At 45.6% G+C, this 72,089-nt stretch overlaps 1 protein-coding gene across 1 annotated transcript; it reads right to left on the bottom strand.

The window, feature by feature from the left end:
* Positions 1-31,059: 31,059 nt before the first annotated feature.
* On the bottom strand, positions 31,060-57,744 carry LOC147659603 (calpain-14-like). The gene is made up of 22 exons (XM_086951613.1): positions 57,415-57,744; positions 52,966-53,035; positions 51,877-51,995; positions 50,162-50,298; positions 48,967-49,141; positions 47,265-47,330; positions 46,150-46,235; positions 45,524-45,598; positions 44,900-45,060; positions 44,272-44,435; positions 43,791-43,802; positions 42,058-42,263; positions 41,193-41,223; positions 40,876-40,938; positions 39,912-39,969; positions 38,774-38,838; positions 38,269-38,337; positions 37,333-37,411; positions 36,293-36,409; positions 34,454-34,509; positions 32,707-33,101; positions 31,060-32,037 (listed from the first exon to the last, which is right to left on the bottom strand). Exons 1-21 carry the CDS (start codon positions 57,742-57,744, stop codon positions 33,075-33,077), a joined length of 2,166 nt encoding a protein of 721 aa, XP_086807739.1. The 3' UTR covers positions 31,060-32,037; positions 32,707-33,074.
* Between the last annotated feature and the right edge of the window lie 14,345 nt (positions 57,745-72,089).

Here is a 72,089-nt window from a genome sequence, read left to right as displayed (position 1 = left end):
TTCTCAGGTGCCCGGTAAAGCCTCCTCCAGTGTCATTAGGGTTTTGTGCCTGAATCGTCATTACAAGATGTGCGAAATTTCCACACGTCCGAGAATTTTCCTCATGAAGCTTTGACCAGAATTTTTTTTTTTAAATTTGCGTGGGGTAAAGGTTGCGTTGAAATATGTACAGAAGTACGTAAAATCTGCAGGAAAAGGATGTGGTGTAACAGCCAGAGCTGCCGACTTTGTCGCTGGGCCAGGTTAGAGTCTTGGCGTAGGCTCAACATCCGGTGATTCTGGGCAAACCACTTAGGGGCTTATTTATGAGAGGCTTGTGCCGCTGGACCGTCCCTATTTTTAACACTCTGGCGGCAAAGTCTTTCAATCATATCTATGAGGCAACACAAAGCCACCCTGCGTGACTGTACATGGCCTCATAGATATGGAGTAAGGCAAAGCTAAAGTTGCTGTGTTGCATCTATGGGCGTTGCGGCGGGTGTTCCTACGCAACACCAATGGATTTTGAAGCTGTCCCAGATTTACTTAATCACATAAAGCTGGGGCAGAGCCAAAACCTTACACCTCCCCAGAGCTGGTGTAACGAGGAAAAATATTTGTATTTCTCCTCGTTTTTAGGTCTTGCTAGAGACAGCGCATGCGCTGGTCTGGTAAGACATTTAGTAGGTGGGCTTTCAAAGTGCTACCCAGGCTTTTGCTGGCCTCAAGCTTGCAATTATGCGCACAATCGCGTGCAGAGCCGTCATCTGCCTTTTCTTTGTTGTCATGGGTAATTAAGCTCCTCGCTCGCGGGCACCTTTTTTTATTGCAGTTCCATGACGTGCTCTCTGTTTAAAGCCTGCAGCGCTTGTTTAAATTTCAGTGCGCACGCTTGTTTTTGTTTTTAACATGACAGCTGGTGTGTGATGTATACTATAGTTCGGCTGATGCTTTAAACTTCAGGGCTATGAATAGTAGTACATATATAGCTGTGAATAGAGGCAGTGCTTTCGAGGAAGCAGGATGAGAACTTGAGAAAGGCGGCGGTGATGAAGGCTCCAGCTAACGAAAACAATCGAAAACACTGCAGCAAACTAAGGGCCAGATGTAGGTAAAGTACATTTACCGATTCTAAAATACCGAATTTTACCGATTCAGTATTTTAGAATTGGTAAATGCTATGTAGCAAAAAAAAATCGGTAAACATTACCGAATCGGTAAGATTCGGTATTTACTGAATCGGTATTTACCGATTCGGTAATTGTCATTTATTCCTATGGGCCTGCAGGCCCATAGGAATGAATGGCAATTACTGAATCGGTAAATAGCGTTTTGGTAAAATGGGGGAAACATTCAAGGTTGCCAGGGTGTCACTTTGACACCCTGTTGCACCCCTGAATCGTGCTTGTGAGCAAATGTGGCACACATACATGCCCTAAGGGTATATATGATCTGCCACATGGCACAGTTGAAAATGCACAGATTTGCATTTTCAAAGGTATTCGTTATTTACCACCAACTTATAGTTGGTGGTAAATAACGAATCCTAAAATGGGAAAAGCATTCATTTGAGTGCTCCCTACATTGCAAATTCGGTAATTTACCGGTTCGGTATTTTAAGGAATCAGTAATTTACCTATTCCTTAAAATATCAAATCAGTAAATTACCGAATTTGCAATTTAGGCCACCTACATCTCAGTAGCCTAATACCGGTCAGTAACGGACAAAATTTGGTAATTTCGGCCGTTACTGACCGGTATTGAGCGACCTACATCTGGCCCTATGACCTTTGTTTTCCTTTTTAGCTCCAGCCACACATTCTAAGGTGAGGCAGTTCCCTCTGCTGGTCGCGAGCGGTGATGCACCTGTTGCATAATCTACAGTAAAGGAGGAGTGGAAACGCCAGCTCTGTTGTTGAACTATTATCAATTATTTTGTGTGTATATCATCACTTTCAGTAGCGATCCTTTTGCCATGCAGCAGTACTTGAAACCAGAGGAACAACAGTTGTCAATTTACACAAGGAAAGTGGGTCTTCCGACGCCCCGGTTTAACAGTAAATGACAGGCACTATTGAGGAGCAGCGGGCCAATCACTGTCACGGGCACTGGTGCAACTGAACCCGCAGCACAATTCATGGGAGCAATCAGCACTGAAGTTGTGTAGAATAACATACGGTGCAGGAAATAAATAAAATGGGGCATATGAGTGTTATGTTATGTTATGTTATGTTATTAAGTCACTTATAAAGCGCGCTAACACTGATTAGTTTCTTGGCGCTAAAGTGAGCACACTTTTATCGTGCACTTCACCAACAAAATCTGCTCCAAACAATTTACAAGAATAGTGAAGCTGCGTTTTGAAGGCTACCTCTCGGAGCTCCAAATGTTTAACTTTGACGTCAATCTTTTATTCTTTTTTGTTTCTGTTTCAATCCGACTTTGTCTTGCTCAGATAGCTAATGCCACTGGGTCTGATTTTAAGCCATGCACATTGCATTCCCGACCATTTGCAGCAGCGGCCTTGTATAACTTTTGCACCTTTTGTTTGAGAATACCAGTGCTGTGTGTGTGTGCCACGCCAGTAGGACGAGGCTCTAGAACTGGTTGAGAAGGGAACACCACTCCCACAAGGGATACTGGATTTTATCATTAAGAGAAACTGTCTAAAGGTGAGCACAGTGCCTTGTGTTACCAGATGTAGTCCTGATCACACTTCCTGCCAGTGCAGTAGGAGACACGATTTCCCATTCTACATTAAACAAGCTATGGCAAAGCCAACATGTCTGTCATTGGCCATCAACCTTTTTTCTTTGTCAATGCTTGCTATGCTTCGTCATTGTTTTTCCAAACACTGATTGCAGACGAAGCAGCTGGGCACTCAATCTTAAAAAAAAAAAGAAAACAGGCTGAAACCCAAAATATTTTGGGGTCTCAAAAAGCATCCATTTGCTAGTGGTTGCCATTGGCACTTAAAGGATCTTCTTAATGTATGTGTGTGCTCTTTTTCAAAGGGCAGAATGCCATCACTCTCAGTGACGGAAGTGGGCCTACCCTCTACCCCATGCTGAGGGGGTGAAAGAAAAATGTGAATGACACACCAACAGAGAAATGGACGAAGAGGGCTGACTGAAAGTGTGCTATACATTTAGGGCCCAATGTAGGTAATCCCAGATTACCGATTCTTAAATACCGAATCATACTGATTCGGTATTTAAGAACTGGCAATCGGGATGTGGGTATTTTTACCGAATTCAATACCGAATCGGTAAGTTTCGGTATTTACCGATTCGGTAATTACCGAATCGGTATTTGCCATTGATTCCTATTGGCCTTGAAGCCCATAGGAATCAATGGCAAATACCGATTCGGTATTTTACCGAATCGGTAAAATACCGAATTGCCAAGGGAGACAGGGTGTCACTTTGACACCCTGTTGCACCCCTGTTTCTGGCTTGTGTGCCATGCCCTTAGGGCATGTATGTGTGCCACGTGGCACAGGTGTACATGCACAGATGTGCATGTACAGAGAAATTCTTAATTTACCACCCAATAGTATTGGGTGGTAAATTAAGAATTCCTAAGGGCCTGTGGCACTGCAAACTGTGCCACCTACATATGGATTTACAGAATCGGTATATGTACCGAATCGGTAAATATACCGATTCTGTAAATTCCGTGCCACCTACATGTCAAAAGCCAAATACTGGCCGGTAACGGCCGAAATCGGCCGTTACCAACCAGTATTGGCCGACCTACATCGGGCCCCAAGTTTTTGTAAAATCAAAAGGTTTTCGCTAACCCCAGTCCTTTAAAAGCGTACTGGTTGTAATCTTAGTTAAAGTGAACATATCTGGCCCCCCAGCACCATTCCAGTGGCAAATGTACAACAAGCATTGTCATAGCCAAAAGTTCTGGCCTTTCGAATCTTATAAGTATTTAGTTATGCAGTACAATATCCTTACTGCAACAACATTAACTGCCGCATGGCTAAACACTTATAAGGTCCCAAAGGCGAGGCCTATTGGCTATGCCAATGCTTGTTTCCTCTTTCATGTGTGCTATAGAATGCAGCCCACATAGAAAGAGGAAACCCCTCTTGGGATTGTTTTTGTGCAGGAAGGTGCTCTTCTTGCACATAAACAATCCTGCATGCAACGGAGGCCCCTTTGCACCACGGTGTAAGTGTGCCTATGTTGGGTTAGGCAGCCAACTGTGCACCAGTGCAGGGGGAAAGGAGTGGAATGCACCGTATTTCATAGACATGGTGCATTCCTGCCCTTTCACTTTGGCATAGGGCATGACAGCAAGAAGACATGCAGTGCTGACCTTTGGCAATTCCTTTATAAAGGAGGCCCTTAATCTCCTCGTGCCCAGGGCAGGACTTGGAACAGAATCCAGCCCTGGCAGATAGCTGCTCGGCCGGCCCTGAGAGTGAAGGGGGGAGGGTTAGGGGAATGGCGGTGCTGTGAACAAGCACCACTCCCGCTTTGTTACAGGGAGCTGATATTGCAGCATTGCTGCAAAACTGACCTGCAGTACCATAACCGGCCTGCGGCCACAAAACTAGCACCCACCCCTCCAGCCCAAGGGGGAAACGCCCTGTGCCCACTACGGCCAGTCCTGCCCTGCCCGTGCTTACCAAAAAATGAATGTGTCCTCATGTAATGTAACTGGTGCTCATGTAAAGAGCTCCAATACCTTTAGTCGAGTTCACGCTATATAAAACTGGAGAAAAAAAAGCAGTTATCAGGTGCACAAACTCTAATGCCACGTGTTATTCCTCATTCTGAAGAAAGTCTTATAAAAGTGGTAATTAAAAGTGCTTATGAAAAAAACATAGCTACTTGCAGGCAAATCCAGAAGACTCACAATAAGCCCATTAGAGTCCCTCTTCCCGAAATTTTGAAAACATATTTTTTGTACTGCTATGTAAAAAAAAAAATTGTTACGCTATAATGCCTTTTTTATTGCAGGCGATTACCCTCATAGAGGCTTTTTTGAGTGACCTCAATGAAGAGATTAGAACACTAATATTTTAAACTATGTTTTTTTTAGCTGGATAGGGGCAGTTGTACCCAGACAACTTTTAAAATGTTTTCAGAACATGAAGTGATTTTAGATTGAGTTTGGTTTTAAGGTAGGCATTGTCAGGCCAAAGGGGCTATCGGGGTGCGGGGGCGGGATTTTGATCGCTATCTTATCACCCTTGATCTAAACCCCGTTCTGGTCGTCTGAACCTTTATTGCCTGTCATTGAGGGAAGAAAGTGCGTCTCTTACCAGGTTAGTTCAATCAATAATGGACTCCGCTCGGAAGAACCACAAACTACTTCTAGCTTTCAAGGATTTATTATAAGTTTAGGGTAAGTTGCAAATACAAGCATCTCAGAATGATATTCACAAGATACATGGGTACGACTACATACATGTGCTCTCTGAAAGCCCTCAGACGAGCAAAGAAAACTACCAGGACTAGTTCCAAAATTAAAAGAGCTGCAAGCATAGACACGTATTGTGATCTCTCAGTCATTTACAGCCGGAATAAAAGGGTCAGGTTAGGCTGTCCCTACCCTGCTCTAGATGGTATCCCTACTTAACAGAATCCCAACCTAACAAAAGGTGTCAGTGGTGAATGACTCCCTGGGGAGATCACCCACTCTTAGTATCTAGATGAAAACCTATGATCGCCAGTCATGACCCCTCTCTGCCTACCCATCCGCTCTCTAAAGGGTCCTCAGGCATCTGCTCTAACTCCACCCAGGGGTGCTGTCCCTAATACCAAACACACAACAACATTTGAGACGCCCCTCGCGAGACGCCCCTCACGTGGTGTTGCTTCTGGCTTTTTCCATGATGATCCTCATTGGGGCCTCGTGCGTTAGAGTTGACCTTGCTTCTCAGACTCTTCTCCGGCCCGCCGATACCCCTTAAAACATTCCTAAACCCTCCTCCATGTCTGTTTCATTTCCCTGAACAACCTTCTATTCATTCGATGTATAATTGGATCCCCCCTCTCACTTGCAGACAGACATCTGCAGCTAGGATCCCAATTCCCATAGACTTCTAACCGAAGTTTGCAACATTTTGTCTCGGCGCACTTGGCTCATACTAATACGTGTAAATCAAGCATGGTTAAACATTTCAGGCCTACAACATTTCTCATAGTGATTATATTCTTCATGTTAATACTCTACTTTATGATTAGGTAAGCACATCTATAAAATATAAACCTATCAAAACAGACTAAATATCATTTAGTGCAATCCACGTCGTGCAAATGAATACCTTTCTCAACCCTTTCAGCTCTGGCCCTGAGGCCTACTTCGTTCTGTGCTTGCAGCATGTCATCCTTACATTTTAGCAGCTACACGACATGGATCTGGATTAATCACGTCTAATAAGGTTATACATTTTCACACATTTCTGCATTAGTTCCACTTCTATATAATATCTCTAGATTAACTACACATTTCAAACTATAGATGAATATTCTCGGCACTCATGGCATTTCTCTTCATGATTGTGCGTACTACGTGTAAGTGTGATGCACTACTACAATTCGTTCAGTTTGCGCTCTCTCAGTTCCCCCCTTTGATGACCTCTAGGGGTCATCACCAACCTTTAAACTGAACTAATTGCTAGTGTCCCTCGCTTCTGTGTTTCTAGAGACCTCAGGCTCCTATACTGATTGTCTTGTATTGCAGCTAGTCTCTGTAGCTGTTCTCTCCGGGCTCTCTCCAATCTCTTTGATCTATACCATTTGTATGCCCACACCAATCCCCACAACATGATCACACAGATCAATATTATGATGATAGGTTTCAGCACATACCATACGAAGCTCTTTCCCAAGTTGGCGAACCAACCTCCAACGTCACCCATTCCATGGCCCACTTTTTCCCAAACATTTTCTCTACTCAGGTCTTCGATCTCTTTGTGTATATTAGTTATGTTCATGATAACCTTCTCCAAGGGCTTTGAATTGTCTGGAATGTAAGTGCAACATTCCTGGACCTTCAAAGCCTTACAGACTCCACCCTCTTTTGCTAGCAGGACGTCTAATGCAAGACGGTTCTGAAGCACCATGGCCCTTATCGATTGCATCTCTCCTTCCACCAGCATTAAGGACCTAGCAGTGCTAGCAGACAATCTGTCTACGACTGTTGCCAGTCGTCTAATTTTGACATCATTGAGGATCAGTCCTAAAAGAGGAAATACGGCTCCAAATACATCTCCAACCATTTCTGCATCTCCCAGGTCTCTTCTCCCCCTTGCTGAAGCCTTGCCCTCGATGATCTCTAAGTCTTGGGCATGATATATTTTGGGGAAGATAATTGCCAAATAACATGAGCCATACCAGTTGTCAGGCAGTCTCACGTAAGCATTTCTTCCACACACAAAATATACATTTGGAATCACTTGCATTCCTTTCAAGAAATCTTTTGTATAATATTCTAAATTGAAAGCATGCTCACAACTGACTTCTCCTATGTATACATTTTCATAATACGTTTTGGCTCTGTGAAGACATAACTTTCCTCTCTGCGTTTTATCCAAAGCTATTGGACCACTACTACCCTTTCTCTTGTGTGCCTTCTCTTCTTCGGTCCAGTCTGTTTTCCATTGTCCTGATTTTTTCAAAATCTTTTGCCTTCTGTATCGATCATCCACCTGCCCTATAAACTTCTTCTCGACCTCTGACACTTTGCATGTCAAATTATTTCTGCGGGCATGTGAAGTATCTAAGGTAATCCAAGGAATGAAGAACTTGGCCAATCTGTCTTCACTCTTCCAGTAGTCCCATTTATTCATCTGTTTGTAATTTGGGACTTCTGGTAACACTGAATCATAATTGGAGAAATAGTATTAAAAACTATCTCTCCCATAAAATATACTAAGCAATAAGCTACATGTAATGCCATATGTCAGCGGGAGGTGATGGTATCTAATGCCTTCATCTACAGACGCCGGCAACTGCATGCAGACATAACAGTCCTTAACCTCCATGGCATCCACATATTCATACAAAAGTTTAGCATAAGCATTTGACCTAAAGTCGCCTTGGGACTCATCCATATGTAATCTGCGGGCTTCTGCTGCTAATAACGCCTTCTCCTGTATGTTTTCTCCTTTCTCACCAGCAACAGTGGGTTTTGGTGTCACTACAGACTTCTCGTCTGATACCCTTGCCTCCCTCTCATGTCCCACTACATATGAAACTGTAACTACTAAAACTATTAGAAGTATCACTCCTACTATTAGTGTGCCTATTATACATTTGGCTCTACGATTCGGGGTGCCGGCTTCCATGTCGTCAGACAGTAGGATTTTCTTCCTTGTTCCAACGCAAAAGTTCTTTCTTTCTCTTTCCTTTACAGTCTCTTTTGCTCCTTCAGTCCTTAGAACCCCACGACTGGAAGCTGGCAACTCCTTTACAAAAGTCCTTTAAAGCTTTTAACACAGACAACCCTAGCCCTTCTCCATCAACTTATAGGAAGGTCCCTAAGATTCTCTGCTTCCTAGGCGCTAGGTAATCTTCTTTTTCTTGCTTATTTACAAAAGTCTTTAAGCATCTACAATTAATTTCGGACCTGCGGCTTGAATAGCATAGTTCAATATTTCCAAACGAAGAACGTGCTCTTCATGGCTGGTTATCTTTGTCCCAAAGTCGGGGAATTGCAATTCGGTGAAAAACATGTGCTTTAACTTGCTCAAGCGGGGAGGGTTGGGGAGTGTGAACGTTAGTGACCCTTCTGCTTCAACTCCGGGCACTAACAGCTGTACTTCCACCGTGATGATGGGCTCAGAGCTGGACACCACCACCGCTCGTATCCTCCCTGTCTCCCGCTCTAAAGACATTTGTCGCCAGATATGTCCACTCAGGGGTGGCGTATCGTCTGCTAGGCACACGTACTCTCCTTGATCTTCTTAGATCTGGTGCTTCAGAGCCCTGAGCACCTTCTTCCTGGTCTGAATCTTCGGATATTGGAGGGAGGGTTCTCTCTGGAGTCGACCTCAGGCTTGAACTCCTTCTTTGAGGCCAGCTGGCTTCTCCACGTCTTACCCTCCTGCTCCTTGTCCTCCTGCAGTGTTCACGCTCTCTTTCAGCCTCGTCAGTATCTGATTCGTACTCCCAGCTACTTTCTCCTTCAGTAGCGTCGTCTGTTTCGCTGTTGTATCGACCGTCCTCAGGCTGATCAGACTCGTTCCCTGCTTCTTCTGGCACCTCTACAGCTTGGCTAGCCCCCTCTATGGCTTCTCGGTCCGCAGCTGGACTCCTATCCGAGAGAGGAGCTGTTTCTTCCAGAGGTGATGGAACCCTCCGCGTATGCGACGCGTGGATCCAATTGGGCAGGCCTCCCACCTTCACTGCGGTGTTCGTGATCAGGATGATCTGATAGGGCCCACGCCAGCGAACATCCAGGCAGCTTCTTCTCACGTGCTTTCGCACAAGCACCCAATCTCCAGGGCACAGGTCATGGCACGGGTCCTGGCACAACGGAACTTCGGCAGCCTGCACCTGAAAGGACACAGAATGAATGGCGTCAGACAGCCCCTTACAATAGTCCAGGATCATATCATCTATGATGTTTAACAGTGCAGTAGTTGGTACAGATGGCAACCTCATTGCTCTCCCCATTAACACCTCATGAGGCGACAGTCCCGTTCTTCTGTCTGGGGTACTACGGAGGCTCATAAGGACCAGTGGCAGAGCATCAGGCCAACTCAGGGACGTAGATGAACACATCTTTGCAATTCGGGCCTTTATGGTGCTATTTATCTGCTCCACGATTCCTGATGCTTCTGGTCGGTAACTACAATGCAATTTCTGATCTATGTTCAGGGCCGCACAAATCATCTTCATAAGCTCGCTGTTGAAATGCGTTCCCCTATCTGATTCCAAAGAGGCCGGTACCCCGAATCTTGGGATGAGTTCCCTAAGCAGTAACTTGGCTACTGTGAGGGTGTCACACCTGCGTGTGGGGTATGCCTCGACCCATCTGGAAAATACGCAAACAACCACCAAGACATAATGGAGGCGGTTGCACCTTGGCATTTCAATAAAGTCTAACTGCATCCGATTGAATGGACCTCCAGACCTCCCTATGTGGCTCAGTGCAACTGGTGTTCTTTTACCTACGTTTAACTGCTGACAGGTCACACAACGTTGGCACACTGCTTCGGCGGCTACTCTGAATTTAGGATTATACCAGGTCTGTTTAAATACCCTCAGCATAGCGTCTCTCCCTAGGTGTACTGGACCATGGATTTGTCTAGCCATTGGGCTCACCAGCTCATTGGGTAACACTGCCCTTCCATCTGCCGAGACCCAGAAATGAGCCTCACCCATCACACATCCTGCCTTTTCCCATGTTTGCTTTTCAAAATCCGGAGCATTTTCTTGCATGCATTTCAGCTCATCCCAAGTGTCGACAGTTTCCAATATCATGGCTAATTCAGTTCTTACATTTATTCCACCCGCTTCCACCTCTGTGAAAGAGTACCCTTGTTCCGCGCAATACCTCGCAACTTCGTTGGCATATCTATTGCCTTGTGACACGAAGTCCATATTTCGAGTATGAGCGGTGCATTTCACAACTGCAATCCCTGCTGGACATTGCAAATTTTCTAACAGTAGACGCACAAACTCTCCATTTCGAATGGGAGAGCCCGAAGACGTCATGTAACCTCTTTGAGACCATAACTGCCCGTAATCATGAACTACCCCGTAACCGTATTGGCTGTCGGTGTATATGGTGACTCGAATTTGGTTGCTTGCCAGGCAGGCACGCGTCAATGCAATAATCTCGGCTACCTGAGCGGAGTGTACTCCTTCCAGGCATCCGGCTTCCACAACTCCAGAAATTGTACAAACAGCGTAAGCTGCTCTCAACTGCCCAACTTCGTCTCTTACGCATGAGCCATCGACAAAGAAAATTTCATTGGGGTCAGTCAGTGGCTCATCCACGATGTCAGGTCTCGGTTTGGTGCATAGTTCAGTCACATCGAGGCAATCATGGTCTGTACATTCATCATCATCGATATCACTTGGGAGAGGCATCAAGGTAGCAGGCTTCAAAACAGAGCATCTCTTGAGGGTCACGTTCTCTGCAGCAAGAATGACTTGGTCATAGCGCGTGAGCCTGCTGTTGGTCAGATGCTGAGTTTTGGTCCTGGTCATCAACAGTTCAACAGAGTGGGGCACGTACACCTCTAACGGGTGCCCCATCACGATGTTCTCACAACGTTCGATACTGACACCTGTTGCAGCAACGGATTTGAGACATCCGGGCAACGCTGCGGCTACTGGGTCTAAAGTAGCTGAGAAATAGGCAACTGGTCTACGGGCATTCCCATGAATTTGGACCAACACAGACAACGCACAACCCTCTCTCTCACAACAGTAAAGCAAGAATGGTTTATCGTAATCAGGCATTCCCAGAGCAGGAGCACGACACAGGTCCTCTCTCAGCTGCAGGAACGCCATCAAACAGTCTTTGTCCCATGGTACCGGATCACTCACCTCCTTGTGCGTCAGTTTTTGCAAGGGTTTTGCTTTCAGTGAAAAGTTGGCTATCCACTGTCGGCAATACCCCACCATCCCTAGGAACATCCTGACTTCTCTCTGTGTTTTAGGCGCATTCATCTTCATGATCGCCTCTATTCTGTCTGGTGACACTTTCCGTTTGCCTTTCTCAATTCTGTGCCCCAAGTACTGCACTTCTGTCAGGCAGTACTGCAATTTTCCCTGGGACACATTGTGCCCATTTACAGCTAGGTGATTTAGCAAGGCAATGGAGTCCTCCCTGCAAGCTTCTTCAGTTTCTGACGCCACAAGTAGGTCGTCTATGTACTGGACCAGAACCGACTTCTGGGGCAGCACTAGACTTTCAAGATTTTTCTTCAATAGCTGGTTAAAGATCGATGGGCTCTCTGTATACCCCTGGGGAATACGACACCATGTTAATACGTGATTTTCCAGCTTAAAAGCGAAAAGGAAATGGCTATCCTCGTCCAATGGGATCGAAAAGAAAGCCTGGCAAAGATCTATTAAAGTGAACCATTCGGCTTGAAACGGTATCTGAAACAGTATCACTGATGGATTCGGTACCACTGGACAACATGAGACAACTATGTTATTAATCTTTCGGAGGTCTTGCACTATCCTGAATTTCCCATTTGGTTTCTGCAAACCCATAATCGGGGAGTTGCATGGACTACCCACGATTTCCTTCAATATTCCCTGCTTAATCATGGACTCGATCACAGGCTTTATGCCTGCAATCGTTTCTGGAGTCAATTTATATTGGGGTGTTCTTGGAAACTCGGCATGCGGTTTCACTACAATTTTCACTGGGTCCACTCCCTTGACCAGTCCGATCTCTTCCCCAGTGAAATCCCACACTTCTGGTGCTACGGTCTCTCTCAAATCCCATGGGAGCTCATCCACGGTCAAAGTGGGATACAGCTCCACACATATTCTTGAATTTGCGACTTTGAAGTCCGCATCGTCATCATTGGTCAACACCTCCACTCCCTGTGGTGTGCAGTATATTGTACAATTTAATTTGCACAAAAGGTCTCTTCCTAACAGACATACAGGACTAGAATCGCAAACCACAAACTGATGTTCATCGCTGTATTTCCCTATTTTCACCTGCACTGGTTCTGTCAATTGGCTAGTCATTCTCCTGTTTGCGACCCCCACCACGTGTATGGTCTCTCCAGACATGGGCAGGCCTGGAACTGCGGCTGATCTTATCGTGGATCGAGTGGCTCCTGTGTCCACTAGGAATGTCGTGAGGCACCCTGCCACCTCGGCCTCAACGTAGGGCCCCCTTTGGTCCACGTCTAAGGCTGCCCCGAGGGTACAGTCTTCTCTTTCCACTCTCTGTCCTGTCAATGGGTCAACGTAATAGCATTCTTCCCCTCCTACAAACAGAGGTATCTGTCTATATGTCTTACCCATGGTCCCTACCCTGGGTGGCTGGGGGAACTGGGCTCGTGGGGGTGGGGTCCCCCCTTTGAGCACCTTTCCTTGGTAGGGTGTTACCCCTCTCGCCGGAGTACTCTGAACCTCTTCCTCCTCTACCTCCTGTTCTCCAATTTCAACGTTGTAGGGACACTCGCGTTTCCAATGCCCCACCTTGTTACACTGGTGACATCGAGTCATTTTCTTCAATGCGGCTATATCCACCCTTGGTCTAAAGGTGGAGTTCTCCTTATTGCCCTTGTTCTGGCTATACTGTTTCTTACCCCCAGTTCCTGTTCCCTGTTGCTGTTGCTGCTGTCCACCCTTACCAGCTGACTGCATCTGCACCACCATCAGTTTCTCCTTTAGCTTCTTTGCCTTGGAGTCTATCTCATCACAGCAGTACCTGGCATATCTCAGAATTTCATCTAAAGGTTTATTTTGCCAACAAATCAAGTGTTGCTGAATCATTAAACTAATATCCGGTCTTAAACCCAAGACAAACTTAGACACGAACTGCCCTATGTCTTTCGGGTCCATTACATCCAACCCGCTATATTGTTTAAACGCTTTCAGCAATCTCTCGTAATATTCATGAACAGTCTCTTTGGGTTCCTGTCTAGTTCGATCTATTTTGACCCAATCTATGTCCTGCATTGGCAACTTGTCTTTCAGCCAAGTCATCACTCTCTCGTATTTTACCATTACTGTCTCGGATGGCCCATTGGTCCGTGGATCCCTCTCTGGTTCTGCTGTGGGCCACTCGGCACTAACCTTACATGCGGTCCACAGGTCTCCTGGTACCACTATATCAAATAGTGTATTCAGATCTATCCACAGTACCTTGGAGATTTTCACGAACCTCTCCACTTGCTTATACCACTCGACGGGGTTCTCCCTCAATTTTAGGAAGGAGTTAGTAAAGGCTGCTAAGTCCCCCCTACTCCATGGCACATGTACATAGTTCCCATTTGCAACCTCACACAAAGGGTATGCCTCTACTCTCTGTAGTCCTCCTGGTGTCATGCCAAGCATGCTTCTCCTTACGGTCCCTTTCTTGGACCACCTTTCTTCCCATTTATCCAGGGCCCTCCACGTCCTTATTCCAGTGATCAGTTCCCTTATGTGTGTTTTCAATCCTATTGTCCTTCTCTCATCTAGGTCTCGGTCTGAATAATGTAGCCTGTGGTTACCCTGTAATGCTTTGGTCCTTGACAGGTCCACCATATATTTGCCTGCCAGTTCAACTAACTTCTCATGGATTGTTCACGCCTTTCGAGTGATGTCCTTTGCCATGAACAATATTTCATCCTGCTCATACATTTCCATTCTCTCTAGAGGTAGGGTACCATCTATCATGTCATCCAGATCTGACTTTAAGCTGGCGACATCGAGTCTCTTGGCTTTTATCTCAGCCCGCAGTATGTCTTTCAAAGGGGGTTCACTGGCCTCCCTACCATCCCAACTCCGAGCCCTACGCTTGGGCTCAGGAGAGTTAAGGAGCGTTCTCCCTTGCTCCCATCTCTCTAGGTCCCATGCTCGGCCATCCGATCTTGGAAGGTGATGGAACACGGGCCTGTTACCCCCAATCTTATTTTGTCCACTCTCTCTTTCTTCTCTCTCCACACGGCCAGTTTCCCTGCTATTCTCCCTTCGGTTGTCATTCTCTCTCTGTCTAGTGTCACTCAGTATTTGGTAAGATCCCTCTCGGTTCCCCATATCCCCTGGACTGCGTTCTTCTCCGTAATCGCAGGGGGTATGGCGAGGCCTCTCGCAACTCCCGTTCTGTCCACTATTCCCAGACACATAGTGGGTGCACTTGAAACTGTTTCTATACTCTTGAGTTCTCCTGTCTCCTTCACTGTGTATTTGGCGAGACACCCCCCCACACTCAGGGCTCCTATTTTCCAGGTCTGGTCTACTTCCACCCCTGGAATGATGGGTGTCTCCCCTACTGTCCTGACCCCTCCCGTCCCACTCCGGACTGCTCTCATCAGCCCCGCAGTGAGTCCGGGTTCTGCTATCTTGGCTTTCCCTTTCAGCTTCTGCTGCTATGATGCTCTTGTGAGCCTCTACTGCTTCATCCCACTTCTTCATGTATTCGCTTAGCTCTTGAAAGGATTTCCGTCCTGATCCCCTCATATCCTCCGGCCATCTAGGGCCCCCCGGACATCCCATTTGATCTTCTGCTGTATGTACCGGGGTGCTCCAATCCCTTGGCCTTGGCAGCTGACTTGGAGAATTGACCATGTCATTCCTCCTTGCCATCTCCGCTCTTTCCCTGTCCCTCCGTACCTGTTCCTCCCCTCTACCTCTTTCTGGGTCGTAAATCGATACTATAGGGCCTATAGTAACAGGTACTTGCAGGGCATCTGGTAGTGCGTAAGATGTGGCACACTCCGTTTCCGGCACCCGTTGTACCACAAACCTTCCGACCACCTGCTGCACCGGACTAGGTTGGGACAGTTCCTTCTTTGCAGTGGGATCCCAATCGGTAATGGGAAGCGGTCTATTCTCCCCTATGCTGCCCCCCCCCCTCCACCAGTCTCACCATTTCCTGTCTCTTTGTGATACGGGGGTGGCCTATCTGTCAGTAACCTATTTATCAGGCTGTCCTCTGTCTCACTCTCATCATCTTCTTCTAATGGGCTTTTGTTTCCTGGCACTTCTAATACTGGGTACAATTTGTTTACTTCAATGTTATGCACTCTCCATCTTTTAGCATCCGCATCCCATTTGGCATCCTGAACTGCTCTTACCGATCGTTTCACCCTCTCCTGTCGTCTATTCAGGTTTCTCTCGTGCGCTGCCCTAATCCAGGCATTGAGAGCTTCAAACTGGGTCGGTCTAGGCATAGGTCTCATTGAGGTCATGACTGCTTTCAATCTATGTAGCACCTCTAATCTGAACGTCCCATACTTTGGAAACGTCAATTCCTCATTTCCTTCTGTAATCTTACTCCACTCCGATATCCACATTATAGTGTGAAGCCCAACATTTGCCGCCATATAATAAGCCGGCGTACCCTCCGGCAGGGCTTCTTCTCCTTCATAAGATCTCCGCCTCTCTCTTTTAAACGCCGCTCTTAACCATTTAAAACACTTCATGATTATACGCACAATTTCCAGCCTCACTATTCTGTTTACTTCCTGATGACAATCCACCAATCCTAGCGCGGCTTTGCTAGCTGGCCTATCACAACGCGGTCTTGCTCCGGCCGGCCAATCCCAGCGCGGCACTTTCTGACGTCACCCGTCTCCGCTTCGCAGCAGCACCCCTCCTTTCTCAGCTCGTCTTCCGGTCATGCATGCGTCCCATTCATACACCGAAAAATGACTACTTCCGACCAAGCCGTCACTTCTCTTGACTGTACGTCCACAGTCTATCTGTAATTGTCACACCAATTGACGAAACGTCCTCCGTCTCTCTGATAGGTTACTTACACACAGTAACTTCCGACCAGCGTCCGTTACTCACACACTCACTCTTACGTTCCCCCTATCACGGTCCTGCGGGCGATCAATGGTACCTCATGACCCCCTTCACTCTGGTTGACAATTACTCTGGATGTCCGATACACCCGAACCACTTAAGCTCTCTTTGAACTCAAGATTTTCACCGGTTGCGCGCGCTCACAACCTGTTCCACAGTCACTCTACAGGCATTCAACTCCGCCAGACATTACAACATAGATACAATACAAAAACACCGCAATCTAACACGCATGACCCTTTATACTCACTCTCGACCGATACTGCTGCTTTTCTGTCTCACGTCATCCGGACCTTCTTCGGCGGCGGCTCTTCCGATCATCGATCTCTAGGGGCCTTGGGGTAATCTAACCTGGCCTAGATCACCTTCCTCAAGAAGGCAACCATCCTCTATAGCTACCAACTGCGGGGGCGGGATTTTGATCGCTATCTTATCACCCTTGATCTAAACCCCGTTCTGGTCGTCTGAACCTTTATTGCCTGTCATTGAGGGAAGAAAGTGCATCTCTTACCAGGTTAGTTCAATCAATAATGGACTCCGCTCGGAAGAACCACAAACTACTTCTAGCTTTCAAGGATTTATTATAAGTTTAGGGTAAGTTGCAAATACAAGCATCTCAGAATGATATTCACAAGATACATGGGTATGACTACATACATGTGCTCTCTGAAAGCCCTCAGACGAGCAAAGAAAACTACCAGGACTAGTTCCAAAATTAAAAGAGCTGCAAGCATAGACACGTATTGTGATCTCTCAGTCATTTACAGCCGGAATAAAAGGGTCAGGTTAGGCTGTCCCTACCCTGCTCTAGATGGTATCCCTACTTAACAGAATCCCAACCTAACAAAAGGTGTCAGTGGTGAATGACTCCCTGGGGAGATCACCCACTCTTAGTATCTAGATGAAAACCTATGATCGCCAGTCATGACCCCTCTCTACCTACCCATCCGCTCTCTAAAGGGTCCTCAGGCATCTGCTCTAACTCCACCCAGGGGTGCTGTCCCTAATACCAAACACACAACAACATTTGAGACGCCCCTCGCGAGACGCCCCTCACGTGGTGTTGCTTCTGGCTTTTTCCATGATGATCCTCATTGGGGCCTCGTGCGTTAGAGTTGACCTTGCTTCTCAGACTCTTCTCCGGCCCGCCGATACCCCTTAAAACATTCCTAAACCCTCCTCCATGTCTGTTTCATTTCCCTGAACAACCTTCTATTCATTCGATGTATAATTGGATCCCCCCTCTCACTTGCAGACAGACATCTGCAGCTAGGATCCCAATTCCCATAGACTTCTAACCGAAGTTTGCAACATTTTGTCTCGGCGCACTTGGCTCATACTAATACGTGTAAATCAAGCATGGTTAAACATTTCAGGCCTACAACATTTCTCATAGTGATTATATTCTTCATGTTAATACTCTACTTTATGATTAGGTAAGCACATCTATAAAATATAAACCTATCAAAACAGACTAAATATCATTTAGTGCAATCCACGTCGTGCAAATGAATACCTTTCTCAACCCTTTCAGCTCTGGCCCTGAGGCCTACTTCGTTCTGTGCTTGCAGCATGTCATCCTTACATTTTAGCAGCTACACGACATGGATCTGGATTAATCACGTCTAATAAGGTTATACATTTTCACACATTTCTGCATTAGTTCCACTTCTATATAATATCTCTAGATTAACTACACATTTCAAACTATAGATGAATATTCTCGGCACTCATGGCATTTCTCTTCATGATTGTGCGTACTACGTGTAAGTGTGATGCACTACTACAATTCGTTCAGTTTGCGCTCTCTCAGGGGCAAACCTCCTTTGACATTTCCTGCTTAAAACACCTATCGCAGGCCACAACTTTGTAGGTGGAGAGTAAAGTAGTCTTAAAACGGTGGCTGAGAAACTGAGCAAGTGTGGAGACTTTAGGAATAGTAGGATGGAATTTACTAGCCCTGAGTCCTCTGGGTGCATTTTTAATGTGGTCTTCATTCCCTCACAAGCACAATTTGGGTCATTTTGCACACCTGGTAAATACCAATAGTGTGTAATATTTAATTACCAGGTGCACATTCTTTTTGCATTTGTCACCCCGAGTGGGACGGGTATGCTCAGACGTGGGTCCTGTGCTCTCCATGCCACTGGAATCAAGCTATCCTGGCTGAAGAAGGGTGAAACCCCGAAACCGGTCCTAGGAAGCTTGTTTCTAGTCCAGGGAGGACCTGGCCTGGCAGTTCGGGTTGGGCTGTTCCCATGGGGCACAGGGTCAAGACTGATTTGCATATGGCTGGGTCCAAACTGGAATGTCTTGGAGAGCAAAAAAACGATGGATTTAGGCCCAGATCTCTGTACTGGGGTGAATGTATGGCATTGTTCTGCATTCTGTCCATCAATTGTTCTTTTTGCTATTGTCACCCCGAGTGGGACGGGTATACTCAGATGTGGGTCCTGTGCTCTCCATGCCACTGGAATCAAGCTATCCTGGCTCAAGAGGGGTGAAACCCTGAAACTGGTCCTAGGATGCTTGTTTCTAGTCTAGGGAGGACCTGGCCTGGCAGTTCGAGCTGGAATCAAGCTATCCTGGCTGAAGAAGGGTGAATGTATGACATTGTTCAGCATTCTGTAAATCAATAGTTCTTTTTGTAAAACACCTATCGCAGGCCACAACTTTGTAGGGGGAGAGTAAAGATGTCTTAAAACAGTGGCTGAGATACTGAGCAAGTGTGGGACTTTAGGAATAGCAGGATGGAATTTACTAGCTCTGAATAGGAGTCCTTTAGGTGCATTTTTAATGTGGTCTTCATTCCCTCTCAAGCACAATTTGGGTCATTTTGCGCACCTGGTGAATACCAGTAGTGTGTAATATTTAATCACCAGGTGCACATTCCAGACTTAGCAATGATGCACTAATAGTGGGCTAGTCTAACTCCTCTTCCCCACCTTATTTAGCACGGACATGCAGCGGACGTGCGCAGTGGGCACGCCACTGGCACTCCAAATGTCCACCAAAGGCAAGCCCATCTGCACCCATCAGGTGCCCGAACGGGTCCAGGGGCCAGGGAACCTGGTCCTTTTTGACTTTCACTGACAAACAAATGAGAGCACTCTGACCCATCTGCCCAGAAGCCTGTCGAGCTTCACTTGATTCATCTAAGAGTGCACAAACATGCACCGGCAGGCATTTTTCCCTCCACCCACAAGCTAATCAGGTGCTACTTTAAAGGTGCTAATTAAAAACTTTGCTTTTTCCCAAATAAGCTCCCTCCCCCCCTTGGTTTTCACTTGTATCATTAGCGCGGGGATGCCTCCGGGTCACCAGGCGCTTTATAAATCATTAAATAAATAAATAAATAAATACTTACTACAGGCTATGGACCCTCTGTAGATTTGCCAGCTAGCTGTGAGGTCCCATCATCCCCCTCTAGGCCCAATAGCATGTTCCTCTTTTACAGCCTCAATGTTCTATCTTTACCTAGTCATCAGCAATATTTTTATGACTTTGTGGTGGATCATGACTTGAATGCCATGTTCCTTACTAAAACTGGCTCCATGAGGCCTCTTTGCCTGATGTTTTAGCTACCCTACCTCAAGACTATTCTTAGGAGACTTGAATGTCCATCCAGAGGATAGTCTTTGCAGCCCTGGTTAGACCATGATTGAGGAATTAGCACTGAACCCGTATCTTAATTCTACCCAAACCCATAAAGCAGGCCACCTCCTGGATTCGATCTTTTCGAATTAAACAAATCTTGCTACTGCTCCTACTGTGCCACTATTGTGGTCAGATCTCTATGCTGTACCCTATTCTGCCCAGTTCCACATAGAGAGAAGGGCAGACCACAGCTTAAAACCAGGGCCTGGCTGGGGCTGAACATCTCAGCTCTCAACTACCAATTGAGGAATGCGATGCCCAAGTTAGCTCAAGTAGCCGATCTTGATTAGCTCAGGATTGACACCTGGCTGCAGGATTCACTGAACATTGCCCTGCTATCTAAAATTACCCATCCAGTTAGGATTCATCATCCTCTCCATGGTCTTCTGAGGAACTTCGGGCTGAAAAAAACAGATGTAAGGGTCTAGAGAGAGCCTGGAGGCTCACGTATGATGAAGGAGTGACTTACCTATGCTGCTTGCAGTGTCTGGAGGCATGGCACACAGGGCTTTGTGCCATATTGTGTTTTCACTTTTGTCTGCATCAAGACGTGCAGCCTGCAATGGCAGTCTGCATGGGTTTGGTGGGGGACCCCCTTAGGGTGGCACAATGCATGCTGCAAACCATTTGTGCGCGGCGCTGTGTGTTTTAATAGCGCGTGTGCGCTTTTTACCTTGCACTGAACAAAACTTTAATTTTTGGCTAATACAGGCTTACCTGCCTTAGCGGACGCCGGGGCTGTTCTCTCCTCTCCTTCCCGCCCTGGTCCGACGCGGTGACAAGCACCGTTGCGCGGAGGGCGTGGAAGGTCGAGACTGCCACTTCCGGTGAGCGGGGGAGACCGGTTAGCGGTCTAGCTTTCCTGAGGCACTCGCTCTGGGGAATAAAAGGCGGATGTTAACAAGGGAGCGCAGCGGACGAGCGCAGCGGGCGCGACGAAGGCGCGCCGAAGTGTCGCCAAAGTCGAGCCCGTCTGCGCCCGTCCGCGGCCGACTGCGGGCTAGGGCGATAACCCCTGGCCGTAAGATCATTTGGACTAAGGACCAACTCCTTGGCTTCCGTCCCCGCACTGCCTCTATATGCATGCACAGTATGTCATGCAACGATAGGATATGCCCTCACTGCGGTTTCCGTGTCACCACCTTGCCACGGGATACCTCGGAGCAGGCATTTTCCTGCGGTCTCCTGAACGTAAGGTCATTACGCAAACACAGATTGGATGTGTTTGAGCTGATTACTGATAAACAGCTTGACCTATTGTTTCTCACGGAAACATGGTTAGATCAGTTTTCAGACTCTGACATTATTGAGGCCACGCCGGAGAATTACTCCTGGGTCAGGCAGGATAGGCCAGAGGGGGTGGGAGGGGGGATTGCAATTATTTTTAGAAAAACATTGGGATGCTGCTTAGAGCGCACGCCGATTGTGGAGAGTGAGGCGGGCCTTTTTACGATCAAAATTAACGGGGGCACAACGATCAATGGCTGTCTGGTATATCGGCCGCCAGGTGCCTGTACAAAGTTTAGGGAGAGCCTGCTAGAAAGCCTCATGGAGGCGACCCTGCGCAGGGACAAATTCATCCTATTGGGAGACCTGAACTTACATCTTAACTGCCCACAAGACATGGGGGTTCAGGACTTCTGTCGGGACCTGCTTGCTCTCCAATTGGATCTGAAGCTTTCGGACCCCACGCATCGACAGGGACACCTTTTGGACCCGGTCTATGCTAATTGGGGAGGTGTGGAGGTGTCAGGTATAGAGCCCATCCCCTGGACCGACCACTTTCTGGTGGCATTCTCCATACTGAGTATGAAAACAAATAAAACCAGCCAGGCACCCCCTAATTATCTTAGGAGGAAGTGGGCAAAATTCTCGGTGGAGGATTTTAACCAAGCTCTATGTAGGGATGGTCAGCCCGGAGGCAAAGATATAGAAACAGCGGTCTTAAACCTGAACCAGCGCATCACGGAAGCGCTTGACCAGACAGCCCCACTCTGCCGCACATCCACATGTGCGAGGAAAAATCGCTCAGCCCCATGGTTTAGTGCTGAGTTGAGGCTAACCAAGGCGGACTGTAGGCGGGCAGAAAAAGTCTGGAGGGTTTCCTATGATGATAAGGCCAAGGAAGTGTTTCTGGGAAAAAGGCGCCTTCATCATAGACTGATAAAAAAGTCTAAGGCAGCATACTACGCGGGACAAATCCAGGGGGCGGATAACTCTGCCAAAGAACTGTTCGGCATTTACAAATCCTTGACTTCGGTAAATGCTCCTACTGAGCCGGAGAGTAGCTCTACGGAGTCATGTGACCGGATTGCCGAATACTTCTCCGCTAAAGTTGAGAAGATCTACTCGACTTTCCCTAATCTGCCGATAGGGCTTGACCCTGAGGTAGTAGTGGGGGATATGGAGACGGTAGGGCTTATCACACATTTTCGTACCCCTCCCCCCGAGGAATTAGTTGCGATATGTCGCTCTGTCAAATCAGGATCCCCGTGGGACCCAGTGTCGCCAAAACGTCTGGTTGACAGTCTGGAGGTATTGGAGCTGTACATAAGGCACGTCCTCGACACCTCTTTCGGATTGGGAAAGCTGCCGGAGGGGTGGAAACAGGCGGTGGTGCTCCCGCTCCGGAAGAAACCCCATCTAGGCTTCGAGGTACTCGAAAACCTGAGGCCCATTTCCCTCCTACCTTTTCTGGCCAAAGTGGCGGAAAAGGTGGTCAATACCCAGATTATGAAGCACATGGAGGAGAGGGGACTGCTCCATGCGACGCAGTTTGGCTTCAGGCCACGACATTCCACCGAGTCCGCCCTTCTCATGGCCACGGAACATCTGAGAGAGGGTGTGGATGCAGGCCAAACCATGGCCTTGATCCTGCTGGACCTCAGCGCGGCGTTCGACACTGTAGCGCATAACATCTTGCTACAGTGTCTGAACAGAGGTGGCATCTCTGGCACCGCGCTGAGATGGATCCAAGATTTCCTCAAGGGGAGAAACTTTCAAGTCAGGCAAGGAGACTGCTATTCAAAGGGGGTGCCTTTGGGCCAAGGCGTGCCGCAGGGCTCGTCTTTGAGCCCTACCCTCTTTAATATGTATGTCGCGCCTGTTGCCTCGATTGTGGAGAGCCACGGCCTCCAATTGGTCTCCTACGCCGATGACACGCAGCTGGTGATCTCCCTATCACACGCGCCCTGTCTTGCTGCCGAGGGCTTCCGTTCGTGCATGAAAGACCTTGCCGAATGGATGGCCAACAACTGCCTAAAGCTGAACGGCAGCAAGACAGAGGTGCTGGTGGTGGGGAGGGCCCAGTCTGCTTGGTCGTCGGCATGGTGGCCATCCTGCCTTGGACCAGTCCCTACCCCCTGCCAAGAGGCACGTAATCTGGGGGTGTGGTTTGACGCGGGTCTCACTTTTGGCCCCCAGATAAATCGGGTGGTGGGAGTATGTTTCGGAATTCTAAAGAAATTAAGGAAAGTCCTCGACTTACTCCCGTTGGAGGCCCGCCAAACCCTGGTCCACGCTCTGGTGACAGCTAGGTCGGACTATGGGAACCTGCTGTACCTGGGGGCTCCAGAAAAAAGTATAGCCCGCCTACAAGTGCTGCAGAATGCGGCAGCGCGTCTGATCCTCAGATTGCCCAAAAGGGCGCCTTCTAAGGCGGCCCTCCAGCAGCTACACTGGCTCCCTGTGAGGAGAAGAGTAGAATACAAAGCCCTTTGCACTTGTCATCGCATTCTGAATGGAAGGGCACCCGACCCTCTCACTAAACTGATAGAAGTGTACGAACCAACACGTGCGCTTAGATCCACAGGGGGCGGCCTTCTGAGGATCCCGAGAATTAAAAAAGTCCGCATGGGAGGCAGGTCTTTCAGATGCCTAGCGGCTACTAATTGGAACAAACTGCCAGCGGACCTGCGCCTGGAACCGGAGGAGACCAGGTTCCGAGCGAAACTTAAAACATTTCTCTATCTGAAATAATGTGTCCGCTCAGTCTCTGTGCCCGCTGTTAGCTGCCTCTCCCACTTTTAGCGCGTGGACACGCCGGTGTGCGTAATCGCAGCGCTCTACAAATGTCCCAATAATAAAACTTAGGGAACCTCTTTAGTACCCCATGACCTAGGCACCAGGGGTACCAGTTACTAGGGAATTGCAGGGGGAGCTAAAGGTTTTCCCAATTCTGGAAACAATTGTAAAGTTAAGGTAAAGAGATCTGGCACTGGGGACCTGGTTAGCAGGAGCCAGTGCACTTTCTGTCAAAATTGTATCGAATACCAAGCAAAAAGTGGGGGTGATCATGTCAAAAAAGGTTACTTTCCAGTGCAGGCCCCAATTGCCTCCTTTCCTGTTATGTTATTATGTTAAATTAAATTTATTAAGCGCGCGTACGCCCGTAGGCTTCATGGCGCTGTGGAAGACTGGCAAAACATAACATGTGACAGAAAGAAAAATTAACTAAGGATAAGCTTGCTTAAAGAGCCAAGTTTTAAAAGCCTGTCTAAAGGCTAACAGATCTTCGTGGAGCCTTAGCGGCAGTGGCAAGGAGTTCCACAGGGAGGAAGCTAGGAAGTGGAAGGATCCTCCTCCCTGGCGTTGTTTCCTGATCCGGGGCACCACTAACAAGTTCTTTTGGCCGGAGCGGAGAGCACGGGAGGGAGTGTAACTGACAAGCAGGCTGCTAATGAATCCAGGGCCCTTACCTTGTAGAGCCCTGAAGATAATGCATCCCGCTTTGAATGCTGCTCTCTGCGCTACAGGCAGCCAGTGGAGGCTGGCCAGTCCAGGTCTGATAGACTGCCACTTAGGAATTTTGCAAATCAACCTGGCCGCTTGGTTCTGGACCAGTTGGAGTCTCTTGAGCTGCCCCGCCGGTAGACCCAGATATAAACTATTGGAGTAATCCAAACCGGACAGCACAAGAGCAATAATGACCTGAATCAGAGCAGAGTGGGTTAAAAGGTGGGCAATCTTCTTAATCTTGCGAAGTTGGAAGAAACTTGCAGATACCACAGTCCCTACCTGACTTTTGAGCGAAAGATCTTCATTGAAGGTGATTCCTAGGCTCTTAACTGTTTGGGATTTAGCTGGAGGGTCTCCCATTTCTGGAGGCCAGAAGTGTGGTCCCCAATACAGTTCACTCTTCCCAGGCAAAATCAATTCAGTTTTGCCTGGGTTGAGTTTCAGGTGATTTAGGCCCATCCATCTCTGAATGTGAACCATGGCCTCCCGAAATTCGGTGGCCGCGCCAGGGGAGTCCAGACAGAAGATCAGTTGCAGATCATCTGCATAGTTAAAAATTAAGGCTCTAAACTTTTTTAATGAAAATAACAGAGGTCGTAAATACAAATTAAATAAAAGTGGGGACAGGAACGAGCCTTGAGGGACTCCACATTCATTTTTGATTTTAGGGGCTGTAAAAGTTCCTAATCTCACTGCCTGGGTACGCTCCGAGATAAATGACTTCAGCCATCTAAGTGCCGAGCCTCTCAGGCCAGCCTGTTCGACACGGTCGACCAAGATGGTATGGTCGACCGTGTCGAATGCGGCCGACAGGTCAAGAAGTACCACCTAGGCGCCATTAGCACAGACCCCTAGGAGGGCAGAAAGCTTTCGGGTTAAAGCTCCTTGTGAATCTGTTAAGGGAACATGATATTGAAGGAAACGAAGTGCCAGCATTGTAAAAGTTGCACACAACAACACATTGCATTGATTTCAACTGGAGAATCCAGTCGGGCCTAATCTTCTGAGTTGTTTGATACCCTGCAATATCAACTTTGGGGTTACTGTTCAGGAATTAGCACAGCATATAACCCTGATTTCGCCAATGGGGAGACCAAGTTCTTCCACAGTAAAAACGTTTTTACTGTCAGAACATGTAAAGTGCATGTTCTGCCAGTGAAATATTCTGCACCCTTCCTTAGAGTTTGATAGGCCTGTCATAGGGGTGACTTACACACATTACCGGGAGTGGCTTGGCTTTACCACTGTTGGCGGCGCCATGGGCGGGCTTGCAGTTGAAAACTGCTCATCCAGTCTGCAGTGGCGGACTGAGAGGTAGGGTTTACGTGGGTCACATCCAGGGTAGCACAATCAATTCTGCAGTCCCTGGAGTGATCCTCTAACTTACCTGCCCTGGGTATCCTGGGTGCTATATACTAGAGGTTTACATGTAAGTTAGCTTATACCTGTCTGGAATAAGACAATTCCACATACACATTTTAGGGTCAGGACACTGGCACTGTGATCTAATTAACAGGCCTCTGTGCACTCTCTAAGTTGAAAACCAGCAGCATTAGTCAAAAACTTGGCAGTGACCATACAAAAAGAGGCATTTGATTACACCCCTATAACTTTTTCAATGCAGTGTATGAGTAGATAGCATGGATGGGTATTAATCTTTATATCCACTTTAATATGCATATATATGTCAAGGGAGTGGACCAAGCGCCAAGGAGTCAAGGAGTACTTTTCATAGAATAGCCAAGTACCTAATTTAGCATTATGAATTTGAACACATTAGTGCACAAGCCACACCTGTTCGTGCAAGTATACAATGTTTATATTCATTTATGGTCCGGTGGAGCTACAGGACAATGCATGAGACGTTTGCAGCGTGAAGGATTTATAAGAAGGCCTGTTGATACATGATGGGAAGGATTTAAAAGGCTTTAGGGAAAGAGCGACAGGCATCGTTGTACAAGTGAAACTTGTATTCTCTTTTCAATTGCAGGAGCATTGGGACCAGTGCGAGGGGCGGATGGAAATTTCAATGTTCTTGTGCATAGATGAAGAACATTTGTCCAGGTCTGTTACCCTCTTGAAATTTTTAACCCCCGCTCTAGCCAGGGTATGTGTAAGTGATGTGTGATCATCCCCAAAATGCAATTTTTTGCTAGATAGTCTGGTTTATTGGTATCACACCTCTGTGACTGATTAAGGTTGTAACCCAATCCTGGAAGTGGTCCAGCTCTCTTACTCCTTTGATTAGCCAGCAGCATGTAGTTGGCTACCCAACAATGCAGTGTTATATATGTATGCTAGCGCCTCCATACCATCTTGAAGTTGGGAGAGGTAAAACGTGTTTTGTGGTCTTGAGGGAGTTGCATTGGTATTGAGGTTTTTGTGCTTTTTGTTGTTGAGGGACTAGAAGGTCCGATGCGAGTCCACTTGGATGTCAAGTGATCTTGCACAGAATTAGTGAAGCAGAGAAAACCACTTAGGCTAACTTAGTGACGTAGAGCTGCAATTGAGAGTGGTGGCCACAACTGGGAGTTTTGCAAATGTGTTGTTTGGTGGAGTTCCCATTAAGGAAGACCATGGATACCTCAGTCTAAATTTGGTTGAAGAAGGATTTTGGAGGATGGGTTTGGCTCTCTGTTCATTTTCTCATAGTGTTTATTTACATTCTTTACCTTGTTTATTATCAAGGCTTTTGCTGTGTTTTTATTTAGAAATGTAAATACATATTCCAAAGCACATGATAAATCCTGACACAAAGATTTCCTTCCTTTGATCCATCAGTTGCCCAAATAGTGAGGTCACATTGAACTACCTTTAAGAGTGTCAGCACCTATATGGTTCTTGTTGGATCTGGCCTTCTCTGCAGGTCACCCCCAAACTTTTTGCCTTCTCTTCTCCTATTTCGCTGAATTTGTTTTTGTTGGCTTTTAGGACTCTGCACACTTTACCACTGCTAACCAGTGCTAAAGTGGTTGTGCTCTCTCCCTTAAACATGGTAAAACTGACTTACACCCAATGGGCACATTTAATTTACTAGTATGTTCCTACTACAATGGTATTACAGGTACCCAAGGCCTGTAAATTAAATGCCACTACTGGGCCTGCAGCACTTTTTGTGCCTCTCATTGAAGTAGCCCTCTAAAATCGGTCTCAGGCCTGCCATTACAGCCTGTGTGCAATTTTAAACTGCAATTTCGACCTGGCAAAATAAACCTTTTTCAAGGCCTTAAACACTCTTTTTATTTCATGTAAGTCACCCCTAAGGTAGGCCTTAACAGCTTGGAGGGCAGGGTATGTTGTATTAAAAAAGTTGGACATGTACTTCAGGTTTCACACGTCTTGCTAATGAATTACTCCTACATTTGTTTTTCACTGCTGTGAGGCCTACCTCTACCATAGAATAACATAGGGTTAGACTATTACATTTAATAAAGTGATCATTTTTGTGTGGGAGCACGTAAGTATGTTGTGTTTCATGTCTGAGGAATCATAATTTAAAAACCTCTTTAAAGTTAAAGTTGGATTTTAAGTCACAATTCTGAAAATGCCACTTTAGAAAATTGCCATTTTCTTGTCCTAACCACTTGGTCCCTGCAGCCTGTATCCTGGGTCACAAGACTAGGTGTAATTGGCAGTTGGCATTAGTGTATTCCTCCCAGACAGTATTACAATACAGGGTCTGGGTGTTGGCAGGATGGGCCATCTTGACCTAATGGGGAGGCAGAGCTGTCACCTACCACACCTGCTCTTCAAAGGTACTGTCTCAGCATGCTCACAAAGGACTTCACATTAGCCTTTTGTGACGCTAGACAGACTAGAACCAGAGCAGTGAGGCAGATAATTCCAGACACCTCTGTAGGGTGAAAGCTGCAGAAGCTTCTCCCTATTCAAATGGGAAACCAGGTATAACAAGCATTTACAATGCAATAGGTCTCGCACTGACATTATTTTGAGCTATTGACATTCTAAATGACATTGTTTTTTTGTTTTGTAGAACATACATAAAATGAATTTATAATTTTAAATGGCAATAGCTAAAAAAATGTTAAATGCGACATCTATTGCATTACATTTACACTAGAGTGAGCTATTGGCATTGTAAATGGTACTGGCTTTTATTAATGTGATTGTTTAACAATATACATATAATGCATTTTCAAAACCTACAAGGTGTGCATTATTATGTAGACCTTGGTACACTGGCAGTGAAACCGAGAAACATTGATACTGCTTATATTTGTAATGGTAGTTTTGGCAATTATCAGCTCCACTATGTAGCGTCATTTTGAATGTACTAGTTTACACATATTTTAGCCTACCATTGCTTAGTGGGTCAACTAAGCTGTGTAGCCATATTTAAATGATATCCTATAATGATTAATGTGTTTAAAGTGATTGCTCCAATATCTTTTATTATATTATGTTCACTTTTGACTAACATGTTTTAAAATTAACAAATTGTCACCCGTCATTCAAATATCCTTAAAGATCATACATTAGCCAAATATATTTGAAAAAATTGCCTGTTTTTAAATATCACCAAAATTATAGATTTTAGGTCTCGCTAGGCAGCGCGCATGCGCTGTCTCTCCGAGACATCTGGTAATCCATATGGGTGTTGAAACTCCGCCCATTGCTTGTTACTTTGTCGTGGCTTGTGATCATCCACAACGTCCGACCAGCCCTTCGTGCTACAGTAACGACCATCCGCCACCCTCTCCGTGCTCCTTGCGGCTTCCTCCACCGTAAACAGAACTCTTTGTGCTGGACTTTGGAAGGTAACTTTTTCAGCGGGACTAACCTCATCCCTGTGTCCAGCATATGCTCAATTGCAGTTGGCCTGAACTTGTGACTTTCATGCGGTCTTAACTTTGAGTGGCACTTTGTTCTTTTGGAAACTATGCTTACCTTAAATCTTTTAACCCCTCCAATGCTGGTGACAAACCCCAGCCGTCACGCCCCGTGGTGGGCGTCTGCGGATGACGGCTGGGGTTCGTCACGGCCCCGCCCTGTTCTTTTGTTTACCGCACAGCGGTAAAATCGCGGCCGCAGCGAAGGGGTTATTTTGCATATCTCCAATTCTACTGATTTGATTTTTGTCATTTTGGTGTCAAATAATTTTTTTACAGTGTACTCTATTTTTTTTTATTCGAGTGAGTTTTTTGTGTTTTAACTTATTACTGGTTAAGTGCTGCATAAATACTTTATACATTGCCTCTAAGTTAAGCCTAACTGCTTTTGTGCCAAGCTACCAGAGTGTTAGGCACATGTTAATTTAGTGACTTTTTATGTTTCACCAAGACAAGGATTGTGGCTCTGGCTTGAGAAGGGTTTCCCCGCCCCTCAACCAACAACTCAATTTCTCACAGTTCTGCCATATCCCTAAAATAGCCAGATACAGGGTTGGATTGAGATCAAAAATAGGCCTGGGCACGCTAACAAAAAGTAGCCCACATTTGCAGATGTTTTCTTAATTTCACTTAGATAAAAAGAAATGTGTTCCCACTACTGAACCACACATGAATGTAAGTGAAACCACGTCTGCTCAAGCCCCCACTCAGCCTGCATACATTAATGGGTTAGCCCAGCGACAGAAAGGGGTGACACCTCCGCTCATCAGCCTCTAGAAAGGCCACCTAGGCACCCACTGGGCCGCTGGCGGCATCCAAACAGCACAGACAGCCCCCAGGCTGCCCAAAAAAGTCCCACAACTAGAACTCGGATACCAGCCCCTCGGTCATTGCCCGAGTGCCCGACTTACCAATCTGACGCTGGTCAGATATTAAGAAAATAGTGCCGACTTCCCACCAACTACAGCCAAGAGCTTCACAGGAACACAATAACAATCATAATAGTGTGATGCTAATGTGATAAATGTGCTCTAGTGGTTACGGTGCTATAACCTTTTATGACCTTCGATTTGAAAGATTCGTTTCCCAATCAGCATTCTTTTAAAAAACACTCTCGAATAGGATTCATATACAGTTCATGCTGTTCCAAACACATAAAATCATTTTAAAGTTGGGAAACTAATGGCATTTGACAGGTTTGAAAGAAAGGAGGTGCACGAGTCAACAGATGTAGAAAACATATTTTATTACAATACAAAACAGGGAAATATTTGGCTCTTTCTGAGATTCAACAAGCTCTAAGGCTGCTGTATTACATGCAGCGTAAACCAATTATCACATTTTTATGGAATTAAAAATAAATATCTACTTTCATAATATTCTACTATGTTATATATGATCAGGCTTAATGGCTGTGCAGTTGCATAACCACTAAACGATAACCAAAATAGACTACAGAATTAACAAGTTACCAACCAGCAGCAACATAATACTTAGACCCCTAATACCTAATATATTAGTTCCAGGGCATCGACAAAAACCTAAAATATACAATACTGCCATTGTGTGTATTTCCCATTAGCGGATGTACAGTGCGCAATGCAAAATGCTCGAGGCGGACAATCTCTAATTCAGAGATTTTTAGCGACGCTTAACAATACAAATTTGCAAAAATGTTCGTTCTAGTTGTGTACAATTTTATCTAAGCAGAATCCTTATACATTTGTCCCTACAGTTTGTGTGGTCAGAGAAAGGGACATTTGTGAGCTATACAAAATAGGCACTGGGTAATAGTAACACTTAGACGGGCTATATATTGTGCATGTGTCACTAGTTTGTAGAACTTCATCGCAACAACTTGTGACACTGCAGCAAAGAACAATTCCATTAACGCAAAACTTCTCTAGGCACAATTGGACATTGCCACTAGTACATCATACAATCCTTACAATTATCAGTGGTACTCTGTTTGAGGTAAACAGTATTTAGCAAGCATCAGGTACACACTATCATATCACAGTGCTTTCATATCATAAGAGAATTCCTTCAATTAAATTATATTAAACATAACAAATATAGGAGAATGTAAACACAGTTGGTTTTCGGAGACAATCTTGGTGTGTGATGGAGCTGCGAACAAGTGGAGATCACTGCTTCTAGCTGGTACTGAGACGTGGTGTGTCCAATCATCTCTCTGATCAGTCCTTTAACCTCCAGTTCACTATCTTAGATACCAGCATGGTTTTATTGAACTCCTTACAAGGTCAGATCTGCTGTCCAGACAAAGCTGCAGAAGACTGCGTAAGTCTTTGATATCCTTCCTGGGAGTAGAACCGGCAAATGTAGCCCTTTGAAAAAGAAATGGCAACATTAACTCTGTGAAATTATGTAGGTTACTTCAGTAACTAAATATTTTCTGGATTTATCTAAAGTAAAACCAGCAGGCCAAGTAAACATATCTCTACATTTTGATATTGTACAGTCTTTTAGAAATGTTTCTGCAAAATCAATTTCAGAGTTTTGACACCCAGCTATTAAAAGGTGCTTGCAATAAGTGATACTTTAGTGCACAAATATTTGCCATGATTTGTCCAGTACTACATGCTGTACTGCATTCTTAGAGCAGAAATCAGGCTCCCTAATGGGAGTGCAGGACCTGAAGAGTGTTTCTCCACACATCTCTTGAGGAGCTCTGGACTAGTAGAAAGTCTAGTACCATTGGACTGGCTTGATTGCTTATATTGGAATGACCCAAAATCAATGAGGAAACAGATCATTTGACATCAACTATTTAATTAATTGCCGTCTGGTGCTAAAAAGTTGCATGGGGAGCATCAATGGTGAAATTAGGGCCGGCCAGAAGAATCGATAGAGTATTGGCCAAAGGACTCAATATGTTACTCTGGCAAGGTTATAAACAACAGTTTCAGTAGTCAATTATGCAAAAAAAGCTATTCAGATTCTTGGCACTTTGCGATAGAAAAGTATGCACTTTAGCAGCTTGTAGTGACTGTTACCTGTGCCATTGATTGCAGCGGTCTGTGAAGGCGTTCCACTTGAAAATTCTATATCCATATCTTTAATTCTCCAGATTGTCAGATTAATTCGCAGAAGTCTTTGTGCAACGTACATGCTCATGAAATGCCTTAGGACACGCAATATAAATTACGAAATACGCCTCAAATAAATAAAGCCACTTTCTTCTTCAGTCGAGAGTGTAGAATTGCTGTAAAAACAGCTAAGTGCAGAATATTAGGGTCTGCATGGCAGGGCTGCATCACTGCCTTGTGTCCAATCATTCACCGCCCAATATTCCGTGTGAGGTAAATATCCAAAGATTGCCTACGGTCATCCAAATTCTGCAAGAGTCGTCCATGATCATCCTTCAGGAGTAGAGTGTGAGCATCATCCACTGCAAAGAAGAAGATCACACTGGTTGGTTGGGACACATGAAAGAAGAAGCTGATCATAGATAGAAATATTGTGTGCAAATCTATGGTGGTGGATGCTTGGGAAAGCAAAAAGTTAATAGCAAGCGAAACAAATACAAGAAATTTAGGCAAGCGCTGTACTGTGCGTTCTCCCATGAAATGGTGTCAGCATAGACCATTTGTATCACAATGAATGAGCGAGACACATGTGCATGGCAGGAAGAAATATAGACAAATAAGAAGGGAAGTAGGATGGAAATGATGACGAGAACGAAGGTGAATATATGACGTTATCCCTCATACCATCACTCCGCATTTTTCACAACGCAAATGCAATTGCTCCGCATTACCATTACCCCGCAAACTTTCACCCGGCTTATGACTTTACCACGCATGCCTTTACAACGCAAATGCATGCATGGTGAAGGCATACACTGTGTAAAAGTGCTATGATATGATATGGGTAAAAGGGAAAGAGGGGAGGGTAAGAATGATGAGAAGCAGGAGGAAGAAATGAAAAGAGGCAAGACGTAAAGAGAGAAGGAAGGGAGACTGGCTGGGAAGAAGGAAGAATAAAAGGAAGGTGGCACAGAATGAATAAAGCAAGGTTTGAGAAAGAAGGGGAACAGGCAGAAACGGAAGAAATAAAGTGAAATTGGAGAGAAATTAAAAAGTGGGGAACGAAATTGAGAGTGGGTGGGATGAAAGAAGGCAAGAGTGTGAAGAGGATGGGACCAATCGATGGAGGACAGAGACAGTCCGACAGACAGACTGATAAACAGACAGACAGACAGACAGACAGACAGACAGACAGACAGACAGACAGACAGACAGACAGATAGATAGATAGATAGATAGATAGATAGATAGATAGATAGATAGATAGATAGATAGATAGATAGACAGACAGACAGACAGACAGACAGACAGACAGACAGACAGACAGACAGACAGACAGACAGATAGACAGATAGATAGATAGATAGATAGATAGATAGATAGATAGATAGATAGATAGATAGATAGACAGACACCATTACTTTGTAACGCAGAAGTATTTTTTTCAAATTCATTTCCATAATATTTTCAAAATCAGCACTTTAGATCTAAAGGAATTGCTCCCCAGTCTAGCCTTTAATTTGCTATCGGTAGATGCTGTGAATCTGTGCTGTTATTGTCAGGGGACATATGCTGAATTGCCGTCTCCAAGCAAGGCTAGAAATATGTTTTCCAAGAGCTCTACATATTGCTCCATATTCCCCCTGGGCCCCAGTGCTGGTGGATGGCTTTATGTCAGCAGTTATTTATACAGCAATAAAGAAATGTAGCTTACCTCAGACTCTTGAAGGTAAATCCCTTTTCCATCTCTACTTAAGTTGTGAAACACTTCTGCAAAGATTGAAAACAGTGAAGCGTTAGTGGGTCTAGAAAGCAGAGCCCATGCAGACAGGTTATAATCCAAACAGTGCATGCGTGTCAATCCTATCCGCACTGCCAAACAGCAAGTTCTCTCTATGTTCACTTTTGTGGTTCACATTTGAGAAATGGAGGGAATTCCACCTTAGAAAAGATAGGGTGTCAGATAGGGTGTCAGACCCTCCCCCTTGACTCCAGTCCCAGAAACCAATCCATCACTCTGTGATACAGTCACCCTGGCATCCCATGCAACAGTGACAATGACATCCCATGCAATGGAATGTTTGCGGCTCAACTGCCAATCAGATTCCAGAGAATGTGTTCTGTGAATCAAAATGGAGAGCTCCATTCTTTGAAATATGCTGCTGCTGACGAGTCTTAAAAAGGTTTACTTGCCTCATTACAAGGCAGGAATGCCTCCTCCAGGCCTGTCGCTCCAGCCTCTGTTGGACTTCATCTCCCACCCATTCTACTCTGGCGGGGAAGAGAGGGTGCCGGGCAGGAGTTCGTGGGATTGATGCAAGATATAAACCCCGGTACTGCCTCTGTGAAGATGACCGCATGCACCTCCCCCCTAGAAAAAGAACATTAAATCTACTGGTAAGTGGTTTGGTTTTCTTTTTATAGGGAGGGTGCAATGGGCATTGGCATTCAGTGCATGTTATCTGCGGTCACTTCATCTTGGACCCATGGACTCTTTCTTTTAAAGTGGTAAGTTTCAAAAGGGAGGATGAGAATAGGGAGGCCACAGAAGAAAATGGAACATACATTTAACTGTGCCTTTGTTGTGTAGTACTCATGAATTCTATGTGTAAGGGAGAAATACTCGAAGAGTATTGCTAGAGTTACCTCACACCTACTCATACACCAATCTTTGTGTATAGGGCCCAGCATAGAGAGTGGAAGAATCAGGAGTGTGGGTCCCTTTACCAAACTTCTCTACATGCATCACAATTAAGTTAAACCCCTACTTCCAAAGAACCTCTTTTATGGTGACACCCCTTAAAAAGTGAGCATGGGATGGATTCAAAGTACGGACCCCAATACGCCAACAAAGGGAAGCAGAAAGCTTAGTTTACTCGTAGAAGAAGAATGCTAAGCATAAGGGTCAGAGGTCAATTTATTCCTGAAAAGTGCTTGAGATCTTAGAGCTAGTGCTTTAGCAATCCTATCTGCCTAGAATGGAGCAATAATTATTAATATTATACCCTAAGATTATCTCTGGTTGGAGTGAAGTGTCCACTTCACTCCAACCATCTGCAATCCAGACACGTTTGGTAGATGAGTTGCGATAATATTTGGAGATCTAATGTGAATCGTGAATGCAAACAATCATGATCCAATAACTAGTGAAAAAGCGGAGCTTTTTTCATGAAAATTAGCTATTATATTTTTCCCTAGATCAAAGGCAGCATTGCGGCATACAACTTCACTTCAAATTAAAAATAGGCATTTTTTAACCCTTACACAATTTGCAAAACAGGCACCTGTATTTTCTTTTTTTCTAAATAAAATCCAAGAAAATATATATTTTTTAATTTGGTTCAATATCTTAACTCATATACCATTGAAGAACCCACCGGTGAAGTCTGGCAGTGGTGCAGGAGTTTGTTTTAGATATCGATAACAGATATGTAGGTGAGTTAATAAATGGTGTTAAATACAAACCTATTGTTATATTTGTGCTACTGATCTACAATGCCTACTCTTTATTTTGATAGTTAGATATTTTGAACAAGTAAAGTTTTTTCCTTACCTCCATTGATCTCCAGCCGCAGCATGAAACAGACAAAATTCTCAAAGGTCAGTTTTAGAGAGGAATCGCCGTATCTTGTAGCCATCAAATTAGAGAACCGATTGCTAAGTTTTATTCCTTGTGACAAAACAGAAAAGAAGAATTTATTGATAGTGCATTAGGAAATACAATGATATTAATAATAATAATAATAATAATAATAATAAAAATAATAACTTTTCACATAGTGTAAAGCATAAAGAGAAGCTTGTCTTAGTGCTTTAACACCGCTGTCATTACCACCTAACTTAACAGTACTGATTTTAGCAACCTTGAAAGAATGAAAGGCTGAGTCAGGAGTACCACGATTTGAGCATATACCTAACAGCTCTGCTCGCTGATTTTAGGCCCACCCAAAAAGAATAACGCTGACAGACTGAAGAAACAATCTATAAAGCACCTTTGCAAGTACAACAGTTTTCATGATTCTGAGAACTCCAGAATGAGTTATATGTTTTGACCCTGCATGGTTTTCGGAACAGTAAACAAGCTCAACTAAAGAAAAGGAGTTGGTACCCCATACTTGCACCATTTTTAACTTTATCCTCATTTTCTCTGCCATTAGATAGTTCTATTTTCCAACACTTTTACCAGTGCTGATGGGTGCCCTTTAGACCTATTTACAGAGCATTTAAAAAGAAGACACATGTCAATCCTATGGCTGAAAATTATAATTAACTATTTGCCTCTGTTTCTCTGTCTCTGCTCTCACAGATTTTTAGAATTTGCCGCAGTATACAAGGTGGCCCAGATCTTTTACTATACCCATCTCACCATCTTTTCACATAGTTATTCAGTAAGCCATATCCTATACACAATGAGGGGGTACTGTATTCAAGCTGCAACAGGGTCATTATTTGGAATAATCTATTCAGAGTTCAATCGAGACCTGATCGAGCAGCCAAGTTTCTTTGAAGTATTTATATTGCCATAAGAATATATTTGCAATATTTTTGTTTTACTCAATATTACAAATCAGGAAATATAATTGTGGTAACTACCTTTTGTCTCTGCAATAGCCTGCAGGTCTTTCAAGTTAATGTGTCCAGATTTGTTTACATCTCTTTTCTGAAACATTTCCTGTAATTAGAAAGACATTTAAAGGTTAGTACTTCACATACAGTGTACCTTGCATGGCCACATATCAGGCACTAATTCAATAAGACCTGTTTCATTTGAGTTTTAAAATTTGAATACTAGGTGGTGGTAATGTTTGTGGCTTGGATACAATGTTCAGCCTCAGTCTGAGAGTTGTGTTTTTTGCACCCAGTAACAGCACCTCGGAAAAACCCATGACCACATGTAGCCGTTTTATCTCCCCGCTCCCTCTCCTGCATGTCAGGATGTGAAATAGTCAGTGGTTGTTCTCATTAACAAATTTCAAGATTCAGAATGGGTAGGTTATACCTAGAATAATTCACCTGTTTAGCATCACAGTCCAAGTGCTATTTGTGACAGAATCAAAAACAAGGCTGAAAATAACATTTGGGCCTGACTTTTTAGATTTGCAATACAGCCTTTGAATTATTAAGATTTTTAGAAACTCAACAAACTAAATTTGAACATATAATGATGCATTGTAGAAGGATATGTGATTGCAGCCATTTCACTAGTCACAATGCCATTTTTGAGAGAAATGCACATATTTCTGCTTGACTTAGTGGGCTTCTCCTCACCACCCTTATTTTCAATTTAATTTCTCCAGTTGCCTAGATGGGATCAATGCAATCATGTTCCTCTCAGGTAATCAATTGACTTGACAACATGAGTACCAGGTCACATTGATTATTTGTGAGGAGTATTTGCATAGGGGTGGTATTACATCCCTACTGCTCATATTAGTGGCTGTTGTTCTGGTAATAATGTCAGTGTGGTTTAAACAGACCACACTAGACCCCCATCCTTAATCAACTATCCATAAAATGAAACCTACATACCTGATAGGTAATCAACCGCTTCCACAGACTCCGGAATTCTTGCAAACTTAAGGTGCCCGACGTATCAAGCTAAGCAATTAGTTAAGAAAGATACTGCAGCAACAACACTTATACAGCTAAATACTTTATCGGCAGAATTTGCTAAATATAAAGTGAGAATGAATTTTGCTTCTTGGTATAGAAGTAGTTTTTCAACATAAATTTGCTTTATGTATTGCTGATTGCTGAAAATCGTTTAAATATGTAAATACTCAAATGGTTGATTGTCAGAATATTGATAACAAATGCATTATTTATTATAAATATCATGGCTTAAATATCTTTTGCAAAAATATTGATCCATTAAATATAGATTTTCTATGTATTAACTCTAAAGGGGCAATAATTTTGTAAACAATATTTAGGACATAATAATTTTGTGAGATGGTATTTAGGCCACGATATTTTGGCAAAATACTTATTCAGATCATTTCAGAAATGTATTCCACATATAATGAAAGGATACATCCAGTTGTGCCATGATTACTTTGCAACCATCCAGGCTAAATTTCACTGGGGTCTGTCTTGAATCTGGGGGAACAAAAAAGATTAAAGATTATTAAATGCGATGGTTCCATATTTATCCTTACATCTAACTAATTGCCTTTATTAACATAAATATTAAATAATAATATGTAGTTTGAATTTCTGTGAGCACCTTTGCTCTAACACTCTGTAATAAAAATTATACTTTCAGGTCAGAGCACAGTAAGCAAGACAAGCAGGCCATCATTAAGATGAAAAACCTAGGAAACCTGGCTATTGTGTCACTAGCATAACAATTTCTAAGATGTATTCCATTTGCTGGTAAAAATATCATACTTCTTGTGGCTCACTCAGGGCACTCTGCCTCCTTTTGTTTGTCTATTTTTTATTGAATACATTTTATTAGAAATAAATATAACCTCGAAGTGCAAACCTTCCATTAAATATTAAAATTTGAACAACCAAGTAACGTTGTCTGTATTGAAATAATAAATGAAATCATAATGTCCAATTTAGAGTTTGGCAGATAGGGTGCTCTGCCACAAATATTGAAGACTAGCCTGTCCGTCAAACCCTCATTCCACCCGGTCGGGCAGACCATAAGGTTTTCGATGGTGCTGCCTCCACAGGCTCAGCCGTCAAAAACCTACATTGACAGCCTGACAGATTAAGGGCTATTGGTGTTAAAACATTCATCTGATTGCCCTATTTAGAGCAGATGGTCTGACATTCTTTTATTTCTGCACCAACACTACATTCACTATACAGTCTGTGTATGATTATACACTGTTCATCAATTGAATAATAATTCCACCTTTAAGTCCCAGATGCAAATATGAGGCTTGGAAAATTCAAATGTAGTGTTTTATGTTGCATTTTAAGTATAACTTTTAATGCATTCTGCATTACATATTTTTAGGAGTAATACACTGTTACCTCTTGTTTCTGCAAGTATTATACTATGGCCTTTGTGCCATAAAGGTATCTGGAGTGTAAGATATTTGTATCTTTATTGTGATACCCTAGTTACAAAGCACAGACATCCATGCAAGGGAGTAATGAATGGCTTATAAAGGTGCATATAAACAGTACAAAAAACTTGCTCTTAGGATACTCACTTGACCAGTTCTTTTTGTTCAGGAGTGTCTGTAGTTGTCCAATGTTGATTTCTGGATGCTAAATGAAGGGGGGAAAAATACTATCTTTTAAAAAATTGTAATGAAACATTCTAGTTTGTATTTGCTACTTCTTGCTACTGCCACCCTAAAACAAACTCCTGAGACATACATTTAGCTTTAGTAAAATTTTAGAAAATGAAATTTCAAGTTGTTTATATGCAGGACAGTTCTTAGTTTTACATGTGTCCTTGATTTTGTATTTATAGTCGGGCACAAAGATGTAGTAAAAAGTAGTGATGGCTTAATCTAAATGAGGACTCTGCTGTCCCTCTCCTTTTCACATAATTGAACAATAATTTGAACAATGGAAAATTGAGTGCTCCATTGAAAACAATAGAGTGCTCCGGGCTTCTTCTGGCCACATTCCAATGTTTAACAAAGGCCTCATGGAGCCCGAGGGGATTTCAACTCCCTCGGGCTCTGTGAGATCTTCGTTTTACAAATTAGAACCTTCTGCCATCTAGGAGAGGAATGTTCTAATAGTCTTAGAGCCCCCATTGTGGTCTCAACCTGCCATTACAGGCCTGCTCCCCTGTTAAAGGCTCTGTCCTTCGGCTCGGGCCTTTAACGCTGGAGGGGGCCATTAAATGGCCGGTAGAGCCCACTACGGCAGGCTCTACACTAGAATGGTCTCACATTTTTCTTAAAGGTAGCAAATGATTATTGGACCAAAAAACATAAAGTGTATTACACAGACAATATGCAGGCAAATCTCATTGATGAGGATTATAATGCAGCAGCATTGAGGATTAGTGTTACTCTAGAAAAAGCACTGTAGTAAATTTGAGTCTTCTATCCTATATAGGAGTTGTTCAGTATTGTATCATTCTATTAACGGGGTAGTATTATCACAAAAAAGACAACAAAAAGCATTTAGAGGGAGAATCATGTTTTAGTCACTTACATTCTGGAAGAAATCTACAATGTGATGTTCCCAAATCTTCTCATCCTGTTTGTCAAAAATTTCCTTCATGGAAAGAAAAGATAGACATTAGATCATGGGTGGGAACAACTCATGTGATCATTAAATGCAAATCTAATGTGCTCCAGTTTTTAAAGCAACAAAGCACAGATTGGCAATACAGGTTATTAATTGTAGAATTAGCTAATAGATACAATTTCTTTAATTCGACCTAATTCTACAGCATTTTATTCTCCTCATTGACATTCACAACTTGTTGGGACACACATTCAATTTATGAGGTTTGAGGGAAAGCTTACCTTTTGACACAGAATCTGGTCCCCGTGCGCACTGAAAAGAATAAACAAAACGTTACAACTCTTCACGGTGACCCCTTTACAATTTGTAATAAAGGTTTAGATCACATATGTGTTTATTCAGTTCATCATTTTAATGATATATTTTGTTCCCTTTCTGAGCAGAAATTCAACAGAGAAAGAAATGCATGAGGACACTCTGTAACTTTGTTCTTCTAATCATTGCAGATGTGCTACATTGTTTGAGGTTTTTTTACATCACTTATAGTATTTTTGTTTCCACCTTAGCAAATATGCCTTAATACTTAATTAAAAATGTTTGGACTGAAGGCTCCTTCCTTTTCTCAATTAGCCATCTACCTAACCTTGTGACCCCAGCAAAACAGAATTCGCCATTTAGGGAGATGTTCACTTGGCAGAGGGAAGAAGAAGAAGAAGAAGAAGAAGAAGAAGAAGAAGAAGAAGAAGAAGAAGAAGAAGAAGAAGAAGAAGAAGACGAAGAAGAAGAAGAAGAAGAAGAAGAAGAAGAATCTGTTACATGGTATTCTACAGAAATACAACCTCCAACCCTTGTTCTGGAAAGTGGCATGTGCATGTTACATTAGGTCTTCCCTCATTTGGATGAGAAACACCACTATGCAAATGAGGGATTCTTTATTTGCCTGAATAGTAAGGCTTGAATGAGGCTCCTTGTATAATGAAGAGATGGGTGTGCACAGAAACCACAACAAACAGGAGTTTGCAATGGGTTTTGAGCAACATATACATTTCAGAGAGAAGACTTACAGGTGATGGGATACAGTAAATGTGACTCAAGCAATGTATTACAAAAGACTGAAATGTCAAGGAAGGAGGAACGGGGCCTTACTAGAGCGTGTGCTTCCGGGAGAAGACGCGCAAGATGAACTCGCACTCCTGGCCCGGGTCAGCGGTAGATGGAACAATGACGTAGTCACCCGGCGTCAGACGGAAATCCTGGGTCACTTCACGCTCATTTATGAAGACACACTTCATGTTGACTGGAGACTGTGTGTCAAAGAACTTCTTGGGGAGCTTTGATTTCTCATTTTGGTACTGGTGGTGGGGGAGAAGAGAAACAAAAAAAAGAGATACAAACATAAACATTTAAGACAACCAACGATTCTTCGCAGCCTGATACACACATTATCATGTTCAACTTTCGATACAGTCCTAACAGGCATTCGCGTCATGACTCAAACTGTGAACGAAAGCTTACTGAATATGTATGAACACTTTTTTCCACATGAAGAAAGGTTGATTGTGAGTAAAATATCAGTTCTCTGACGCCATTGCTCCTTACCCTTGCAGCTTCTAGGAATACTAGCTTCTCTAATGTTGCTATGGATTATGCAGTGTCAGTCAATATGAAGATGTGTTCTTTTTCAGAGGCACATTGATATCCTTCGGTTCTAATTACAGTTAGTGTTCAATAAGTCTGGTAGTCTTGGAGATGACCTCCCGGTAACCCAAGCGCACTAATTCATTGCGTGATAAGCCGCATCCGTGACGTTACAGGCGCCTATGATTTTTGCACCTCACCTGCGACCAATACTAATTACTACGAATATATAGGATAGAATTAAAATTGAAAATGGGCTCAGGCCACGCTCTGCACATTTCCCAAAAGAGTCTAATGAGCATCCCATGTGTGAATACAGCATTGGTGGCGCATTTCAATGTTATTCAATTACTGCTGCAATGCACTTTATTGATTTTCACATTATTGCAGGTGCTCTGAGAACCAGCTAGTTTTGTATCAATCAGTCAGTAGATTTGTAGAGCGCTTCTTGTCACCCGTGAGGGTATTCAGGGGCTGGCCTTTGAATGGGAAACGGGTGGACTTTTACACAAAAAGACATCTTTTGAATGTCTGGCCATGGTTGAAACCCTGAACTCAGTGATGAAAGTATTTGAACATATGGATTTCTTCATACACATTATGAATTCAAATCAACACTCAGGATTTTTCTGGTACTTCAGCCGTTCAAAGTCCTACATTTTAAAAAATTTGTGAACACTTTAATCCTCTGAAATGGACATAAGAATTATTTCTGCGTGGTTTGCTATTCACTTCAATGCATGCCAATTTAATCGACATTAACGCCTTGTCAATCTCCTCATCACTGTCTTTAATTAACGAGGTGAGGCATTACCTCGATGAATAAAGGTCCTAATGAGGAAGACCTGAACTTTATGTAGAGTAATGAAGATTACCAGTAAGTAATCGGCCTTTTATTGTGCAAAATATTATCAAGGATTATACCTTATTCACTGAGGTTTGAAATGGTTTCTGTAATGACTTATAAAGTGGTAAGAATGAGGGGAAATTTGGGATTTGTTTAGTCCATCAAGGTTTTTGAGGTAAGCAATAATTAAATTACATAATTTATAATAAAGGCAGAGAATTAATTTCATAAATGATCTCTTAAACCTCCAAATGGGTCATAATAAAGTATGAGATTGTAATGCCACTCTCAATGTCAAACAAGCTTCACTTGCAATCACACATTTTTTTGTCACAATACGAGGCACAATACTGCAGGTCTTGGGCACAAGAAACATCCAGATGAAAACACTCACCTCATGTGGCACCTACAGAAAAAATAGAAAAAACATGTGTTAAACTATGAACTTTGAAGAACAACATAAAAACAGCACTTTCGTTTCTAATAAATCTTATCCCACATTTACGAACCCTAAAAAACAAAAAATACGAAAACCTTCTTTTTTTGAAAATAGAAAGATATTTCATAATTTCAATCGTCAAATATTGCTGTTGTGTTATTAGATTGTTCGACTAAGCAATATTTATTTGGATATCAAAATATTCAGATTAGCTACTGTAGGTATCAAGGTGATCCAGGGCTGAACATGGTAACTGTTAAGGAATATTTTTAAAAACTATGAAGCAGCATTATGTCCGGTACCCATAACCAATCACACTTAGAGGAGCCAACTGATCTAAGAATGCACTTTACCCTTGTTGCATGCACTTTACCCCTTATGCTGTTTAGATTATGCGCTCTGATTTTTTATGTATATATTTAAAGGTTCCACCCACCTTGAACACAGAGAATCCAATGTACAGCGGAGGCGACTGGTTGCGGTGCTTGTGGGTTTGTTTCTGAAGGAGAGACACCAGCACATTGCAGGTATTCTTGAACTTTTCCAAGGAATCGCCTGCCTTAATTTTCAGTCGGAATTGTGGATTCTTCGAAAATGTTTCTGAAAATAAGACAGCATAATTTAATAACGCAGAAGGACACTTTGGGCAGTTCTAACCCTATTTCAAAGGTTGACTTTGTGTTTGACAATAGTTATTATGTTTTTTGTGAGGAGAATGATTTAGTGAAGGACTAATTTACATAAAATGGGTTCAATATTATAATGGATGTTCTGAAAATCCACTTAGGAATGATGGGTCATATTAATGAAGATCCAGTATCCATAACTCTTACAGTCTCATTTGCTCTGACTTTTAGGAAGTTATAAGCAAAGTCTGGATCCCAATCCACATATAACTCCTGCATTGCGGCTTACAAAAGATTGAAACTGTCCCTTCCCGTGAACCATGGACAAAGAATCGTAAGACTCACTAGACTCTTTCAATGGCTCGAACATGTCACCTTTATGTAGGTTGACTCAAATCCATGCAACACTGTCGCTAGCAGGCAAGTAACAATAAGTACCTCTGAAGCTCATCCGTCCTCCCGCCGACTCTCCGGAGACCCAGCTGCCTGTCTGCATGGAGAGCGTCCACTTCTTGCCGTTCTCTAAGCTCATCAGATCCGGAGTCAACTTGCAAATGACCAACTCTACAAAATGAGTCTTGAAGTCTTCCAGTGACATCCTGTGAGGAACACCAAAATGGGACAATTTCAGAGATCTGTATCATCTGATTACAGTAGCAGAAGTCACTACAGGACAAAAGGAGCTCATATCTCAATTTACGGAAAATGTAATTGTTTCGATGTTCTTTTCTCTTAATAAATAAATGAGTATCAATCACGTATAAACACAACTACAGCGTACCACTGCTACACTCCACTGCTGCACTGCACTCCTACAGAATGCAATTTGGAAGAGTTGAGGTGCTTTCTGGATGCCATATTGAGACATCATAAATAGAGATTTTGCAGAGAGGGACGAATGTGAGAAATTTAGGAAAACAAATGTTGTTTGTAACTATAACAGGATGTATTGTATTAAAGGAGGAGTTGCGGCTGCACACCCCGCGCAAGTACACTGTGGGTGTAAATGTGAAGCAGCACCTGCCATGTTTTGAACAATAGTGTTAGCTACGACTCACTCACCAAAATTCACCATCTTCTCTGGTTCGCCGCAGTAGGACCCTCTCCTTTAAACTCAGCTGATCCCATTTCGAGGAACTAGAAGGAAAACATAAATATTGTAAAGCGATGCAGTTATCTGGAAAGGTATTGGTCAGCTTCATAGCTCTCTCTCTCTCTCTCTCTCTATATATATATATATATATATATATATATATATATATATATATATATATATATATATATAGATATATATATATATATATATATTGAATACACATGCTTGAGTGTACCCTTATACACATGTGTGCACACATACACACACCAATGCCAGTTTTCGGCTGCTCTCACACGGTTTTACCACCTGAGGAATTATTTCTCGCTCTACAAGAATCTTTTGACTGCTCTTCAGATTTCTACAGTAAGGGTGGCGGGACACCAGGTTATGCTCCCCATCACTTTGGCACATATGCTAAAAAGCTGCGCGGGGCGTACTAACCACCCTACATGAACACCCAGGAGGTGTCTCCATATAAGGAGTGATGCCCATGGATGGCAGTCTTCAGCCTGTCCTGTCAGTTTCATGGATACACAAGTGTGCGTTGGCATTGTATTCTGGGATATGTACACACCATGAGCTATGTACTCACCAGTCACTCCAGTCTCCTTTCCATTCGATCTTGCCCCATGGATTCCGCAGCCGCACTAGAAGTTCTGACCCGCTTTTGCTGCTCACCTGTAAAATATGACGCAGATAATGCATTAAAAAGGTAATACTTTAACAAAGGAATCATCTACGAACTTTCGAATGAAACACAATTTAACTAGATACATGACAAGAATTTGAAGCAGCTGTTCTTGTTCTAGGGTGCTCTTACATATTTAACAGCCTATGTAGTTTGTTTCTGTTAATGGGGAATTCATCGAATTGCGTCATAATATATCTCAAAACCCCAGCTGGCATCATCAAATAAAGAAACATTCTAGAATACCACTTGTTGGGGATTGTTAGAGAAGCAGGATTGGGAGAAGACAACTGTTTTGTTCTGTACACTGAATATCCCCTTTAAATGATGGTAAGCAAACTGTAACGTAAGTCCTCAGAAGAAGAGAGGCCCCGGTGCTCCCTACTCCTTTTAATAATAATAATAATTGCTATTTGTAACCGCTTCGCTGCGGCGCGAATTCTGCTCTGTGCGGAAGAATTCCAGGCGTGCGGAAAACAGACGGCCCCCAGCCATCTTCTGCACACGCCCACCGTGATGTCAGACGGTCGTGTGCCGTCTAACGCACCAAAGAGGCTAGAGTGCGAACATATCATCCCCTCAAGGGTTTCAAGGCACCGGGGGCCATTGGGGAGATTAAGTGAGCTATTGCCCAGAGTCACAGGATGCTGAGCTGAGCTGCTGCTGGCGATCGAGCCACGAGCCATGCGGTCCCGAGTCAGACACTCTGGCTGCTGTGCCACACCTCTTCCGATTATTACTGCTTCCCCACCCCTCCTTTGATCTTTCTTAATATCTTCAATAAATAAACTCAAAATTGCAGACGCTGAAATGTACAAAATCATTTTTTGTAATTTAGATGTTATTCTGTCTTACAAAATGTGGGGGAATTTCTCCTATTCTTGAGGTTTTATCAAGGGAATGTCGACCTTTGCAGGGCCGCTGCCTGTCATTGGTGTGGTTACTAAAGCAGGTGGTACAACTGTGTTTGATGTTTAAGATGTGTAACATAACAAGGTAGGTGGGTTCGGTGGACTTACCTTTCGGATGCCGGTGAGAGTGTACGCGTGGCCCGCCACCAGTCCATTCTCTAGAATCCTTTCTTCCTGGAGTGAGAGAGGGAAGGGACATATGAAAAACATGTCACCACATGCACAAAACATAGCCAGTCATCTGCATTGTTCTCTGCACGTGGGGCCAAACCGCTCTTCAACATTACACAATGAGTGATATCGCAACAGCTTTTGGGGGATGATACATAAGCTTAGCCCAAGGTCCTCCTCAGATCCATAAGATGAAGTAAGATAACAACTGCAAGGCGTCACCAGCAGAGGGCAGCAGACAGCACCATGCTGGGCTCAGGCAAAGGGATATTGTTGTCTGTATCAGCAATATTTCTTAACCCACTCCTAGTTTTAACACATCTGAACACCCTTGATTCACTTTAAATAGAACAGCAGTGGCAGACATCTGCAGTCTGTGTTAGTCACCCTCGAAGTGATACTGTCTTTACAGTCTGAAATTATTCTATACATGTATTTGAAATTATTAAAGCTGATCGTGGGTGTGTTTCACTGATTTCCTGCTTATACAGAGCTCTTCCTTGTGTTTTGATCATAAGGTTAAACAAATTTCGATATACCTGCACATTGCTGCATTTGGGTGAAACATAGCAACGCTCTGACGCCCCCAAATCTTGACTTCTCAATGGCATTAGTGCTATATTTGTATATTATATGGAAGGCTTTCTTTGAGCAACACTAAAATCTGCTATATGGAGTTTTGTGCTGTTTTAGTGTTAGCCCGTATATAGGGCGCTAGCGCGTCATTGTGCCATTTTAGATGAGGTAATAGCTCCGCCCACTGCACATGCAGTGAGCAGTCATTAATTATAGGTGTGCCTGCTGAAAACAAAGAGCAGCGTGCTAGCATAATCGTTCCAGATGCCTGCGGCATTCGTCATCTAATGTGTCTTCGTAGGAAACGTGAGGATTGTCTTAAAGGCACAGAGGCCCATTACAAGCAATCTGTGCCAGGAATTTTTAGCCGAAGAGCAGATACAAGATGGCGTCCCCAAGCCAAAAAGAGCTTGTAAGTGGAATCACAGGCACTTCAGATAGATTTGGAGATATGTGTATACCTTGCTACTCCTGGGAGGTAAATATGTGTCTGAAATATAGTGATATTAATAAAACAGGTGAAAACGTGCCTCACCCAGGTGGTTCCTGGGCAAACATCACTGATTTTGGTAAATGTAAATGTACAACTATGAGTGGTCCAATTACATCATAATAACATTTTCCCTTTGGGGTGCTCCCAGTCCAATGAAATTCAGGCAGCCTATCTAGCCTTTAATTTCAGTTTGGTGCCCTAAATAAGAGGTTCCCTGAGATCACCGCTGGGTGCAAGCTTCGTGGACACAAAGCAGACATGCCCTCTATACAACCCTTAATACTGCACAGACCTGCACTTTACCATCTATTACTTCTTAGGCTGGGCTCGTCAACCCTCTGACTAGTGCAAACCAGTCAGGCTTTCATTCTATACATGGGGCATATGCATCAGGAACCTTAGATTAAATATATTTCGATGGAGATTGTTTACATATTTATTGGTTCTGAACCCCCAACGGCATCTTTGCATTTTGACCTCTTGGAGGCATCAGTGGTAGATGCACTGACCAGGACAGTGGATGCATCATTCATTGCCATTGGTATGCCAGGCCAACCAGATTTCCCTTACCCCTGAAAGCGTCTGGCAGCCCATGAGCGAGCCGCTGTAGGCCGCGCGGACCAGGATGTCCCACAGGCCGGGCGGGGAGTCTTCCAGCTTGATGGAGAGGTTGACGCCACCGGTAAAGTCCACCAAAGCTTCAGACACCTGGCCGATCTGCATGTCCTCATAGGAGCCGCAGACCCTGAGGAGAAAAGATGCAAGAAAAGAGTGTGAAAAGAAGTGTGATGAACACGGGTAGGCATGTAAGGCACAGGTACACACGCAAAGCATCCCACAGGGTCCTCTGGCAGAACCATAAAGGCAGAAAATCACCATTTGGTGTTTCCCTAAAGTCATCTCTCCTCCTTAATGTTTCGGTTTCTCTTTCTATGGCCCTCTATCTTTCATTTTCTGTATTTCTCGCCTCCCTCTGTCAATCCATCTCCCTCTTTGTGTCTTTTTTGCTCTCTCACTCTTTCATTATATCTCTCGATCCTCTCTCATCACATCTCTCTCTTCCTCCTTCTCTCCATCTGCCGCTCTCTCTTTCAATTCTCTATTTCTCGCCTCTGTCAGCCCATATCCCTCTCTGTATCTCTTTGCTCTCTCACTATATCTCTCGATCCTCTCTCATCATGTCCTCTCTCTTCCTCTTTCTCTCCATCAGCCTCTCTCTCTCTCATTTTCTTTATTTCTCGCCTCCCTCTTTCAATCGTCTCCCTCTCTGTATCTCTTGTGCTTTCTCACTCTATCAGTATATCTCTCGTTCCTCTCTCATCATGTCTCTCTCTTCCTGTTTCTCTCCACCTGCCTCTCTCCCTCTCTTTCTTGTTCATTCTGTTTTTCTCTTGCTCTCTCTTACACACTTTCTCTCCCTCCTTTTCTATTTTAGTTGCTCTACAGTTGAAGCTTTCTCTTTTTCTCTCCAGTTCCCTTTTTCTATCACTCTCTGGCTATTTCTCTTTCACTCATACTATCTTGGTCTGCCTCTTTTCGCTTATCTTTCCTTCTCTTTTTATATTTTCAACCTCTTCTTATCATTTGCTAACTCCTGGGAAGACACATTCCCTAATTGCAGCATCCCAAAATATAAAATGCGCAAATACTGAGATACCCACTGTTCTAGGTAATTTTTTCACTGCTGCTATGTGACTGCTCATGTCTAAATCCCATACATTTCTTCTGACCAATTGGTTATTTGTAGACACTGGGGTGCACTTACTTGGCGTAGGCTTTCTCAAGGAGCGCTCCCCAAAACAAGTTCTTGTGAATCGAAGAAACGAAGATCAGCCTCCCGTCCTCGGTGACTGGCAGCTGGTCGTCGACCACCACATCCACCCACTCTCCAAAACGCCAGAACTGGGAAACGACAACACAGAATGGAGAAAGAAACAAGGTTAGAACTGTGTATCCACCTGGCATGGTCTGAGGCAGAGCTCATAGCAGTATGCTGGTCATGTATCTGATTGGCTGTAAGCATCAACCAATCACGACTAGTATTCATTTTTTATATTAGAGGATCCAAATAAGTCGTAGGCTGAGGGACTAAGGTTTCATGTTTTGCTTGTCCGCGGTAATAGATTTTAATCATATGACCACTGATGACGCAGTCAGAATGGGGGAACATCCATTACCACGCGTTTTTTACACCGCACTACCATTACAACGCAGGCTTTACAACGCAAGTCGTTACCACGACTTGCGCTGGAGGGCGCTCTAGGTTAAGGAATAGTAGATTTACTATTCCAACACCTTCCCTACTGTACGTAGGCTGGTGTTGGAATAGTACATTTTACTATTCCTAAGTCCAGCACCCTACAGCGCAAGACGTGGTAACGACTTGCATTGTAAAGCCCGTGTTGTAATGGCACGCGGGGTAAAAGCCCGCGTTGGGTTGACATACAACCGTTAGAATGTGGTGCTTGTCTGACAAGTAGGTCTGTCCACTCCCTAAAATGATGTTGTGCTGCCTCCTGTATCTGGACGTCATCGTCAGGTTCACAAAGTGGGAGTAATTAACCTACCTCGAAGGAGGCAGGAGTGAGGTGTTCCTAGTGGCCATAGCGAAGTGCACCTGGACTTGGCAGTGAATATGGTACATTACCATGATTTACAATTCAAGTGCAACATTTTGGCCTTGGAGTCCATTTTACCTTATAGCAGCATGGCCAATATACTGAACTGGGGAGGAGGGGGGGGGCGTGAGGGGGGTGGAGTTCTGCTTTCTATGAAAAGGGAGTCTGCTGCAAAGAAGTGCCACAGCATTAGAAGCCAGAAGGGCCAGGGAAACAGGTTCCAAAACTGCTGGGTTTCATCCAAAGAGTGGGCTGAGCTTCTTGGACCACAGGAAACACAGGGCTGTTGTCTGTTCGCATATGGAGAAATGTTAGAGTAACACTGTTCTAGTCCGGATCAGCAAGTGCTACACACCCATCTGGCAACTGACTAATCAGGAAATGACGCCATCGAGGTGGCATGTCAGAATATCACAGTCAGAAAAATCACCTGACATCTAAATATTGTATACAAAAATATCGCCTCATTGGGTGTAGATTTTCTATTATTATCTCAAATTGAACAATATTTTTGTAGTATTTAGGACACGATATTTATGTCAGACGATCTTCTTGTTGTGATGTTCTGTTGCTAAACCCGCCCTTCAGGAATAAGACTCTTGCCTGAAACTCTTAGGGAAACAGTGTTGAATACTTTCCCTGCCTATTCCACACTTTCCTAGAATTCATGTACGGGCCTTTTCAAATGGGTCTGGGGGCAGCCATTATACTGGGGCATCACTGCCAATGATCATCATGGCATAGAGAAAGAAACATTCTTTTTGTGCTCTCTTTGGTACCCTAGTACATCAGGAAACCAGTGTCATTCAGAGCCTAGACTACCCATCATCACGTCTGTTCATCACTCTCCAAAGACACTCACCCGGAAGTGGAAGATGCCAGCATAGTTTTTGTCGAAGCTTTGATTCTGAGGCACAACGTTGGCCAGGATGTCTTTATGAAACGTCAGCGATGCCAGAGCAGCCAAAAACCAGCAGTTTTCTGTGAAAGATAATGGTACAACAGCATTCAAACATTCATTCATGGTCAGGATTGACTTGAGATTAATGTATTTTTATATTTCATTATGCTATATTATACTGTGGTGTTATGCTATGAACTGCATGCTGTGCTATGCTCTGTCATGTCATGGCATACTATGCTTTAAAATGCTGCTATGTCAAGCTATGGTGTGCTGCTATGTCTTGTTACCCTATGCATCGTTTTGCTATAAAGTCTTTGATGCTGCATTGAAGTGGCTGCCTCCAGGACAGAGCAGTCTGCAGGCAGCAGGTCTTGTGCCGGGAAGGCCAGCTGATAACCTACAGAAGGGTCTTGAGGCCTGCATTGTTGCTGAAAGAATGTAACATTCTAGTTCCTGCCCTGCTGTCAGGGATCACACAATCTGGCTTTATAACAGCAAAATGTGTTTGTTCAAGATCACACATACAACACCATATGGTTCTGCGCTGGCTTTAGGGGCACTGACTTCATTGCAGCGAACATGTGTCCATTACTTGCCCCACACACAATCACTCTGCATCTGTCTGGCCTGTCTATGCTTTTACATATTTGCAGAAGGGACAAGTGTTGAGGTAAATGGGTACAAATGGCGGAAACGTGGCTCGTGACTGTGTGTCTGCTGCCACTAGAAATCTGAAGCCGTGCCCTGTGAGACTTATGCAAGCAGGATATTATTTTTCAATTATTTCCTGTAAAATGGGAAAGTGAATGGGAAAGACAAGTGACTGCCGAACACGAGAGCAGGGTTAATTGGTGCATGCTTCTCGGTGCAGTCACGGGCTCAGCCCAGGGCTCCGGCAGCTCTTAACTGCTGAGTGTTGCAATTTCCGCTGAGCTCTTAATTCACAAGCAGTGAGCTGGAGTCCCCGCCCCTGCCTTCCTGCTAAGTGCCAGCTCACGGGCCTCTCAGAACTGCACACACATCACAGCCCTCTCACAGCTGACATACCTGAGAGCCCCTGGTGGAGATCGAACCTGCTCGCGTTTGTGGCATAGAACTGCGGGTTCTTCTCGAGCTCCTGCGGAAGGGAGAGAGGGAGAGATGTGAGGTGGGGGGCAGGTGGAATGCAATAAACAATGTCTTTGATTCACTCAATAGTTTACTTTCTGCTTTTAACGTGTAATGCTCAAGATGAAGGGTGACTAAAAGCATGGACATTTTTCGTCCTTCCAGGCAGACTGCTGAATGAGCCATGTGTGCAAAGACTGCTATTTCCCCATACATAACTGCAGAGTGGACAACTACACCCTGTGCAAACAGAGCCTGATATACAAATGCACAATTTTGTAATTTTTCTTTCTTCACCACAGGAAAAACATGTTTCCAATGGAGAAACCTCTTCCCCTTTGCCACAGTAAAACTCTGACAATTTCCAGAGTGGGAAAGGGTTGGATAGGAGTTTGGGAATGCCCACAAGCTTACAAGGCAAACTGCACCTTCATCCCCCACTATGCATCCCTTGAATAAAGTTTACTACTGTGTCATTCTTTGCACTCATGGCAGAGAATAACATTGTAGTAAAAACCATTTATGTCTGACAGGTATCCTTTTCAGGTCTGCATAGACATAGCTCTTGCGCCAGCGTCATGTTTAAAAATAAAATCATAATAAAAATACATGCATATATATTCTACACAGAGGCCCTCTCTATTTTCCAGTGTAATTCATGTTTTATTTTTGCCTTCTACAGCATAAAGCGTGAGGCAATGGGTCACATATGCCCAGCCGCCTAAATAGGAGAACATTTATCACTTACTGTCCCTTGCAAACTTATACTTTCCTGCATTGTAAATGGCTTCAGCCATATCTGGAGCTAGCCAAACAAGCATTTGCAAATACAATAGGTCTGACCTTGAAAAGCTTGCCATAGTTCTTTCTGCGTATTCTTCTTGCAAGCATATGCATAAGACATAAAAGGTTTAAAAGCGAAAAAAAGCAAAAATGGCACAATGGAATGCAGGCAAGCATTAGCCAGATGAGAGGCCCAGCATGTGGCGGGGAGGATGGCAGAATGCCACGTGTGTATAGTTTGTTTAGGTCGGAAGATGCGAGCTTCTGTGCTGCGTTGCATGAAAGGGAGCGAGTAGAAATACTCCATTTTCAAAGACATGGAGCATTTCTTCTCTCTGATGGCGCTGGTGCACAGTGTGCCTCGTAGCACCAACGCAGGCACTCTTGCACAGTTGTGCAAGGGTGCCTGCGTTACAGGCAGTATTGATTTGTTGCATGAAAGGACACCTCCCTGACAAAAAATATTCCTTAGAGACATATTCCTCTATCTATGTGTGCTGTAGAATGCAGCAGACATTGAAAGAGGAATTAACGAGGGGAAATACAATGTAATTAACGTTGTAATGCCTATCTGGGGCAAGGTAACGCAACGCAGCACTATGCACTGCCTTGCTTTACTTTGTATTTACCAAACCACCCAAAGTGACGTTGAATTGTTTAGTAAAAGTGAAAAATGAATTTGCGTCTGGGCTGCTCCACAAAAATGATGCAACCTGTTGTATTCCTACATGATGTCATTCCTAGAACTTTTACGTGTCATGTAGAATGCTTCTGTGTCAGCAGCCATTCTGCTCTTGGACCTAGCTGTGTCAACTGCTCTTCTCTTCTTGTGGATGTCAAGTTGTCATTACCTTAATTAAAACTACTTGCTACCTACCTACGCGTTGGCTCTTCACTACACAACCCCATTCCAAAATCATAGTGAATCTGGGCCTAGGTCTCTGCTGCAGCTCCCAGGACTGTAGTAACCCCCTCTCCCCTGGATGAATGGATGGGCTGGGACAAAATGGCGGACTGCTCAATCACATTACACCATGTGTGCACTGCAGACCTTTTTCCTGAATCCTGAAGCTACTCTTCACACCCAATTAATCATAGGTCTGCTCAAAATCATCACCACCATTGTGCCTCTCTCTAACAGTGTTTATTTGCGCTCCCTTATTCCAGGTGAGAAACACTTATGAGACCGTGCAGTAGTGAAAAACAGGCCGCTCCGTGTGAAGGCCGAAGAATTAATTGGCTGATAGTAACAATTTAAAAAATCCCATTTCAAAAATGGGTCACCTGTAAATGATGTAGGAGTGTCGTGAGCTTTAATTAACAGCTTAGTGCCTTTTCAATAAAAGCTCTGCTGACAAAATGTAATTGTTCTCGTATTTATTATGTTGAGCCAGACACCTCTCCGCTTCATTGCCAAATAGTTAAACAGCAACGATGGCTCCATTGATAGCATTAAAATACAATGCTGCAGCAGCATCTAGTGGCCGGAGAGTGAAATGCATGGATGTCTCAATAGCTCCTGTGCGCTGGCGGAATCAGCGTGCGCCTCGGATGCGCCAAACGTGAGCGTGAGGGCGTTTGGTTCATAAAAGCACGGCGAGCCAGTGACTGCATTTACATACGGCATGCTGTCTAACGGCGGCATAACAAAAGCTGCTGCCCCCTCCCTACAGAATATGACGAGGGGTCCTGAGCCTCCAAATTCTCAGAGAATCGCCGGCCTCGGCCTGAATGGGGGTGGGGGGGCATTGTAAAGGGTTGGGGGTTCCGCTGCTCCCACAGGGACTGCATGCGCCTGCATTACACCCCTGACGTCAACGCACGTTAGGTAGTGCTTGGCCTTGATGTTCATAAAATGATTAACAACGAACGCTTTCTGAGTGCCTCAACCACAAGACACTGCTTTGCCAGACCATTTGAGATCAGCTTGTCAAGGAAGGGTGACTGTGTGATATTGTGTAACACACGAGGGCACCATACCTTAAACACTAGAATATACCCCAAGTGCCTACACAGCTAAGCCACGCCCCATTACAGAGCCTAGCCCTAGATCATTAATCCATAGGCTCCAAACCCTAGTTATTCCTCAACCACCATGACACCTCCTAATATTACAGCCGTCAGCGCTTCACTTCTGAACAATGTCACACTGCACCCTTGACAACATCACACGCCATTGCCGTACTTCCTAGACAGCGTGTCTCCCCCTTACATCACACCATGTTGCCAAAGCTTTAACACCACGCAGCGCTTTCTTCACAGTGCAGTGAATCACACACCTTGACAGGGGCCGAGCCAGGAAGCCAGAGCGCCTGCCTCTCTTCTAAGACCAGTGACCACTAGAGCAGGTGTCCACTCTTCAAGGACCACCACACTTCCCGTGCGCCCCGATCACACTGAAGCCCCTACTCAAACGGCACACGTCTTGACTTTTTCTCCCCGCCCGGCTCATGTTTCCGAGTCCCAAAACTATGAAACAGCACAATGCAATGTATCACTTAACCAGCGGCAGGAAGTGGCGACGCCTCATACCAGCTGTAATTGGCATCTAGACACAAACGTGAGCAGGCCAGTGACGGCGCTGGGCACGTGGAGCCGGGGAAGTAAACATCAAGGCAGACACGTCGAAAACACAAGGTTTAAGGGGCCTAAAGAACATGGGGAAAGGCGCGTTTAAAGTAAAATCACAGATACAGTCAACAGATGGATTGTTAGGGACGGTGACTATATAGATATAGACACAGCAAGTTTGTGTGAGGGTGTGTATGTGTGAGGGTATGTGTGTTAGTGTGTGGGATGGATGGTTGAGTGGGTGGATGGATCTGTAGATTAGACAGATAGACAGACCGATTAGATGGATAGATGGAAAGATAGATAGAAATATGGATAGATAGACAGACAGACAGACAGACAGATAGATAGACAGATAGATAGATAGATAGATAGATAGATAGATAGATAGATAGATAGATAGATAGATAGATAGATAGATAGATAGATAGAGATAGATAGATAGATAGATAGATAGATAGATAGATAGATAGATAGATAGAGTGAGGGTGATAGATAGATAGATAGATAGATAGATAGATAGATAGATAGATAGATAGATAGATAGATAGATAGATAGATAGACAGACAGACAGATAGATAGATAGATAGATAGATAGATAGATAGATAGATAGATAGATAGACAGATCGACAGATAGATAGATAGATAGACAGATCGACAGATAGATAGATAGATAGATAGATAGATAGATAGATAGATAGATAGATAGACAGACAGACAGACAGACAGACAGACAGACAGACAGACAGACAGACAGACAGACAGATAGATAGATAGATAGATAGATAGATAGATAGATAGATTTTCTATACACTAGGCCCATTTGTTGTATCCATTATTAAATCAAGAAAAGACATTCAATTGCAAAGCCATCACAAAGGTTGTGAATCTATTCAATGACAATAAGAGAGAGAAAGAGTACAATTCACTGAGACATCAGGGCTTTCTGCTGGATCTGTAACCTGTGACACCAGGGACATGCACAACACATTGACTCTATCCCCCACTTGGATCACCCCCCCGATTGACTTACATGTGGCCTTTTCCACTGAATGTTCGCCGGCATCTTCTTCAGGAGATCCCCAAATCCAATGGAGCGGAGCTCAGCGGGGAACGTCTCATCCACAAAGAGTTTCTTGGTGCGCACGCACACTTCAAGTAGGGTTCGGTAGTCTTGGCTGAGCAGCTTTCGCGGTTTGCGGAAGGTCCCAGTCCTCACCAGCTGCTTGGCCTTCTTGTCGGCGCTCCTGAAGCCCCTGAACGGCATGGTGAAGTAGGACTTTGAGGGCAGGTGAGCCGCCCGCCCAGGCACTGTCAGAATATAGTCCCTTTTTCGAAGTCTCTGGAAAAGAGTAAACGGCATGCTACTGTTAATTCGCTGTTTATGCCCTCTGGCATTTCTTGACATGGGCTCAGGGCAAAAGAGATTTGTATTTCCTGATGCTTGAAGAAGTGTTCTGTCCTCCAGCTCCTCACACAAAACCAATAACCAGCTATGTGAAGCAGGGACCAGCAATCACCCGCTGTGATTGTAGAGCGAACCTCTATCTGATGCAGCAGGGCAGACACTCTTCGCCTTAATGACTACAGACACAACAACAGCTGGCACAAATACAAGCCAGCACGAGTAATGGTTCATGCTAAGAACGAAGGCGTGACAGGGCATGAGTCGTACAGCAACACGCCACACCCTGACAGTTTATCACCCAATCACATTCCTACCATCAAAGCAGCTCACCAAAGGGCTGATGGGATAGATGTGTGTGAATTCAGCATTAGTATCAATTTATAAGACCAGAGGCTCTTGGGGGTGGGCACTGTGCTCCTTCAAATTCCTGTAAGACAACCTTTGTCTGGTGACAGGACCTGTTCCCACCAATGGGTCTGCTTTGCAGAAATATTAAAGTCAATTTCCTGCTAATGCTTTCAATGTTGAGTGTAGTGTTTTGCTCTATAGCTGATTTATTGTGTTTGGATGTTTCCAAAACAAAAGGGTCTCTATGGCCTGCTTACCAACTCGGCGTTTCCTCACAAAAAGCCCAGTCGAACCTCCCTTTTGTGAAGAGTATGTTGTGTTACAGATTTCAAACATTCGCTATTTAAATTACATCTTTGCACTGTTGAGTGAATCGTTGGGAAGACTGTGGTTTGCCGCATGTGGGTTTCCCTGTGTAGAGGTGATGTGCCATTTGTAGAGAGGGTTCGTCATTGAGCGGGCTTACAAACTGTCTGTTCTAGTGTCTGTGCTGGTGTCTTCCTCTCCCAGTACTGGTCTGCATTTCTGCGGCCAGGCCCTTGTCCGCCTGTCCTAGAGTTATATGCCAATATTATCTATGGAGCCTGTTAGACGGACCGGGAGGGTCGGCCGAGGACAAGGGGAGAGGTCTCCGGGGAGAGCCGTCTCCAGTGATCGTACAGACAAGTAACTTCCCCCCCACAGACGGACACCACACCAGGATAAGGTTCAACGATACTTTATCAGCAATTCTTTAGGTACGGTAGAAGTATACAAGGAGGTCTGGACTCAGGGGTCCCCTCGATTCTGGTCTCTGGATTGGGAAAAGGGTAGCGGGACAGTCTTGTTACCAATAGATGAAAATAGCTCTCAATCCTCGAGCTCGGCGTTCTAGATGATCGGGCCGCGGCGGAGCCAGCAGGTCCCGAGATGGATGAAGGAAGCGACGGTCCGCGGCGGAGCCAGCAGGTCCCGGTGAAGATGGTGGTTACAAACGGTCCGCGGCCACGCCAGCAGGTCCCGATGACGATGAAGGTTACGAAGGTTACGGCAGCGCCAGCAGGCAGGACGAAGGTTCGCAAGGCAGGGCTACGGCAGCGCCAGTAGTCCGACAAGGATGAGTTCTTCACTGCGTCTCTCGACTCCAGGATACAACTGCCTTCCTGCTCTGGAGCTGCCCCAGTTATAGGGCTAGTGCGCTTTGATGTCCGGACCCTCGCACTTGGAGGTTGGGGGGTCCGGGATGAAGGGGTCCAGACACCCAGCAGGGGGGTGGAGCCAGCGCCCGGGGAGGTTGTGGCGAGCGGCACCTGGCGAGGGAGAACCATCGACACCTCTTTCTCCCATTGACCTGCCAAGTAGTCCGCTCACCTCCTGGGTGGATGGTGGTGCCAGGATGTCTGAGGCCTAGCCAGGCCCAGGGTTGGGTCGATCGGGGGCCACGCGGCCTCGTGGCGGAGTGTCCAAGATGGCGCCCAGGCTGGGCGCGTGGGCCAGTACTGGATCGGGCCCACGAGGTCGATATGTTCAGAGGCAAGGGTCCCGGAGGGGACGGAAAACGTGAAGGGGTGGTGTGTGACACTTGAGGGACCGGGCTCGGGCCTGGTCGGGCAGAGGGGGAGCGGCCCTTCACGTGGCCTGTCCAACATGCGTCCCCCCCAGCTGAAGGCGGGGAGAGTCACCCATCCTCTTGGGGACTCTCCTCGTCGAGGCGGAAAAACCGGGACAGGCCATCTGCGTTGGCGTGATCTGGCCCAGGCCGGTGTTCAACAGTGAAGTCCATCCCTTGTAGGGAGATGGACCAACGTAGAAGTTTTGGGTTTTCCCCCCGCATCTGCATCAGCCACTGCAGGGGTCGATGGTCGGTCTGCACCCGGAAGTGGGTGCCAAAGAGGTAGGGCCGGAGCTTTTTGAGGGCCCATACCACGGCGAAGGCCTCCCTCTCGATGGTGCTCCAGCTTTGTTCTCGAGGTAGGAGTCGCCTGCTGATGAAGGCCACTGGCTGATCAAGGCCTTCGGTGTTCAATTGAGACAGGACCGCCCCAATGCCGTGGTCGGAGGCATCCGTCTGGACGACGAATTCCCGGCTGTAGTCGGGGGCCTGGAGCACAGGGGCGGAGCACATGGCGGCCTTCAGTTGTTCGAAGGCTGTTTGACAATCTGGGGTCCAGTTGACCTTCTTGGGCTGATTTTTGGACGTGAGCTCTGTGAGGGGCCCCACTATGGTACCATAGTCTTTCACGAACCGTCTGTAATAGCCCGTGAGTCCCAAAAAGGCGCGGACCTCGGTCTGGGTGATGGGGGGCTGCCAGGACTGGATGGCGGCAATTTTGAGCTGCAGAGGGGCCAACAGGCCGCTTCCCACCTGGTGTCCGAGGTAGGTTACGGACCCCTGACCAATTTGGCATTTGCTGGCCTTGATCGTGAGGCCAGCTTGCTGAAGGGCCTGTAGCACCGCTCGGAGGTGGTGGAGGTGGTCGGACCAGTGGTGGCTGTACACAGCGATGTCGTCTAGGTAGGCGGCGCTGAATCCTTCGAGCCCGGTCGATCCTTCAAGACCTGGTTGACTAGCCGCTGAAATGTTGCGGGGGCATTCTTCATGCCGAAGGGCATGACCTTGAAATGATAATGGCCATCAGGAGTGGAAAATGCAGATCGCTCTTGGGCCCGGGGTGTGAGGCCGATCTGCCAGTAGCCCGCCGTCAAGTTGAAAATGCTGAGGTAGCGGGTAGCTCCCATGCGGTCGATTAGTTCATCCGCCCGGGGGATGGGATGTGCGTCTGTTCTGGTGACCGCATTCAAGCCCCGGTAGTCGACGCAGAACCGGAGTTCCGGTGTGGTGCCGGGAGCGGCTGCTTTGGGGACCAGTACTACTGGGTTGGCCCAGGGGCTGTCTGAGGGCTCAATGACCCCGAGGGTGAGCATTTTGGTCACTTCTTCCTGGATGCAAGCCCGTACCCGATCTGGTATGCGGTAGGCCCGGTGGCGGATAGGGGGGCTGTCCCCCGTGTCCACGTCGTGCACACACCAGGAGGTGACACCTGGGGTGAGGGAAAACAGGTCGGCGAACTGCAACAGAAGGTCTCGACATTCTTGGCGTTGTTCCAGAGTGAGGGCCTCCGAGAGTCGGACCCCGTCCACGGAGCCGTCTTTCTCCCGAGTCCGTAGGAGGTCAGGGAGGGGTTCGGAGTCTTCTTCGGCTCCATTGTCTGTGGCCATCAGGAGGCTGAGTTCTGAGCGCACAAAGTGGGGTTTCAGCCTATTAGCGTGGAGGACTCGGAGGGGGTTCCGTGAAGACTCCATGTCGATGAGATAGGTGACAGGACCCTTACGCTCGACTACTTTGAAGGGCCCCGTCCACTTGTCTTGCAGAGCGCAGGGCTCGGTGGGGGACATCACCCATACCTGTTGTCCGGGTTCAAATTCGATGGAGGAGGCATTTCGGTCATACCACTTTTTCATGTCCTCTTGACTGGCCTCCAAGTTTGCTTTTGCCAGCTCTCTGAACCGTCGGGTCTGGTTGCGGAGGGTTAGTAGGTATTTGAAGACATCTGGGGGGTTCTTTAGAGGGGGCATTTCCCAGCCTTCCTTGACTAGACTGAGAGGCCCCCGTACGGGGTGTCCATACAATAACTCAAACGGGCTGAAGCCGAGGGACTTCTGGGGGACCTCTCGATAGGCGAAGAGGAGGCACGGCAGCAGCACATCCCACTGGCGACGGAGGGGCTCTTCCAACCCCCCAATCATCCCTTTGAGCGTGCGGTTGAACCGCTCAACGAGTCCGTTTCCTTGAGGGTGATAGGGGGTCGTGAATTGGTAGGTGACCCCACACTGTTGCCAGAGGGACTTCATATATCTGGAAATAAAGTTTGTGCCCCTGTCGCTGACGACTTCTCTGGGGAAGCCCACACGGGAGAAGATCCCCATCAGGGCCCGGCCGACCACCGGGGCTGTCACAGTTCGCAGGGGAACAGCCTCGGGGTAGCGGGTGGCGTGGTCCACTAGTACCAGGATGAACCGATGTCTTTGTTTTGTACGGGGGTCCAGGGGCCCCACAATGTCTATCCCGACCCTCTCGAACGGGGTGGTGACCACGGGAAATGGTTGCAGGGGGGCCTTTAGTTTGCGGCCGCTCTTTCCGCTGGCTTGGCACGTGGGGCAAGATCGGCAATGCTGGAGTACATCATTCCTCATTTTGGGCCAGAAGAAGTGGGTTACTAGGCGGCTGTAGGTTTTATCCTGACCCAGGTGTCCAGCCAGGGGGACATCGTGGGCCAGGTTTAGCAAGAAGTCTCTAAAACGGAGGGGCACCACTAGCACTCGGCTGGCCCCCAACTCTGCGATCCTTTGTTCACTGTATAGCAGATCATTGTCCCAGTAGACCCAATGTGTTCCGGAGGTATCCCCTGCGCTCTGGGCGAGGGCTTGTTGGCGGAGTCCCTCGAGGGAGGGACAGGTCTTTTGCTCTTGGCGAAACTGTTCCTGTGTGGGTCCCCCCTCTTGATGCCACTGGTCGAGGCCAGCGAGGTCCGGAGGTTGAGCTGGTTCTGGGGGGACGGCACGGTCGGTGTCTTCGACTGGGGCGACCGGGGGAGGAGGCGCCGGCCATTCGGGTTCCTCTTGTCGGGGATTGGCACGGGCGGCCATGGACCGGGTGGTGACGCACGCCCAGTCCGGGACGCCCAACATCCCCAGGTGTTCTCTTCGTTCTACGGCTGCCCAGGGAGAGCTTTCAAGGTCATTCCCCAGGAGACAGTCTACGGGAGCATCATCTCGGACCGTTACTTTCAACATGCCGGAGACCCCTCCCCATTCGAAAGGGACGCAGGCCATCCGACACAGACTTTCCGAGTTATCGGCTGAACGGACAGGGCAGAGAATGTTTGGTATGAACTGTTCTGGGGTCACCAGGTGACAGCGGACGGCTGTTACACTGGCCCCGGTGTCACGGAGGGCTTTGGCCTGGCGTCCATTGATGCTCACCCATTGGCTGTACTTCCGGGTGTTGGCGGGTAGGGGGACCCGCGGGACCATGTCTTTCCCCCCTAAGCATGCTAAAGTCATGGCGGCTGGCTCCCATTCTTGATGCTCTTGTTCGTATTCTTCCTGCTCCTCGGCGATCTGTTCTTCCCCTAGGGCAGCAGCGGCCACTTGGCGGGGTCTTGGGCTCTGGTACTGCGGGCAATTTGGGTCGTTTGCATAGTGGCCGACTCGTTGGCATCGGTGACACGTGACATTGGCTCTGTATCCCGGTCGCGCCGGGGTGCTGCCCCGGTTGGCCGGGGGGGTGGTGCTGGTAGCGGGGGCGACCGGAGCGTTGTCTTTTCCTCGCCCTTGGCCCCCCCCTCCTCCTCGGGGACGGTGTTGACCGTTGTTGTTCCGGTTTTGTTCATAGGACCCATTTCGGCCCACTCTGGTGATTTCCCACCGGTCAGCCTCGGCTGCGAGCTGCCGTGGATCAGTCAATTTGCTGTCGAGGAGGTGCTGCCGGAGCTCAATGAAGCAATTGTTTGATAGATGCTCCCACACCATGAGGTTGAAGAGTTGTTCGTACGTTGTGACATTGCTTCCTTTGATCCAGCCCTCGAAGGCTCGGCTAAAGTAGTTCACGTAGTCCACCCAAGTTGTACCCGGGATGCGGGTGCAGTCTCGGAACCTCTGACGGTACATCTCGGGTGTGAGCCCATAGCGGGTGAGGAGGGCAGCTTTCATGTGGTCATAGGAGGTCATCTGATGGTCCGGGAGCTGTAGCAGGGCATCGCGGCCCTCATTGAGGAATCTCCCCCATAGACCGGCTCCCCAATCGCTTCGGTCGATCCGGTGGGCGGTCATAGCGATTTCGTAGGCCTTGAACCATTGCTGGATGTCGTCCTCTCGGAAGTATTCTCGAACGACATCCTTGGGGATGTGTACCTTTTTCTCTGTTGCCCCTGGGTCGCGGGGTTGCTCGGGCACCCCTAATTCTCTGTTCTGCTTGCGTAAGTCTATCTCAGCTAGTTTGCGCTCGTGTTCATACGCCAGCCTCTTTTCCTCGAGCTCCCTTTGTCTCTGTTTTTCCTCTCTTTCTTCGCGGAGACGCAGGTGCTCTAAGCTTATTTTTTGTTCGGCCAGTTTAAGTTCAATATCCATTTTGAGCCGGGCCATTTCTAGTTCATGTAGTCGTGTTCTTTCTCGTTCCTGGATCTCGTCTTGCGAGAGACCCGTTCTTTGCTCCTCGGGGGCCGTGGTGTTTTTCCCTACTGCTGTGATGTTTTGGTCGGTGGTTCCCACGGCCCCGGTTTCTGCCCAGGACTCTAGGGCCTGCTTGAAATCGTCTTTGGTACTTAGACCGGTGGTAGCGATACCTAGTTCGATGCAGAATTGTTTTAGTTCACGATGGCTGTACTCGTTCAATTTCTCCATTTGAAATTTCTCGGTGGATCCGCTTTCTTTGGTTGTCATTGTGATTTCGTCGTGGGGTGAGCTACTCTCTGTACGATTATGCGGTGATTCGGATCGCGCCGCTGGCCACCAATGTTAGACGGACCGGGAGGGTCGGCCGAGGACAAGGGGAGAGGTCTCCGGGGAGAGCCGTCTCCAGTGATCGTACAGACAAGTAACTTCCCCCCCACAGACGGACACCACACCAGGATAAGGTTCAACGATACTTTATCAGCAATTCTTTAGGTACGGTAGAAGTATACAAGGAGGTCTGGACTCAGGGGTCCCCTCGATTCTGGTCTCTGGATTGGGAAAAGGGTAGCGGGACAGTCTTGTTACCAATAGATGAAAATAGCTCTCAATCCTCGAGCTCGGCGTTCTAGATGATCGGGCCGCGGCGGAGCCAGCAGGTCCCGAGATGGATGAAGGAAGCGACGGTCCGCGGCGGAGCCAGCAGGTCCCGGTGAAGATGGTGGTTACAAACGGTCCGCGGCCACGCCAGCAGGTCCCGACGACGATGAAGGTTACGAAGGTTACGGCAGCGCCAGCAGGCAGGACGAAGGTTCGCAAGGCAGGGCTACGGCAGCGCCAGTAGTCCGACAAGGATGAGTTCTTCACTGCGTCTCTCGACTCCAGGATACAACTGCCTTCCTGCTCTGGAGCTGCCCCAGTTATAGGGCTAGTGCGCTTTGATGTCCGGACCCTCGCACTTGGAGGTTGGGGGGTCCGGGATGAAGGGGTCCAGACACCCAGCAGGGGGGTGGAGCCAGCGCCCGGGGAGGTTGTGGCGAGCGGCACCTGGCGAGGGAGAACCATCGACACCTCTTTCTCCCATTGACCTGCCAAGTAGTCCGCTCACCTCCTGGGTGGATGGTGGTGCCAGGATGTCTGAGGCCTAGCCAGGCCCAGGGTTGGGTCGATCGGGGGCCACGCGGCCTCGTGGCGGAGTGTCCAAGATGGCGCCCAGGCTGGGCGCGCGGGCCAGTACTGGATCGGGCCCACGAGGTCGATATGTTCAGAGGCAAGGGTCCCGGAGGGGACGGAAAACGTGAAGGGGTGGTGTGTGACACTTGAGGGACCGGGCTCGGGCCTGGTCGGGCAGAGGGGGAGCGGCCCTTCACGTGGCCTGTCCAACAGAGCCTCTTTGGCCTTCCTCTACCAGTCTCAGTTAGTTTCCTGCCCCAGTGTGTACATTCCCCTGTCCAAGAAGTGAGCTTCCCCCTCTCTCTTAGTCAATGTACTTCTTGCAGCAGTGAAAGCTGGAACGACCGTACCAAGCTGGCGACCTCCATGCAGGAAAAATGCTGCTTGAAACTGCAGGTGGGGTAACTACTGATTGTGTAACTGGCACCGGCTGTTATGTTGGGGGCAACATTCCTTCCGGTGTAGGAATATTCCTAACAATAATGTGGTAGGAGTGGCAGCTGACAGTATATCTGTAAACTGGTAGGAGTGACAGCTGATAGCATATCTGTAAAGTGGTAGGAGTGACAGTGGATAGCATATCTGTAAACTGGTAGGAGTGACAGCGGATAGCATATCTGTAAAGTGGTAGGAGTGACAGCGGATAGCATACCTGTAAACTGGTAGGAGTGACAGCGGATAGCATATCTGTAAAGTGGTAGGAGTGACAGCGGACAGCATATCTGTAAACTGGTAGGAGTGACAGCGGCTAGCATATCTGTAAACTGGTAGGAGTGACAGCGGATAGCATATCTGTCAAGTGGTAGGAGTGACAGCGGACAGCATATCTGTAAACTGGTAGGAGTGACCTCGGCTAGCATGTCTGTAAACTGGTAGGAGTGAGAGCGGATAGCATATCTGTCAAGTGGTAGGAGTGACAGTGATTGCATATCTGTAAAGTGGTAGGAGTGACAGTTGATAGCATATCTGTAAAGTGGTAGTAGTGAAAGTTGATTGCATATCTGTAAAGTGGTAGGAGTGACAGCGGATAGCATATCTGTAAAGTGGTAGGAGTGACAGTTGATAGCATATCTGTAAAGTGGTAGGAGTGACAGTGGATAGCATATCTGTAAAGTGGTAGGAGTGACAGTTGATTGCATATCTGTAAAGTGGTAGGAGTGACAGCGGATAGCATATCTGTAAAGTGGTAGGAGTGACAGTGGATAGCATATCTGCAAAGTGGTAGGAGTGACAGTTGATAGCATATCTGTAAAGTGGTAGGAGTGACAGTGGATAGCATATCTGTAAAGTGGTAGGAGTTACAGTGGATAGCATATCTGTAAAGTGGTAGGAGTGACAGTTTATTGCATATCTGTAAAGTGGTAGGAGTGACAGTGGATAGCATATCTGTAAAGTGGTAGGAGTGACAGTTGATTGCATATCTGTAAACTGGTAGGAGTTACTTCTGACAATATATCTGTAAACGGGTAGAAGTGATAGCTGATAACATATCTGTAAAAGATGGGAGTGACAGCTGATAGCATATCTGTAAACTGGTAGGAGTGACAGTTGACAGCATATCTGTAACAGGCAGGAGAGACAGTGGATAGCATGTCTGTAAAGAGTGACGAGTGACAGCGGATAGCATATCTGCAAGAGGTGGGAGTGACAGCTGACAATATATCAATAAGAGGTGGGAGTGACAGTGGATAGCAGGTCTGTAAGGAGCAGGAGTAGCAGCTGACAGCATATCTGTAGGGTGGTAGGAGTGGAGCTGCACCCCATATTCTGCTTGTGGCCCCTTTCTTCTGTCTGAACCCCTGACTGCTTCCTTCTTCCCACTGCACCCCTCATTTAGCATATCCCCCCCCGCCCCCCGTGATGCCTTCCCTTGCCTCCTCTTGCACGTGCCCCCTACCCTTATCTCTTGCCACACTCCTCTTTGTGAAGAAAGTTTCCCTGCTGCACTCCATGCAGTGCCTGTTCTGTGCATTCGGGAAGCTTGCACTGCTAGTGCCGGGCTGCTCTGCCTGAGTGACAGAAGCTTGCACTGCTAGTGCCTTGCTGCTCTGCCTGAGTGACAGAAGCTTGCACTTCTGCTGAATGTTCACAGCATGTAAACTAGAATGCCATTTCTAAATCTATTTCCGACGTGGCCAATCATTGGACTAAAAAAAACACATTTACAAAGCGTTCTTGTTGCAATTACCAAGAGAGAAAGCAGTCCCTTACCCCACTGCACGCCCCCCATTCATGTCAGTCAGTCTCTTGTGAAAAGGCGGGGCCGCAGCACCACTCTCAGCTTGAGTGACATAATTCGAGCGCCGACATCGAACAGACACAATTGTTCACAGAAACAATTTCCGGCTGCAACTTCTCGAACGAGGAAAGACACGTGTCAGCTCCCAGCAGGCCCCTGACTCAGTGGCGAGGAATTGGGCCTGTGTAGTCATCAATGCCAGCACGTGTCGGGCCGGCTGCCCCTGGCACGCCAGCAGCTGGCACTGACAGCGCTAAGTGGGGCAAGACACTCCAGGCAGCCCAAGGCAGGCACGTCTACTGCACCCCTTTACTAGGAAACGGGGCATCGGCCGGTGCACGCAGAGCGCGAGTCCGTCTTCTGTTTCCCACCCACGTCCTCTCAGACAACACTATTACAGCACGTGCGGGCGGCGTGAGAAAACACCACCCTGCACTTTAACATACCTTTGCTGGCACTCACCTCCCTTCATTACCCAACTGTTTGGTAATAATTCAGAAATGATATTTGTTAATCGTGTCATGTTTGGATATTACATCAGTTGAACCAGAAGTAAATGTGAGTGATTTATTTGTGCAGCTGGGATGCCCTACATAGCAATAAACCGTCATTCCTACAGGGAGGACATTTTTAAATGCCTGACGAACTCAATATGAATCTTGAAAATACCGACAGAAAAAAAACTGTTGTATTGGGAATATGAACACGATACCACGTTACAAAAATACAACTAAATATTTTATAATCTAAGGCACATGAGTGCACAAAGAGTCATAGCCAGGCAAAGGGGCAGCCTGAAATCCTGACCTTGGCACACGGGCAGTTTTATGGCTCTTCGCACTTTAGTATCCGAAAGGCTTATTCCTACCACTCTTGGCCACTGGTTCTATCCCTAGCGCCTTGAGGCCCTTGGGCAAAGTTTGTGCTCTATAAGATGAGCATTCATTCAGTTTTAAATTAACATAAATTGATGTATGTTAGAAAAGTTAGTGTATGAAGGTAGAAGTCGTCCTCAAAAATATCTAAATATTTGGTGACCCGGAGGGGTTACTGTGGAGATGACGCTCCCCTCTCCCCGCTCTTCCCTCCACTCACACGTACCCAGTTCCAGGTGCTTAAACATGATGGCATGGATTCTTTAAGGCTAAAAAGGTGTTTGATGTCAGTCTACAGGGGGATAAGTGATTCAATCAACCTGATTCTGGTGACGTGTATCACTGCATATTTGTCAGTAAAAATGCCAATAAAGTGACAGAAAAAGCAATATTCCATAAGGACATTTTCTTTTGGCCAATTACTATTAGCTTCTACATGAACCTTCTGCGTTTAATTTAAATTGTGGCAGATGCACTGCATTTGCTTCTAATAGAAAAGTATGATAAATTCTACTAACAAGGTTTCACTCTCATTATTAAGGTTTGGCTTGCTTTGTGCTGTTTTCCTTAGGTAGTTTTTGGTAGTTCACAAAAATAGTGAAAATGTTAAGAGTTTCTTTTATGTGAAAGTGGTGGCACCCTAGAAATAACACTGTGGCCCCCACGGGACAGGACCACCTAGTATTGCTCATAAAGTGAGATGTTGATTTAACTTTCTCACTGGGCAGCACCCAGTGGAAAACTCGCAGATATTTGTCGGTTATACTTTCTGTTCCAAAGGAATCTGTACATTGGAAAGCAGGAGGACAACCAAGGGTTGTTTCCTGGAGTAACCAGCAGGGACACCAAGTCAAATACTTGATGTCCATCTTATGTATCGAACACCAGGTTGTGCGCCTCGTGCTCTTGGAGAAATGGTGGCTCTATAAGTTATTACATAAAAATGTATTTGCTGACATGGATGGATAGTTTACCAGACGCCTGTTTAAAAGCTTTTTCTTCTAGATATTCATGACCCATAAGGCGCTAATTCCCCAAAGTTAGACATAACTAAATTTAAAAAACTGTAGGCGGGGTATTTCCTGTTTAGAGCTTAATGTTGTACATTCTTCAAGTAGGCCTCAAACATTGGCATTCTAGAAGGACATAAGGAAGGTGTTTTTATATAACACTTCCTGTTACTTGTGGTGATCTCACTGCACTGTGAATAACATGCCTTGCTGTTAGACAACTGAACCATAATCATCATTTACCCTGGAATGATTGAGAGGCCAAGTGAAGGTGTTGATTTGAAGGGGGGCGGAGGGTAGATTGTTGGAGGATGATTGAGAACAGGGTCTCATACCAGCATGGGTCGATAACTCACTGAATGGCTGACGGAATTGCCTCAGGGAGGGAAGTAAGGGGAGGTCTCAGAAGACGGCAGAGAGTAGAGGTGGCTGAGGGAAGTGGAAGACATGACTTCAGATCACGGCCGGGGGCGTGGACATTAATAATAAATGTGGACATGTTTTAGAGGCTCGGGCATGGTTTCAGAGGATGGCGGAGGGCATTTTCTCAGGTATCTTTGAAGGCATGGTATCAGGCCATGGCTGAGGGCAATATCACAGAGGACAGCAGAAGGGCGGGGTTTAAGGGGTGCCTGAGGGGATCGCCTGGTAGGACAGCTGAGGGCATAGTCGCAGGGGCTAACAGAGGGCATAGTCTAAGGGGACCCTTAAGGACATGATCTTAGAGGATAAGAGAAGGCATGGTTTTTGAAGAATTGTAGGGACATTGCATAAGATGGTGGATGAAAGTATAGTACCAAAGGACCGCGGATAGTATTGTCTCGGAAAACCAAGAATACAGTTGTAAAGATATGGAACTCTGGGTTCTTCGGAGACCTTGAAGACTAAAGTCTTGGAGGATGACTGGGTGCATTATTTCAGAGGAACTTTGAGGACATTAACTCAGAGAGTGACATAGAGAATTGCCTCTGTGAGGGTGTTGTCTCAGCAAGTGACTTGGCGCATATTCCAAGGGTAACTTTGAGAACATTGTCTCTGAAGATAAAAGACAGTGTGGTCTCAGAGAATATTTGAGGACATGATCTGAGATAAAAGCTAAGGGGCATGGGATCAGAAAGTAGCTGGGCCTGGACTTTGAATGCAAATGATACACAGATAGGTAGGTCCTAGTGGCAGGAGATGGCACATTCTCAAAGGTCTATTGAGGGGATGAACTCAGATCATTTTTGAGGGGCGTAGTTCCTTAAGATGGCTAGGGCATGGCCTCTGAAGATGAGGGCATGACCTCTAAATGGAGCGACCGGCATGGTCTCGGGGCTCTATGAAAATCGAATTTATTATAAGTGATTAATTGTCGGCATGTTCATTGGTAGATCATAAAACTATAATAGTTGAGGATCAAGTCACCCAAGTCTACCTGTTCAATCTGCATGCTCAGTGAATGGGTTTTAATCAGAATGTGTACTCGTTTAGGTGTGAGTTTCTCTTTAACCACATTGTTCCCATTGAATGGATTCTAACTTTGTGAATACTCTGGGCCTCCCAGTCTAAGATGCCAACCGCGTTGTAAACGAATATCAAACACTTGCCAAGTTACATTACGGATAGGAGACTGAGGGATTTGATAGGGTATATATAATGGTTTTAGAAATCTGATCTAATATCACCTTAAGAAGCTACCATTCTCTGTATGATGTCATTGTAAGTAACACCATTGGAAGATATACAATTTAATTGCTCATTAATTTCAGGCTTTGATTATATGTGCATATTTCTCTGAAAACAGGAATATCAAAGAGACCACAATCTGCTTCATACATCTTTTGATTGATTGTTATTGATGCTTTTTAGTATCTTTAATCAAAACGGGTATATCCCATTATAAGTCACAAACATCATGAAATGATCTGTTGAGAAATAAACAAAGCTGTAATTTCCCAAACGAATAAGGATGTTTCTGCCAAGTATGAGATCACATACAAGTTCCCAAATAACATAAATAATTTCATCGCTGAAGACCTTGCTGATGAGGTTACCAATTACATCACCAGTGATATAATTTTTCACATCACAAAAACTACATTGTTGTTGACTACACCAATAAGCAATTGAGAAAGTTAATCATGCATCTCCAGATCGAAATATTGATGTCGTATCTCTGTTTCTGCATAATTTAGTAGAGTGCATAAGGTCAAGGTCGTGACCGTGAAGTTCCCTTTGATAGTAAACTCTACAGGCAATAGGTGGTATTAACAAAGGAGATTGGCAGATCAATTGATTCACCCATGTGCAGCTCTGAATACCATGCTGCAAAGCAGAAATCTACTTGCATATTCTATTTTTACAACACTAACACTAGACTACGTAGAGGCGATGACTTCCACTAACTGAACCAATACAGGTAGTATAACATGTACATTCATGCCCTTTAAGGCACCTTCCTCAAATAAGAATCTTTAGAGGTTCTAACAACTGCTACATGTATGTTTGCCAACATTTAATTTC

Source organism: Lissotriton vulgaris, unplaced genomic scaffold, assembly GCF_964263255.1.
Source record: "Lissotriton vulgaris unplaced genomic scaffold, aLisVul1.2 SCAFFOLD_478, whole genome shotgun sequence".
Lineage (NCBI taxonomy): Eukaryota > Metazoa > Chordata > Amphibia > Caudata > Salamandridae > Lissotriton > Lissotriton vulgaris.
The sequence above is the reverse complement of the archived record's forward strand: the minus strand, read 5'-3'. Positions and strand labels throughout refer to the sequence as shown.

What these genes read in the sequence shown, in the direction of transcription:
- LOC147659603 (XM_086951613.1), bottom strand. Translation starts at nt 57,744, where the DNA reads ATGCCGTTTACTCTTTTCCAGAGACTTCGAAAAAGGGACTATATTCTG. An exon ending in CTGGCATCTTCCACTTCCGG is followed by an intron (nt 50,299 to 51,876) that starts GTGAGTGTCTTT and finishes GTCGTTTCCCAG; the next exon opens with TTCTGGCGTTTTGGAGAGTG. An exon ending in CTTGAGAAAGCCTACGCCAA is followed by an intron (nt 49,142 to 50,161) that starts GTAAGTGCACCC and finishes TTTTCTCCTCAG; the next exon opens with GGTCTGCGGCTCCTATGAGG.